Source organism: Procambarus clarkii, chromosome 3 (assembly GCF_040958095.1).
Source record: "Procambarus clarkii isolate CNS0578487 chromosome 3, FALCON_Pclarkii_2.0, whole genome shotgun sequence".
NCBI classification, from domain to species: Eukaryota; Metazoa; Arthropoda; class Malacostraca; order Decapoda; family Cambaridae; genus Procambarus; species Procambarus clarkii.
The window spans coordinates 4,986,836-5,058,924 of NC_091152.1; positions in this window are offsets into that span (position 1 = coordinate 4,986,836).

Genomic DNA, 72,089 nt, shown 5'->3' on the forward strand with positions numbered 1-72,089 from the left:
CAAATAGCTTCGACAATCATTTCCTTATGTCCGGTCGTGACGGTCAATCGGATTAAGGCGTCCTGTAGATACCAGTTGCGTTGCTCCTGGGAGTATGGGTTCGAGTCACTTCTGGGGTGTGAGTTTTCAGTCGTATATATAGTCCTGTGGACCATTCAGGCTTGTTCGCATTTGTGTTCCTCACGTGTGCCCCAAAGAATGAGGTGATTTGATAAAATGCTATGCTCAAGATTACCATCTGAGTGCCGGCGGGGAAGTGGTTCAAATAGCTTCGACTATCATTTCCTTATGTCCGGTCGTGATGGTCAAGCGGATTAAGGCGTCATGTAGATACCAGTTGCGTTGCTCCTGGGAGTATGGGTTCGAGTCACTTCTGAGGTGTGAGTTTTCAGTCATATATATATATATATATATATATATATATATATATATATATATATATATATATATATATATATATATATATATATATATATATATATATATATACATATATATATATATATATATATATATATATATATATATATATATATATATATATATATATATATATATATATATATATATATATATGTCGTACCTAGTAGCCAGAACGCACTTCTCAGCCTACTATGCAAGGCCCGATTTGCCTAATAAGCCAAGTTTTCATGAATTAATATATTTTCTCTAATTTTTTTCTTACGAAATGATAAAGCTACCCATTTCATTATGTATGAGGTCAATTTTTTTTATTGGAGTTAAAATTAACGTAGATATATGACCGAACCTAACCAACCCTACCTAACCTAACCTAACCTATCTTTATAGGTTAGGTTAGGTTAGGTAACCGAAAAAGTTAGGTTAGGTTAGGTTAGGTAGGTTAGGTAGTCGAAAAACAATTAATTCATGAAAACTTGGCTTATTAGGCAAATCGAGCCTTGCATAGTAGGCAGAGAAGTGCGTTCTGGCTACTAGGTACGACATATATATATATATATATATATATATATATATATATATATATATATATATATATATATATATATATATATATATATATATACACACACATATATATATATATATATATATATATATATATATGTATATATATATATATATATATATATATATATATATATATATATATATATATATATATATATATATATATATATATATATATATATATATACACACATATATATGCAGAATAACCACCTGTGAAAAATAGAAAATGCTTAACGCATTTTCGGCTAATTAATAAATAAATAAATAAATAAATAAATAAATGTTTATTTAGGTAAGGTACATACATAAAGAGATTTTACAAAGTTTGTTGGGTTAATAGATAGAGCTAGTACATACAATGCCTAAATCCACTATTACGCAAAGCGTTTCGGGCAGGAAAAACATTAATGACTAAAGCTTAAAACTAATGGGTAAAAAGAATAAAATGTGTTGAGAACAAATAAAAATAGAGGTAAAAGAGGGGGGAACATAGTTGAAAAAGCAGCACAAATACAATTACAAATTATTACAGAAAATTACATTCAAACAGCATTGTCTTGAAAAAAACAAAAAACATACATGGGTTGACAACAGAGGGGTAAGGTAGGTTACAGGGAATTTATTAGGTAGTGCTTCGTTTTTATCTTAAACTGGTTGAGAGAGGTACTGTCTTTAACATGGTTGGGAAGATCATTCCACATTCTGGGTCCCTTGATTTGAAGAGCATTTCTAGTATGATTAAGTCGTACTCTAGGTATATCAAAACTTTATTTATTTCTGGTGTGGTGCTCATGGGTTCTGTTACAACCTTCAATGAATCTTTTGAGGTCAGGATTGGCATTACAGTTTAGCGTTTTATATATGTATAATACACATGAGAGAATGTGCAATGACTTAATATCTAACATATTCAGAGATTTGAATAGGGGTACCGAGTGATGTCTGGGGCTAGAGTTGGATATTGTCCTAATAGCAGCTTTGTGTTGAGTAATTAGAGGACGTAAATGATTTTGGGTAGTAGAACCCCAAGCACAAATGCCATAGTTGAGATATGGATAGATGAGGGAGTAATAGAGTCACCAGGGCAGGGCGGGGTACATAATATCTGATCTTAGAAAGAATGCCAACAGTTTTTGAAACTTTTTTTGATATATTTAGAATGTGTCCCTGGAAATTCAGCTTGTGGTCGATGAGAACGCCAAGGAATTTGCCATCTAATTTGTTACAAATTTGGGTATTCTTTATTTTGAGATTTATATTATTAGAGGATTTATTGCCAAACAGAATATAAAACGTTTTGTCAATGTTAAGGGTGAGTTTGTTGGCAGTTAGCCAAAGATGGACTTTCTCTAGCTCAGTATTTACTGTGGCATTTAGAGCAAGGGGGTCAGGACTGGAGTAAATGAAGGTTGTGTCGTCAGCAAATAGAATAGGTTTGAGGTGTTGGGAGGCATTTGGAAGGTCATTAATGTAGATGAGAAAGAAGAGAAGGCCAAGTATGCTGCCCTGAGGAAAACCAATGTTGATGGGTTGGGTGGGAGAAATTGTATTATTCACAGAAACATACTGAAGCCTGTCAGTAAGATAAGATTTGAGGTATTGCAGGGAGTGTCCTCTGACTCTATAATGATGTAATTTGAGAAGAAGGTTCTGGTGGTTGACAGTGTCAAAAGCCTTACGCAGGTCCACAAATAACCCAACAGGGAACTCCTTTTTATCAAGAGCTGCGTGAATCAAGTTAATCATACTAATAAGTGCATCGTTAGTGCTTTTTTTGGGTCTGAAGCCATATTGACAAGAGCTAAGTATATTGTGTTTGGCTAGAAAAGAGTAAAGATGCTTGTAAATAAGTTTTTCGAATATTTTTGACAAGTTAGGCAGGATTAATATAGGTCTGTAGTTGTTAACATCTGTGTGATCACCACATTTGTGGACAGGGGTTACTCTTGCTTTTTTTAGAATATCTGGAAAGGTTTGGAGTTCAAGTGACTTGTTGAAGAGCAATGCAATAGCAGGGGCTAAAGATCTGGAGGCTTTTTTGTAAATTAAAGTTGGTATCTCCTCGAGGGCACTAGACTTGGTTTTAAGGGAAAGGATTATCTCATTGACATCAGTGGAATTAGTAGGCTTTAGGTACAGAGACTGTGGATAGTTACCTGTAAGATAGTCCTTAACATCAGTACTGGAAGATGGAATATCATTTGCAAGGGATGACCCAATGGAAGAGAAGAACCTATTGAACTCAATAGCAGAATCAGAGGCTGAAAGCTGACCAACGTTATTGGACAGGAGTGTTGGTTTGTTATTTAAAATCTTCTTTGATCCCAATATTTGTGAAATTGTGCTCCAAGTATTTTTAATGTTGCTCTTTATTTGGATAAATTTATCTTCATAGTATTTAGTTTTGGCTCGTCTAATTATTTTAGATAGCAATAACGAGTAATTCTTTGAGAATTCTTTGGAGACTGTTCCTAGCCTATACTTCTTCTCAAGGTCGTGTTTTTTGTTAATGGATTTAAGTATTCCCTTTGTAAGCCAAGGATTGTTAAGCCTTTTGTTTGTGACTTGTTTTGTAAGCATAGGACAGTGGGTGTTATATAGGTTAAGAATTGTTTGTAGAAAAGATTGCACTGCTAGGTTGATGTCCCCTATGTTACCTAACTCGGACTCCCAGTTGACATTATCAGCAGCAGTTATAAAATTGTTTAAAGCAGTTTCATTGTGCAGCCTAAAGCTTAACTCCCTTGACTCAAGAGGTGGTTTGATAATGTTTGTTAAGAGAAATGTGGGGTAATGATCTGTAGTGCTATCGGTGATTATACCTGAAGTAAGCGGAGAGGTTATGTTTGTCCAGATGTGATCTAGAGTCGCAGCAGTACTATCAGTGATTCTAGTTGGTCTAGTGATTAAGGGTATGAGGAAGCAGGAATTCATACAGTTGAGGAAGCTAACAGCAGTAGGGTGTTCAGGCTCGCAGAGGTCAATATTAAAGTCCCCTGCGATAATTAGATGGTTTTTGTTCAGTCTGTTATCTAGTATTAGATTTCTAAGGTTTGAATTGAATTCAGACACATCAGTGTTAGGAATTCTATAGACTGCACCCACAGACAGGACAGACTCGGCACCCTTGACTCTGAAACTGGCGAAGATATACTCCCCACAGCAGTCTCTAGTTCTAATTATTTTTAAGCATGTTAGTTCTTGGTGGTAGTAAAGAGCAGTACCACCACCTCTCTGCATTTGACGACAGTTGTGAATTGCCGAGTAGTTAGGCATGTTAAAGAGTTGAGTAGTATCCTCTTTCAACCACGTTTCAGTAAGTATAATAAAAGAGAATTTGTTGCCAATAGTTTCAATCAAGGCACTAACATCATCGAAGTGTTTATCTAGGGATCTAACGTTCAAGTTGATTACAGAGATATTGTGATTATCTGTTAATACATTGTTTACATCATGTGCTGTAAAATATCTGCAATTTTGATCATTGAAGTGATGATTGTCATAGATAGTAGATAAGAGGTTTAGTTCTGGGTCTATACTTGTCTACATAAAAAGGCTGAAGGAAAACAAGGCAAGAATGGCAAATTACAAAACAGAAAACAAAGAAAAAAGTAGAATAAAAATTCTAAAGTAATATAAACTTAATGGTAATTTTAAGTAAAAAGAAAAAACTTAATGGGAACTAGGAATGTAAAAAATTAACTAGAATAATTAATAACAATAGATGACCAAAAAAAGTAAAAAAGCAATTATGAAATCAATAAAATGAAAAGCTTGCTTACTATACTATTATAAGTACACTATAGTTGAATACTAAAGTTACACTAAAACAAACTGAGGTAGTTTAAATAGAGATACACTCAAGAACACTGGATAAAGAAGTTAATACTAGAGGACACAGGCAAAGCCAGTGTACTATGGAACATGGGAGTAAAAAGAAAAAAGACAATAATAAAGATGACTATTATTATTATTATATGACTATAATAATAATAGATGATTATTATTATTATTTTTAAATAAAGTTAAAACCTTTTGAAAGGAAAGGCAGAGCTAAAGTACACAAAGGTAGTTAAATGAGATTATAATTTGAATTCAGGCTATATAGCAGACATCCCACAGTCACTGAGGAAAGAATTAAGGTGAGCTTCAGTGGTTATTGAATAGCTATAATAGCTATAATTAGCTATATTAGCTATTACCTATTAGCTAATTAGCTATTAGCTATAATAGCTATAAAAGAATAGCCTCATAGCTATAATTTTACCATCTCGCACAAAACAGTGTTTAATTGTCAGGGAATTTTTGCAGAAGCCACACAGTTTAAAAAAGAGATTTTGCCTGAACCTGGTCAGACATTCATTCACATAAACAGTGGATTTACTAGCGACTGCAGATGAGATAAGATCAGACTTGCGGGAGCAGCTATCTAGTTTTAAACGAATTCTCCTGTTATTAGTACCAGATGATTTGGTACCCACTCTATAAGCTGCTTTGATGTCATTTTTTTGGATTGAATACCTTAACTTATCCTGCAATACTTTGATCACGATGGCAGCACAGTCTTCACCATCAGTTTCTAGGGGAAAATCACGTGAAGAGATAATTACAGACTCAAGTAGTTTATGTTGGTCTGTCTCGTCTTGGGTAACAGTGTGTTGTTGTTGTAGGTTGTTCAGATGGTTCTCAAACTGTTGCAATATTTCTTCCTGTTTTTTAGTGGTTTCATCTGGATTAAAGTTTGTAACTGTGTTCTTGAGAAGGTTTAATTCCTGTTCGAGGTTGACGACTTTGGTAGATAGATCTTGATTGTTCTTGAGTAAGTCACCAGCTTCATTCTGCAAAGATAATAATGAGCCTTGCAGGTTCATTATTAAGGCCGACTGCTCTTTGATTACTGTCATTTGATCTTCATGTACTTGAGTTAATAACTTGAGCCAAGGGTTATCAGCAAGGCGCTTGAAGTCAGAACAAGGGGCAGCAGCTCGTTTAAGTTTGTCCATATGGCTACCTAATAGTTGCATGGCCCGAGTCAGAGACTGCGCTGCGCCCAGCTGAGATTGTTTGTTATTGTTGACGGGGGGGGGGGAGTTGGTACCCCCCACGGCGGCCACCGAGGGGGAGATAGCTGAATTAATCATGTTGTTAGCCTGGCAAGTAGGGTTATTCTTGTTTGGTGTGCTTTCTTTCTTAAGGGTCTTACTGGTCTTACTTTGCATGGTAGCAGGAACAAATAGGGAAGACTCGTTGATAGGCAGCAGTGAACGTCGGGTACAGCTTCCTAGCTCCAGGAAGCAACACTAGTGAGGTCGAAATGAGAGAATTACGGGTTGGTCTTGTTGGTTTTTTCAATCACATTTGGGTCACTGTGTACTTAGCTGCCTTCGGGTGATGCTACATCATTTGTTGGTAGCCGAGAGCTCAAGGATCAGCTGATAAAAGAGGAGGGAGGGCAGGGCCGACAGGTGTTGTTGACGTTCGTCCGTTCGTCAATTCGCCTTCATCAGAACAAAGTAGAATGATTCTACTTTGATTCTACTTTGCTCTGATGAAGGCGAATTAGCCGAAAACGCGTTAAGCATTTTCTATTTTTCACATGTGGTTATTCTGCATACTTGGATCAGTGTTTTTGTGATCATTGTTGCATATATATATATATATATATATATATATATATATATATATATATATATATATATATATATATATATATATACATATGCATATATATAAATACATATATTAAAGAAACAAAGATTCATCCCTTAAAAAAATGGTTTTACATCCAGCGGAAAATTTACATTTTGAAGCCTTATCGAAAGGATTTAAATTCGAGTAAAAAATTTGTGTTAATAGTCCAGTGAGGTGTAACTAGGAGTGAACACTCGCGTCTGTTGGCTGGTCTAGTGTGGTGTAACTAGGAGTGAACACTAGCTCCTGTTGGCTGGTCTAGTGTGGTGTAACTAGGAGTGAACACTAGCGCCTGTTGGCTGGTCTAGTGTGGTGTAACTAGGAGTGAACACTAGCTCCTGTTGGCTGGTCTAGTGTGGTGTAACTAGGAGTGAACACTAGCTCCTGTTGGCTGGTCTAGTGTGGTGTAACTAGAAGTGAACACTAGCTCCTGTTGGCTGGTCTAGTGTGGTGTAACTAGGAGTGAACACTAGTGTCTGTTGGCTGGTCTAGCGAGGTGTAACTAGGAGTGAACACTAGCGCCTGTTGGCTGATCTAGTGTGGTGTAACTAGGAGGGGAACACTAGCGTCTGTTGGCTGGTCTAGTGTGGTGTAACTAGGAGTGAACACTAGCGTCTGTTGGCTGGTCTAGTGTGGTGTAACTAGGAGTGAACACTAGCGTCTGTTGGCTGGTCTAGTGTGGTGTAACTAGGAGGGGAACACTAGCGTCTGTTGGCTAGTCTAGTGTGGTGTAACTAGGAGTGAACACTAGTGTCTGTTGGCTAGTCTAGTGTGGTGTAACTAGAAGTGAACACTAGCACCTGTTGGCTAGTCTAGTGTGGTGTAACTAGGAGTGAACACTAGTGTCTGTTATACTCAATTTGTATGCCCATTGAGACATAACCAATCACAGGCGAGTAGGCCTCTGACGTCATGCCAGACAGAGGAGCATCAGCCATGCTTGGAGCAGGCTCAGTTATCCTCACAGACTCAGAGTAGGTGGACCTCGGCTGGCCAGATATATACCTTGTTGTCTCGGTCAATAAATATACAGAAGCGACTACTGTGTCTACATTCAACCCGAACAAGGCAAACGAATACTGGTAGCAGCAGTGGGACCAAGAATTGTTTTTCTGGAAACGAAAACTTCAAGTACCCAGCATCGCCTTGTGTTTCACAGTACAGCCGCCACCGCCATCAACCGCCTCCATAAGCCGCCATCCTGCCACCCACGCATCAAATATTGTGCCAGACCAGGGTCCTGCCATCAACCACTACTCCAGGCCAACGTCTCAGCAGTAAGGGTCAATAATTTTCTGTTTGAACGTTAATTCATCAGTGAGGAGGAAGGAAGCTTCCACGCCAGCCATTTTTGAATCTCGCGCCACCACGTGGGAACCTGCACCCACCACCACCACCGCCGCCCAAGCTGATAGTATCTAAGCTTTGTGAGTGTTCTAGCTACTGAAATCGTGGTCAGTCATCGTCGCAAGCATCACCTGATCATCGTATGTGCTGTATTGTTCTTTGAGAATATTTGGTGGACTGCAATTGTTTGACTAAGTGTCGCCACCATACACACACTTCGCCTCGTTGCCACATCGACGCCTCGCCACGTTGCCACATCGACACCTCGCCAACTCTCACCATCGCCACCAGCCCCTGCTACATCGTTTTGTGTGACCTTCTCCTAGCAAATTGTGTTCTCCACCGCCATCGTCGCGATATCGTCTCCGAATTTATCTTCGCACTACCAACATCAACAGAGTGTGGGGGCCCCCCGAGCTTCGCGCCACCGCCGCCAGGAGCGTTGCCATCGCACCAGTTTGTAAACAAGCCCTCACATGGGCCTCTTCACACGTCTCGTCACCGTTTTTCGTTTTGGCCACTGTTATATTGCAAATCCTGCAGCCCTGAGTTAAGTAATTATGAGCTAAGATATCGTGTGCTATGGTTTAATGAGGTTTAACGTAAATATATCCAAAATATCCTGTGAATTAACCATTCAGTGACTTGTTAAATATTGGAGCTGGTTCAGTACTCCATTTCCACAGTTTCTCTGAGTCATTTCAATATTTCCTGCATTGATTCCATTATTCATTAATTGTTACTAGTGCCATTAGTGAATTCAAAGGTGAGAGAAGTAAGAAATAATTGTTTCTAGGAGTTTATTTTGCATAATAGAAATTTGTTTTGAGATTTCCATAGACAATAGAACATAGAATTTTTTTTATATTTCTCCAGACCTAACTTTGAAATTTATCCTTTAAGCATTTTATTTTAAACTTTTACCATAGCAGTTATATACATTCCTGTGTCCAGTTTATGTGCTACATCCATATTTCTTGCATTGCCACTTGTTGTGTTGAATCTTTTTAATGAAATTTTAATCAAAAACAAAAAAACAAAAAAAAAATTTTGCAATTGCACTTTCCAGTTTTTATATTCTAAATTGCTGTGCTTAGACTGGGTTTAATTAATTTGCATGCTTCTAATCCCAGCCATATTCATACCAGATTGCTACTTAAATTCACAATTTTGCTAGTTCTTAATTATTTGTGCTAATTTAATTCACAATTTTGCCTGTTCTTAATTATTTGTTGCCTAGCCCAATTTAATAGTTTTATTTGTGCCATTTTTCTTACTTTAGCCAAATTGATATATTTTTTGTGTGTTTATTTTTGTGTATACTATTTCTGATGCCAGGTGCACTTAATTATAATCTGCGTTCAAATATTCCTTCCACGGCTGTGACAATGCCTACCACTGTTGAAACCCCTTCAGAATCAACGGGAACAGTTGCTCGTCTCAATGGCCAGAGATCAGCTCAGGAAATGGCTATTCCTCTTTTTGCTGGTGAATCCCGCTTATTAGAGTCATGGTTTAGTAAGGTTGAAGCGAAAACAGTTGCACGTTTTTCTAAGCCTACTGATGCCGAATACTTAGCAATTGCACGGTCAGCTGAGGACACAACCAAAGGTGATGCACGTTTTGTTGTTGATGAGAAAGCCATTGTTAGCCTCCAGCCTTGACCCGAATTTAAGGATTTCTTTCGCCGTCGCTTTGTTAACAAAGGAGACCTTGACCCGTATAGGTTAGTCAAGAAAATTGCCAATGCCACCATGCAGCCTGGTGAATCGTTTAATGCGTTTACTAGCTGTCTCGATCAGTATCTGTATGCCTTAGTTTCTGCTATGAATAATTCGACTTGGTTAGATAAAGACAATAATCTGTCCCCTGAGGCTATGGCCAAGATGATAGCATTTGGGACTTTAATGCATTTTGCCCCATAGCATACTAAACCAATCATTGAGCAACAAAATTTTGGTGTTAAACATGAAATTGGGGAAGTATTTGAGGCCATTAACAATGCCGCCGATAAACTAGCTCCCTGGAGTGCTCAACTGTTGCCACCCTCTGATACTGTAAATGTAGCATCAAGCTCTCAGCATCCTCCCACAAACTCTCAAAACTCTTGGTCGCAGAAGCGTACCCATGCTCGTAGCCCCCAGTCAAATTCGCCGCCTCATAAATTGCCGAAATGCCATAGTCCACTCCCTCATGTTGGCATTGTGGTAAGAGTAACCACCTCGCAGGGGACTGTTGGTCCGCCCCTAGATCATCACCTCCTAGACAATTCTCTCGGTCCCCTCGACAATCTAATCACTCTAGGCTCCCATATTACACGTACCATAAACAAGTTGGTCACCACACTGCGGATTGTAGAGCTAGGCAAAGGACCTCGTAACTCCCACGGTCAGTCTTGGCGAGGCGCACAGCGTGCAAGACATTATCAGAACTCTCGTAATTACAACTCCCAGCCCAGTTATAATGCAACTTCAAATTATAATACTCGGCCATAGAATGCTGGAGTTCAGAATGTTCACTCCATGTCGTTGGGAAACCCCCAAGGCCATCCGCTAACCAATTCAAGCTAGCCAATCCTAGTGCCCTCCCTGTGTATTCAGTAGCTACCCAAAATAGATTTGGACACTTGACAGAGGAGGACACTGACTCTAGACCAGTTGTAGATGTTGACGGATCCACAGTAAATTTGACCCAAACAAGATGCAGATATCCCAGACAACGTAAGTCAAAAGTAGTAACTTGTCCAGTCTCAAGTGATGGTCCCCTTGTCTCAGCCATTGTACATGGTAGAGTTTTAAAAGTTTTTCTTGACTCAGGTGCAAAAATTAATATTGTCAAGCCCTCAGCTCTTAGAGACATTGAAAGTAAGCACTCTACTACTTTCAAACAGTCACACATACCTTTTCTAAGTGGTATTTCAGGAAATAAAGTAAAAGTTCAGGGTGAAATTGACCTCCCACTCAAGTTCAATGATGTCACATTGTCTATAACATGTTTAGTTGTTGACGTTATTCATTTTCCTGGAGACATTCTCCTAGGTCTGTACAGCATGATTGATGAAAATATTGCATTGTTTCCCCATCGTTGGAACATAAGTATCAAAGACCACGTCATACCCTTGTGTAGCATGTATCGACAGGGCCATGAGTTCAACCTTCAATCAGATTACGTTAATTTTGTTGACACCCGCCTTGCTAGCGTAGGTCTGTCAGATCCTTGTCGTGGTAGCATACCCGAGAAAACAGGCACTCGATTGAAGCATAGTAGTTGTGCAGTTGTTAAGGAGAATGAGTATTGGGACTTTCTGGAAGGGGACGCCCTAACGGATTCTCGTTGTCTCGCTTGCCGAGTAGCTTCCATCTCTGAAGTCAGTAGTTCCACGGCTACTGACACTGTGCTACACCCTCATTCTCTCACCAGAATAAGAGTTAAGGTTCAGGGAGTGCCTGAGTTGTCGGATGTGGTTGCGAAAAGTGAAACATGCAAAGTGATTGGTACGTTTGTTGAACCCTCCTGGCACACAGTGCAGGATGGTACTGTTACATTATATATTGCAAACACTAGTAATGCCGACATCCATCTCCAGTCGGGTACCCATGTTGTAGATTTTGCCCATTACTCGTTACCGGTGCGAGTTGTGGATGATGTCTCTATGGATCATACTGTTTGTACACTCACACCAGGAGAACAGGGATCTCAGCCAGAGGTGCAAGTGCAACACCTCAGTCCTACTGATTTTCCTGACTCTGTGGCTCAGCTTTTGGAAATTTTGAACAGGAATAGAGCTGTTGTTGCTCTACCAGGAGAAATGTTAGATCTCACTCCTCTTATTACACATAAAATTCCTCTTGAACAAGGAACTACGCCTATTTATGTACCAGCTTACCATCTTCCCCATTCTTAGAGAGCAGAAGCCGATAGACTTGTAGAGGAAATGTTACAGAGTGATGTAATTGAATCGAGTAATTCGCCATGGAACGCCCCATTGATTCTTGTACCAAAGCGAGATGGGACTTGGAGACCTGTAATCGATTATCGCAAGCTTAACAGAGTAACAATACCTGATCGTTTCCCACTTCTAGTCCTAAATGATTTGTTGCAAAGTATTGGTAGAAACAAAGTATTCTCAACGTTAGATTTGTTGCAGGGATTCTGGCAAATCCCCCTTGATGAGGAAAGTAAACAATTGACAGCCTTTAGTACTCCCAACGGTCATTTTCATTTCAAAAGAATGCCATTTGGTTTGCGGAGTAGTCCAATAACCTTTTCACGGCTCATGACAAATCTATTTCATAGATTGATAGGAAGTACTCTTCTTGTTTACCTTGATGATCTCATAATCATGTCGCAAGATGTTCAGACTCATTTCCAGAACCTTGAGAAAGTACTTGCAAAGCTCGCTGAAGCTAATTTAAAAATAAAGCTTGCAAAATGTTCATTTTTAAAGCAGAAGATATTTCCTAGGTCATACAGTTACACCTTCAGGTATCACATTGAATGAATAAAAAATTATTGCTGCCCGTGATTTTCCAACACCTCGTACTGCAGAAGCCGTAAGACAGTTCACAGGTCTTGTAGGATTTTATCGTTCATTTATTGCTGGATTCTCTATTATAGCCGCTCCGCTTTACAAGTTGCAAAGAAAAGATGAACCCTTTGTTTGGGGAGAGGCCCAGGATCAGTCATTCAAAAAACTCAAAGCAGCCTTGATTTCGTCACCTGTCCTTAGGTACCCAGATTTTTCTAAACCTTTTACGTTGGTTACAGATGCTAGTGACATAGGTTTAGGTGCTGCATTACTTCAAACAGAAGGTCACAGAGATCACGCAATAGCTTATGCTAGCCGTACATTGTCTAAAGAAGAGAAAAATTATAGTGCAACAGAACGAGAAGCCTTGGCAGTTGTCTGGGCACTTAAACATTTCAGGGATACAATTTATAATTACCCAGTTCATGTTCTTACAGATCACCAACCATTAATTCCCTTGTTCAAAAATAAGAATCCAGTCGGAAAGTTTGCTAGATATTTGCTCACAATTCAAGAATTCAATCCCACATTTGGATATATTCCAGGGAAGCAAAATGTTGTAGCCGATGCGTTTTCTCGACACGTAGCTGCAATTCAGTTAAATTACCCAGCATTAGATGCTACAGTAGTAGAAATGGAACAGAGACACGACCCCATATGGGCACCCATCATTAAATTTTTGACTAAGCAAGACACTTGCCCGATTCATAAACCGCCAGTACCATTGAAAGAATTAGTTATGTTGGACAATTTACTGTGTAGAGTAGTAAAGCTAGGGACAGCCCCGAGGAAATGTTGTCAGTTAGTTGTTCCAGCTGTCTTGGTACCAACTGTGTTAAAAATTATCCATGATGCTCCTGCAAGTGCACATCCAGGAAAGGATCGTACACTCCAACAAGGTCGATTGAAGTATTTTTGGCCAAAAATGGCTAAGGAGATTGCTCATTATGTTGACAGATGTTTAACTTGCTTACAGCACAAGGAACATGTTTCAGGACCTAATCCAATTCAGGTGTACCCAGCAACTAAAGCTCCTTGGGAACGAATATCGATGGATTTATTGACAAATTTTGCGGAAACAGAGAAAGGGAACAAACATTTGCTTGTAATGGTCAATAATTTTTCACGGTTTTGCGAACTAGTTCCTATCCTGAACAAAACAGCAGAAACTATAGCCAGTGCATTCCATGACCAAATAATTTGTAGATATAGTATGCCTAAAGTAATCCTTTCAGATAATGGTCCAGAATTCAGTAATAGTATTTTAACTAGCTTGTGTGATTTATATAACATCAAGAAATGTAGCATCGTGCCTTATTATCCAGCAAGTAATGGACTAGCCGAACGTACTAACAGGAAAGTGTTAGATGCCTTGAGAGTCACGTTGAATTTTGATAACAACAATTGGGATGATTTTATACCCTTAATTCAGTGTGCTATAAATTCTTCAATTAATGTTTCTACAGGTGACACACCTCACGCTATTCTTTATGGTACAGATAAGATCCTCCCTAATGAATTGATTAATGTACCTCCTACTCCCTTATATAACGTAGATGATTTTGTTCAAGTGAAGCGTAGACAGATGCAATTAGTATTCAAGAAAATACGTGAACAACTGTCCAAAGCTACAGCCGAGTTCTCTCTAGCAAGGAATGCAAGAGCTAAACCCAGTAAAATAACTATTGGATCTGTAGTAATGATACTTAACCAACACAGGTCTGGTCCTATGTATAAGTTAACTAAGAAATTTTTGGGTCCATATAAGGTAACCGAGCTTATCAAAGGTAATAAGTACAGACTAAAGAACTTAGTAACAGGAGAGTATATAAATGAACATTTAGACCACATGAAGTTAGCTAAAATGACTGTTGACGAGACTGATGAGGAAGATGACAATGAACTTACCCAGACAGATACTCTTATTGGGACACCACCTTCTGTGGTTGACAGACCACTTGATATTCAGCAACCCCATACTAGCAACTATAATCTTAGATCTAGACCTCTCGTTTCAACCGTGCACTCACCACATGTCCATTGGCTAACGAGGATATCTCTCAAGATGATAGTTTGTCACATGAAGTTTCATCTGTTCCGGACCTTCAGTCAGAGCCAGCGTTGTATAGTGCTCTGGATGAGCTAGGTGTAGATATCTGCAGAATTTATAATTGAGTGCACTCTGCAGTTATTCTGTTTGTTTTGGAAAAAAAAAATAATTTGCAGTATTTCTACCACATGTGTCTTATTATTACCATTATATATAATGTATAGTTTTTCTCAACTTTATTTTGTTATAAATTAGATGCCATTGTTAAGTCTACTACCATTTGTATTTTTACATTGCTTGTCATAAGAGTTATTATTGTTCTAGCAACCACATTGTGGCCAGTGAATCCTGACTGCTATCACACAGATGTTAGTCTTCTTGATCCAGGTCTTGTATATAGCTTGTAAATATATTATACATTAAATATATTGTACATTGGTCTTGTAAATATATTGTATATTTCAGGGAAAAAGAAAACACAAATCATTATCTAATCTTAAAATTCATTTGTGGTTGTTAGGTCAGAACTTTGTTCCATTAATGTAATAATTATTTAATTTTGTCTGGTTTTCAAGCACATGCCATTAACACATGTTAATAATTTTGTTTAGGCAATACCTTGAGTTGTATTGTTCATATCTGATCAGTAGACATCCACATGTTCTTAATACTCTGGTTTAATCAAAGCATTGTTACCATGATTTTCACCTATTATGAGGAATTTTTTTTGGTGCATATGCCGAGTTGTTAGTATTACGCACACCTGATCTTCTTTCAATGTTTTATTATGCAAATTTCACATGTAAGCCATTATTGAATGCCACCGAGGTCCTTTCAGTATCATTGTAACTATATAGCTAGCCAGAGCTTGTCGACAAGGGACGTCGACTTGGTAGCGTGTCCGAGCGGTGTTATACTCAATTTGTATGTCCATTGAGACATAACCAATCACAGGCGAGTAGGCCTCTGACGTCATGCCAGACAGAGGAGCATCAACCATGCTTGGAGCAGGCTCAGTTATCCTCACAGACTCAGAGTAGGTGGATCTCGGCTGGCCAGATATATACCTTGTTGTCTCGGTCAATAAATATACAGAAGCGACTGCTGTGTCTACATTCAACCCGAACAAGGCAAACGATTACGTCTGTTGGCTGGTCTAGTGTGGTGTAACTAGGAGGGGAACACTAGCGTCTGTTGGCTGGTCTAGTGTGGTGTAACTAGGAGTGAACACTAGCGTCTGTTGGCTGGTCTAGTGTGGTGTAACTAGGAGTGAACACTCGCGTCTGTTGGCTGGTCTAGTGTGGTGTAACTAGGAGTGAACACTAGTGTCTGTTGGCTGGTCTAGTGTGGTGTAACTAGGAGTGAACACTAGCGTCTGTTGTCTGGTCTAGTGTGGTGTAACTAGGAGTGAACACTAGCGACTGTTTGCTGGTCTAGTGTGGTGTAACTAGGAGTGAACACTCGCGTCTGTTGGCTGGTCTAGTGTGGTGTAACTAGGAGTGAACACTAGCGTCTGTTGGCTAGTCTAGCGAGGTGTAACTAGGAGTGAACACTAGCGTCTGTTACCTTCACCGAAACTGGAACTTGTGACATGATAATTAACCTAAAGTTTTACTAATTTGTTGGTTAATTATATTTAACAATATACTTTATTGGATATCATTTTAAATGTTTTGTGTTGGACTTTAAGCCTATAAAGCCATGTCATTGAGTATATTTGCTGGCTGGTCAGAGAGGACTTGTGCTTGACGTAGAAAATCTCAATATTTTGTTTGGCCATAATACCAACACCAGGCAAAGGCTCTGGAGAGCTATTAATGCCACCACAATTGTTTAGTGATCAATCAGCATGTATACTTTAGGTAGTTTACTGATCAATCAGTAAGCATACTTTAGGTTGATAGGTATATATAAGATTGATAACCCAAATGAATTTTTCATGGATATGATACCAACATCAAATCATATATCTGACGTCACCCTATCCCCACTGGATTTTGAAGAAGCCATAAACAGTATGCCTATGCACTCTGCACCAGGCCCGGATTCTTGGAACTCCATATTCATAAAGAACTGTAAAAAACCACTATCGCAGGCCCTCCACACTCTGTGGAGACAAAGCCTAGATACTGGCGTTATTCCTGATATACTAAAAACAGCAGAGATAGCACCACTTCATAAAGGAGGAAATAAGGCAGAGGCAAAAAATTACAGACCGATAGCACTAACATCGCACATCATAACAATTTTTGAGAGAGTGCTAAGAAGTAAGATCACAAAATACATGGAATCACAGCATCTCCATAACCCCAGACAACATGGTTTCAGAACAGGGCGCTCTTGCCTGTCGCAGTTGCTGGACCACTATGATATGGCATTAGATGCTATGGAAGACAAACAAAACGCTGATGTAATTTACACAGATTTCGCAAAATCTTTTGATAAATGTGACCATGGTGTTATTGCACATAAAATGCGTTCAAAAGGAATTACCGGAAAAATAGGCAGATGGATCAACAATTTCCTGAGCAACAGAACCCAATGTGTAATAGTCAACAAAATAAAATCCAGCCCATCAACCGTGAAGAGCTCAGTCCCCCAGGGTACTGTGCTTGCTCCAGTACTTTTTCTCATCCTCATATCAGACATAGACAAGAACACAACCTATAGCACTGTATCATCCTTTGCAGATGACACTAGGATTTTCATGAGAGTAGGCAACATAGAGGACACGGCGAACCTCCAGTCAGATGTAGATCAGGTCTTTCTATGGGCTACAGAAAATAATATGGTGTTTAACGAAGACAAGTTCCAGCTCATGCGCTATGGAAAAAATGAAAATATAAAAACGGAAACCATGTACAAAACTCAGGAAAATCATAACATAGAACGAAAAGGCAATGTAAAGGATCTGGGTGTACTCATGTCGGAAGACCTTACCTTTAAAGAACACAATAAAGTAGCCGTCACAACTGCAAGAAAAATGACAGGTTGGATAACAAGAACTTTTCACACTAGAGATGCTATACGATGATGATACTTTTCAAAACGCTTGTGCTCTCTAGAGTGGAGTACTGCTGCACAATGACAGCACCTTTCAAAGCTGGAGAAATTGCAGACCTGGAGAGCGTGCAGAGATCCTTTACTGCTAGAATCCACTCAGTAAAACATCTAAACTATTGGGACCGACTAAAGAGCCTAAAACTGTACTCCCTTGAGCGCAGGCGGGAGAGGTACATAATAATTTACACGTGGAAAATATTAGAGGGGCTAGTCCCAAACCTGCACACAGAAATAACATCACATGAGACCAGAAGACATGGCAGGATATGCAGAATACCCCCGTTGAAAAACAGAGGTGCAACAGGTACTCTGAGAGAGAACTCTATCAACATCAGAGGCCCGAGACTGTTCAACACGCTTCCACTACACATAAGGGGCATAACTGGCCGACCCCTCACAGTGTTGAAGAGAGAACTGGATAAGCACCTCCAAAGGATACCTGATCAACCAGGCTGTGACTCATACATCAGGCTGCGAGCAGCCGCGTCCAACAGCCTGGTTGATCAGTGCAGCAACCAGGAGGCCTGGTCGACGACCGGGCCGCGGGGACGCTAAGCCCCGGAAGCACCTCAAGGTAACCTCAAGGTCAAGGTAGGTAGTGTACTGACCAATCAGCAGGTATACTTTAGGTAGTGTACTGATCAATCAGTAAGTATGATTTAGGTAGTGTACTGACCAATCAGCAAGTATACTTTAGGTAGTGTACTGACCAATCAACAAGTATACTTTATGTAGTGTACTGACCAATCAGCAAGTATACTTTATGTAGTGTACTGATCAATCAGTAAGTATGATTTAGGTAGTGTACTGATCAATCAGCAAGTATACTTTAGGTAGTGTACTGATCAATCAGCAAGTATACTTTAGGTTGTGTACTGATCAATCAGCAAATATACTTTAGGTAGTGTACTGATCAATCAGTATGATTTAGGTAGTGTACTGATCAATCAGCAAGTATACTTTAGGTAGTGTACTGATCAATCAGCAAATATACTTTAGGCTTGAACACAGTCCATCACTAAAGTGAACTCTCTTTGTGTGAAGGGGGGAGGGGGCTTTGACAAGCCGCCTGCTTCCTGTGATTGTCGAAGGTACTAGTGTTAGTGGCTCTCGGGTAAATTCAGGTAAATATTTCCTAGCCGAATTGTAAGGCTAGGAAGTGCGAGACTTTCCGCAGGAGATATCGTGAGAAAAAGAGTGAAGACTGGTTATTAGAGCCAACAGAACCACTCTTACACCTTCAACTTTCCAGTCAACTGTTTGAAGCAAAATCTCCTGTGCACAATAAACAGTTTGAGAAGTGTGTGTTTATACTTACGGATCTGTCGCCGAGGTTGGCCACCCGGCAGGGGAGGAAGGCGTGCGCGCCCTCGCTCACCGTCACGTTGGCGGGAGACTCCACGAAGACCGGACCCGCCACCCACGAGCACCAACCTGCGCCGGAAACCTCTATTACTGTGTGTCATGAGGCTATGGTCTTGTGCAGGCTAAGTCAGTCGCAATAACTGGATGTCAATAAGACACACATTTCCCTCTCTCTCGGTTATATTATAGACCATCCTCCCTTTTAGATAGTACTTATAGCTACGGTGTGCACCATCGTATTATTGACGTAATGGGCATTTGGAAAGTAGAACTTGGTAACACTGAATTTGGACAAACTGCAAAAGATTTCGTATATATTTTGCCAATAAAATCTAACTATCCTAGGCCTAATACATGCCATCTGAGGCCTAATATAGCACATATATGTACACATATATGTCTAGGCCTAGGAATACTTAAGTTTGTTTTTGCCCTTACTGTCTTCAGACTCTAATAGTACCAAATTCTACTATCTAATTGTCCATTACATCAATATATGTACGATGGTCCACATAGTATCACAAAGTACTATATAAACAGGAGGATGGTTTGTAATATTCGGTTGTACAAGCAAGATTATATTCACTTCTTCTCGACCTTTGAAAATGTTGACATGATCAACGAATCGCATCTCCTTCCGGCCATCATAAGACTGTAAAAATAACTTTTGTAAAGTTATATTTTCAACTTCATTCTCAAGTGAAACGCGTCATAATATCAATAATAAACATTAGACATTTCAGTATAAGAAGCAATAAAACCCAAACATAACAGGAAGAAGGTTACCTAATGAAGCCATTGATGTTCACACTTTCATTTCACTTTCAATTAAATAAAACACTTTTATTTTGGGATCAGTGAGAAAATGTTATGAGCTACAAGATGAGGCTGTTGACGCAGATATGAGGCTGTTGACGCAGATTTGAGGCTGTTGACGCAGATATGAGGCTGTTGATGCAGATATGAGGCTGTTGACGCAGATATGAGGTTGTTGACGCAGATATGAGGCTGTTGACGCAGATATGAGGCTGTTGATGCAAATATGAGGCTGCTGAAGCAAGCTTCATCCACAGTTTTATGATTGACGAAACTAGTGCTGATAGGGCCGCGAGGCTTTGCCATATAAAATCTTTATCAAAGCGCTGAAACTTACTTATACAAATTAAACAATGTGCAAACTAAACAAATGGGCGCTTCTGGATTGTACCTGGATGGGGTTCTGGGAGTTCTACTGCCCAACAGCCTTCTTTCTACCCATTGATTGATTGATTGATGAAGATTGAGCCACCCAAGTGGTGGCACAGGCATGAATAGCCCGTAATTCTACCCACTCACATCCTTACATCTTTATACTCCTGTTATTATATCCGTCTCACCTCTCCCTACCTCTATGTTTATCTTATAAACATCCTTAACCTCTTCTGGTAATCTTATGCCCCATTACAGCCCTTCTCTCCCTCCTAACATTATTATTTTGCCCTTTACTCACCCATTCTCTCCCTCTCAAAAAATCAACCATCCACCCAACACATCAAGTATCCCTACCTTCACTTTCTGTTCCTTCCTTCCTTCTCTCTCTCTCTCTCCCCTTCCATCTCACCTTTAACGCTGCTCTACTTCTCCCTCCAACCCTCCGTCACACCATCCCATCCTTCTCACATTTGAGTCCCACGAAGGGAAAGCCTCGCAGCTTTAACACCCCAGAGCCTTGGTCCGCGTTTCTCAGCTCACGCTTTCTTTTCCTCTCTCTCTCTCTCTCACCCCTCCTTCCTTTCTCTCTCCCCTCCCCTCACAACACATTCCTTAGCGAGCACTAACTTTCCCCTCACCTAGACAGTATTGCTCTCTCTCTCTCTCACCTATCTCAGAGTTAACTTTCCTCACAATATTCTGTTTTCCGACCAACAATGTTTTTTCATTCAATTCTATATTTATCCTCTGCCCTGACCCTCGTCCCCCCCCCTATCCCGGCCTCCCATCGCGACTGTTCTTATTTCATTTATTCCATCAACCTTTGCTTCTTATCTCCCTCCGTCCATTTCTCTAACTTCTCTAGCCACTAGCAGCCTCTCTAACCTCTAATTCACTAGCTAATCATCCTCATTTGTCCCACACCACACCTCTAATTTCAACAGTATTGACCATTCCCACCACTTCCACTCCATTACATCCTGAGCAGTCCTCAAGTGACAATTTCTTCTTGTCTCATTTTTAACATCACTGAATTGGGATTCAGTTGTTTCGTCCACACATATACAATGAACCGAAATAAACCATATGTTTAGAATGTAAATTTAGTATTTTGAATTTTTGTTAACAGCTATAGAGAAAATGTCTATAATAGAAAATGGAGAAAATAAAAGTTATCATCAAATATAATAAATCTTTGTGTCAATAATTAAAACATTATATATATATATATATATATATATATATATATATATATATATATATATATATATATATATATATATATATATATATATATATATATATATGCGAACAAGCCTGAATGGTCCCCAGGACAATATGCAACTGAAAACTCACACCCCAGAAGTGACTCGAACCCATACTCCCAGAAGCAACGCAACTGGTATGTACAAGACGCCTTAATCCACTTGACCATCACGACCGGACATAATGAGGTGATAGCCGAGGCTATTTAAACCACCCCACCGCCGGCACTCGGATAGTAATCTTGGGCATAGCATTTTACCAAATCACCTCATTCTTTGGGGCCAGAGTCACACCCCAGAGTCACTTCTGGGGTGTGAGTTTTCAGTTGCATATTGTCCTGGGGACCATTCAGGCTTGTTCGCATTTGTGTTCCTCACGTGTGCCCCAAAGAATGAGGTGATTTGGTAAAATGCTATGCCCAAGATTACTATCCGAGTGCCGGCGGTGGGGTGGTTCAAATAGCCTCGGCTATCACCTCATTATGTCCGGTCGTGATGGTCAAGTGGATTAAGGCGTCTTGTACATACCAGTTGCGTTGCTTCTGGGAGTATGGGTTCGAGTCACTTCTGGGGTGTGAGTTTTCAGTTGCATATTGTCCTGGGGACCATTCAGGCTTGTTCGCATTTGTGTTCCTCACGTGTGCCCCAAAGAATGAGGTGATTTGGTAAAATGCTATGCCCAAGATTACTATCCGAGTGCCGGCGGTGGGGTGGTTCAAATAGCCTCGGCTATCACCTCATTATGTCCGGTCGTGATGGTCAAGTGGATTAAGGCGTCTTGTACATACCAGTTGCGTTGCTTCTGGGAGTATGGGTTCGAGTCACTTCTGGGGTGTGAGTTTTCAGTTATATATATATATATATATATATATATATATATATATATATATATATATATATATATATATATATATATATATATATATATATATATATTTTATTAAATATGACCGAAAAAGTAAGATTAATAATTCTAACACGAATTTTCTCAATCTTTCGTACATTATGCTTCACTGTTGGAGGTAAATCAAAAATCACTTCTCCAAAATTCATTTTTATTTCTAGTCTGACGCGACACGGGCGCGTTTCGTAAAACTTATTACATTTTCAAAGACTTCACAAATACACAACTGATTAGAACTTGCGTTTCCCTGATTTTATATCTACATTTGAGTGAGGTGGGAAGGGTGATGTGGCATTACATTTGAGTGAGGTGGGAAGGATGATGTGGCATTAGAGAATATTAATAGGGTATTAAAAGTATCAACACAAGACAGAACACGAAACAATGGATATTGAATAGAAGTGTTTGTAGAAAGCCTATTGGTCCATATTTCTTGATGCTTCTATATTGGAGCGGAGTCTTGAGGTGGGTAGAATATAGTTGTGCAATAATTGGCTGTTGATTGCTGGTGTTGACTTCTTGATGTGTAGTGCCTCGCAAACGTCAAGCCGCCTGCTATCGCTGTATCTATCGATGATTTCTGTGTTGTTTACTAGGATTTCTCTGGCGATGGTTTGGTTATGGGAAGAGATTATATGTTCCTTAATGGAGCCCTGTTGTTTATGCATCGTTAAACGCCTAGAAAGAGATGTTGTTGTCTTGCCTATATACTGGGTTTTTTGGAGCTTACAGTCCCCAAGTGGGCATTTGAAGGCATAGACGACGTTAGTCTCTTTTAAAGCGTTCTGTTTCGTGTCTGGAGAGTTTCTCATGAGTAGGCTGGCCGTTTTTCTGGTTTTATAGTAAATCGTCAGTTGTATCCTCTGATTTTTGTCTGTAGGGATAACGTTTCTATTAACAATATCTTTCAGGACCCTTTCCTCTGTTTTATGAGCTGTGGAAAAGAAGTTCCTGTAAAATAGTCTAATAGGGGGTATAGGTGTTGTGTTAGTTGTCTCTTCGGAGGTTGCATGGCTTTTCACTTTCCTTCTTATGATGTCTTCGATGAAACCATTGGAGAAGCCGTTATTGACTAGAACCTGCCTTACCCTACAGAGTTCTTCGTCGACTTGCTTCCATTCTGAGCTGTGGCTGAGAGCACGGTCGACGTATGCGTTAACAACACTCCTCTTGTACCTGTCAGGGCAGTCGCTGTTGGCATTTAGGCACATTCCTATGTTTGTTTCCTTTGTGTAGACTGCAGTGTGGAAACCTCCGCCCTTTTCCATGACTGTTACATCTAGAAAAGGCAGCTTCCCATCCTTTTCCGTCTCGTAAGTGAAACGCAGCACGGAACTCTGCTCAAATGCCTCCTTCCGTGCTGCGTTTCACTTACGAGACGGAAAAGGATGGGAAGCTGCCTTTTCTAGGACATATCGATGCCAACACAGAAGACAATGTCCAACATAATAGGCCAATTACACTGGATTAATCTTTGTGTTTAGATAGGAGATAGGATAGTTTAGATTAAATATACAGTATTCATACTTTTGAAACATACTGTATTAATACTGTACAAACATAGAATAGAGTTTATATATTCAGTGTTCCGGAGGATACATTTAGAACGCATCACGATGTGTGACGTGACACATAAATGACAGGAAGGGTCGGAGACACATATAAACATCGCCCTCGTGTTGTAAAGTATTCAACGAACATGTAGTGAACATTATGTTACTATATTATAACTATAAACATATATGACAACCCAATGGACTAGTTAATTGGAGATAGAACTCCAATCCTATGGTTGCCTTTATTAATGCAACCATTCCCCACTCCACCGTCCCCTGGTCCTCCCCACTCCACCGTCCCCTGGTCCTCCCCACCATCCCCCACTCCACCGTCCCCTGGTCCTCCCCACCATTCCCCACTCCACCGTCCCCTGGTCCTCCCCACCATTCCCCACTCCACCGTCCCCTGGTCCTCCCCACCATTCCCCACTCCACCGTCCCCTGGTCCTCCCCACCATTCCCCACTCCACCGTCCCCTGGTCCTCCCCACCATTCCCCACTCCACCGTCCCCTGGTCCACCCCACCATTCCCCACTCCACCGTCCCCTGGTCCTCCCCACCATTCCCCACTCCACTGCCCCCTGGTCCTCCCCACCATTCCCCACTCCACCGTCCCCTGGTCCACCCCACCATTCCCCACTCCACCGTCCCCTGGTCCTCTCCACCATTCCCCACTCCACCGTCCCCTGGTCCTCCCCACCATTCCCCACTCCACCGTCCCCTGGTCCTCCCCACCATTCCCCACCCCACCGTCCCCTGGTCCTCCCCACCATTCCCCACCCCACCGTCCCCTGGTCCTCCCCACCATTCCCCACTCCACCGTCCCCTGGTCCTCCCCACCATTCCCCACTCCACCGTCCCCTCAGTTACTGGTGAGAAGCAGACAAAGGCATGACAACTGTAGAAGGAAGAGAGGACGGTGTGTTGGCGTCATGAAGGAATTGGTATATAGGTCTGAGCTGAGATTACGGTGACAAATACTGTGGTAGTGAAGCAGCCCGGTCTCCTAAGGTTCCCCAACGTTAAGAAAATGTCGTACTACAGTGTCCTAATCCGAATCTACAATGAGGACCCGAAACAGAAAACGGGACAGAATGTCTCTTTCACAAGCCACTTCCATTTTCTAGTACGACAATATTTGGCCTTAAGTATAGGATACGTCAAAATACGACGTATTTTGTTTTGTTGTAGATTGATTGATGATTGATAAAGATTTAAGCCACCTAAAAGGTGGCACGGGGATGAATAGCCCGTAAGTGGTGGCCCTTTTGAGCCATTACCAGTATCAGTAGATGATACTGGAGATCTGTGGAGGGTTTTGTGGCACTTAGTGCTCGCAGGATGTAATAGCAAAGAAAAAACTGATATATTTTTCTGGTGGAGATGTGGTATTTTTTTTTTTTTTTTACATCATGTTTTACAATCTGTTTTAATTATCAGATTGTCATTATTTTCTTCAATCTGCAAATTAATTAAGTTATCGATAAAATAAAGAGTAGATACTCCTCGCCGACGTGACTTTGTGATATTGTTCAGTTGAATGAATATTCTCCCCTGAGCGGAGAGAATATTTTCTGTAATTCTCTTTTTGGGAGTAACTATTAATTTTGTATTGTAAATGGTTATCAATAAAGTAGATTTATATTGAATAATTATCTGTGATCTCCATTATAGTGAAATAAAATAGTATTTTCTAGTTTAAAAGCCATTTCGTTATTTGGAAATAAGTTCCGAGTAAAAATGAGTGATATATTTGTATAAATTTTTAAAAAAATTAATCATTTTGAGGAATCAAATAAAACAAATTACAACCTTAAATAATTTTTAATTTTGCTTCTTATATATAATTACACCGAGCGTTAGCCGGCGTTATCTCTTTGTCTTCCATCTATCCATTCATCTATTTCTCCATCTATCTCTTAGTTTATCTATCTCTAAGTATCTATACATCTTTTTAACCATCTATCTATTCATCTACCCATATATCTAGCTATTCATATACCCATCTATATATGCATCTATCTATTCTTATCAACAGTCCCATTTATCTATCTGTCCAACCATCTATCCATCCAACAATCCATTCATCTATCAATCCATCCATCTATCCATTTTACATATCCATTTATCTTTCTATCCATCTATCTACTTATCTGTCTATATATTTATCTAACTTTCTATCGATCTAGCTTTATATCCATCTAGCTTTCTATACATCATCTACGAGGGGGGGGCCTCGTAGCCTGGTGGATAGCGCGCAGGACTCGTAATTCTGTGGCACGGGTTCGATTCCCGCACGAGGCAGAAACAAATGGGCAAAGTTTCTTTCACCCTGAATGCCTCTGTTACCTAGCAGTAAATAGGTACCTGGGAGTTAGTCAGCTGTCACGGGCTGCTTCCTGGGGGTGGAGGCTTGGTCGAGGACCGGGCCGCGGGGACACTAAAAAGCCCCAAAATCATCTCAAGATAACCTCAAGATAGATCTATCTATCCATGCATCTACTCATCGCTTTGTCTGTATATCTATCCATTTACCTATCTGTCTATCCCACGATCGGTCTATCCATCTATGTACTGTCTGTGTCTCTGCCTCTGTCTGTCTGCTCAGTCTTTGTCTGTCTCTCTTGTATATAAAAAAAATATAATTGTCTACTGTGTGGTGGTGGAGAGTAAGAGGAGCTCAGAGGTGTGAAATACTGAAAAAAAAAGAACAGTAACCCCTTACTCTGGTAGTGACCTTTTTTTAAGCGGTTGAAGAATCGTATGTTTTATGCTAGTACGGGCAAATTATTGACAACAGGAAGTTTTTCTTAATTTTTCCAAGATAAGTGAATAATGATGCATATTATCGAAAGGAAAATAATTCTTTGAAAAAGTTTGTTTTGAAAATATTTATATTTGAAGCTGGGGAGGGAGGTAGAATAAAAACTCGTCGTGGGGGTTTGAATGCTACCCCTGACACGCTGTTCTCTTTTGAATTATGGCGATGCTGGCCAGTCTATGTTCATCCCGTACCTCAGACCATTCCCTCTGCCAATTTGGGTGAGGCTGGCCCCAAGCGTCTGGCTGGTGTAGTGGGGGCTGGTGTAGTGGATGTATAACATAGATCTCTTCTTCTTTTTGTGTAAAATACAGTGTATAGTGATATAGTGATGCCTATTTATACACGAGTATACTATACATTCAGTGATATAGGTCAACAACATGAATGACGAAAGTCAAACATTTACTATATAATTTTTTTTGCTTATGAAACATGTTTGTCAAACATTAACAAATGAAACAGGAATGAATGTTAAACATTACAACTTGCATTGAACCAAAATAACAAAATCTCCATTGTAACGAGGAAGAGGAGTCAGTTTACAACTGATGTGACCATTATCTCTAATTCCCCGGGAAATAATATCAATCCTCTCATTGCAAGGAGAGTTGACTGCAAGCTTAGGAGCGTGTTGATTGTTGCATGGGTTAAATACCAGGACAATTATATGCCAGCAGGGTTCAATTAATTGTTTGTATTTGATGACTGATTGTATTTGATGTTTGCATTGATGACTGTATTTGGAAGACTGGCTGTGTTGCAGATGGTGATTATGTTGTTGAAGTCTCTCTCACTATACACCACCTTCACTATGCCACTCTCATTATCCAGTTTACATTGTATACAATATACTACCCCCCGTGGTGTTGAGTATTGCTCACTTTGTGCTGAATATTACTCGCTTTGTGTTGAATATTGCTCGCTTTGTGTTGAATATTACTCGCTTTGTGTTGAATATTACTAGCTTTGTGTTGAATATTACTCACTTTGTGATGAATATTACTCGCTTTGTGTTGAATATTGCTCGCTTTGTGTTGAATATTACTCGCTTTGTGTTGAATATTGCTCGCTTTGTGTTGAATATTACTCGCTTTGTGTTGAATATTACTAGCTTTGTGTTGAATATTACTCGCTCTGTGTTGAATATTACTCACTTTGTGTTGTCCTTTGTCCCCCTATGGTCACTATTGTTAGTCCTTTGAGCTCTCAGTTCCCCTCACTGCTCTCCTCCCTCACCTCTCACTGCTCTCTTGTACGTACATTTATGAATTTATATATATATATATATATATATATATATATATATATATATATATATATATATATATATATATATATATATATATATATATAGAGAGAGAGAGAGAGAGAGAGAGAGAGAGAGAGAGAGAGAGAGAGAGAGAGAGAGAGAGAGAGAGAGAGAGACTGAGACTGGTAGTGAAGGTGTTCACTAATAACCTCACCCAAACACCTCACTGGTAGGCCCAACTAGAGCACAGATCTGTACTCTTACTGTTAAGTTTACCCCGTCAACACGTGCCATCTAGAGTGTTCAAATGGTCAATAACTGAAGGATACCGTCCCGGGTGGAGTGTTGACTTTGTTCTTGTTATTTGTGGAAATATCTACCGAACAGAATGAGGCAGCTAAAGTCTTCAGCTCTAGTCCGTGGCTCTATTAGCACTCTATTACATGTACAGGGCGCTGGGTAAGGCGATCAGAAGGCGGAGATCACAGTCTGATCGGCACGAGACTGTCTAATTTACGTAGCTCCATATTCTGCTCTTTAATTATGTTTTCCCTATATATATATATATATATATATATATATATATATATATATATATATATATATATATATATATATATATATATATATATATATATAACAATATATATATATATATATATAACAATATATATATAAGTTCCAAAGGGTAACGAAGGACACTACAGCCGAATTAAAAGCAAAGGTCAACAAACTGATCGAAACTGTGAACGCCAAGAAATCCGGACTCCACCTGCCAAAGATCATTGGGGAATATAAACCTGGATATGCATATGGAAATGTCAAGACACACAAGCCTGGAAACCCACTTCGGCCAATCATTAGCCAGATACCCACACCCACGTACAGACTGGCAAAGCGACTCAACGGCCTGCTGACTCCTTATGTTCCTTGCGCCTTCAGCCTGAAGTCTCCAAAGGAATTTGTTGACTTACTGCGGGGCACACGGGCCACAGGGATAAGAGCCTCGTTGGACGTAGAATCGCTGTTTACCAACGTACCTGTGGACGAGACAATCGGGATGATAGCCGACAGAGTGTATCGTGATCCAGCCTGTACTCCTCTTGACATACCAGAAAATATTCTGAGGAAACTACTCCAAGCTTGTACTAAAGAGGCACCCTTCTCTAGCCCGGATGGGCACATGTATAAGCAAGTAGATGGGGTCGCCATGGGTTCTCCCCTAGGTGTCCTGTTTGCAAACTTCTACATGGGTACAATCGAGCAAAAAGTCTTAGTCGACATGAACTTGAAACCGGCCATATACTGCAGGTATGTTGACGACATTTTTACACAGGTACCTGATGTCAGACATCTGCAGGAGCTGAAGGAGGCGTTTGAGCAGAGTTCCGTGCTGCGTTTCACTTACGAGATGGAAAAGGATGGGAAGCTGCCCTTTCTAGATGTAACAGTCCTGGAAAAGAGCGGAGGTTTCCACACTGCAGTCTACACTAAGGAAACGAACATAGGAATGTGCCTAAATGCCAACAGCGACTGCCCAGACAGGTACAAGAGGAGTCTTGTTAACGCATATGTCGACCGTGCTCTCAGCCACAGCTCAGAATGGAAGCAAGTCGACGAAGAACTCTGTAGGGTAAGGCAGGTCCTAGTCAACAACGGCTTCTCCAATGGTTTCGTCGAAGACATCATAAGAAGGAAAGTAAAACGCCATGCAACCTCTGAAGAGACAACTAACACAACACCTATACCCCCTATTAGACTATTTTACAGGAACTTCTTTTCCACAGCTCATAAAACGGAGGAAAGGGTCCTGAAAGATATTGTTAATAGAAACGTTATCCCTACAGACAAAAATCAGAGGATACAACTGACGATTTACTATAAAACCAGAAAAACGGCCAGCCTACTCATGAGAAACTCTCCAGACACAAAACAGAACGCTTTAAAAGAGACTAACGTCGTCTATGCCTTCAAATGCCCTCTTGGGGACTGTAAGCTCCAAAAAACCCAGTATATAGGCAAGACAACAACATCTCTTTCTAGGCGTTTAACGATGCATAAGCAACAGGGCTCCATTAAGGAACATATAATCTCTTCCCACAACCAAACCATTGCCAGAGAAATCCTAGTAAACAACACAGAAATCATCGATAGATACAGCGATAGCAGGCGGCTTGACGTTTGCGAGGCACTACACATCAAGAAGTCAACACCAGCAATCAACAGCCAATTAATGCACAACTATATTCTACCCACCTCAAGACTCCGCTCCAATATAGAAGCATCAAGAAATATGGACCAATAGGCTTTCTACAAACACTTCTATTCAATACCCATTGTTTCGTGTTCTGTCTTGTGTTGATGAAATTAATACCCTATTAATACCACCTCTTGTTCTGTCTTGTGTTGATGAAATTAATACCCTATTAATGCCACCTCACCCCATCCACCTCACTCAAATGTAGATATAAAATCGGAGATGCGTAAGTTCTATTCAGTTGTGTATTTGTAAATTAAAGTCTTTGAAAATGTAATAAGTTTTACGAAACGCGCTCGTGTCGCGTCAGACTACAAATAAAAATGAATTTTGGAGAATTGATTTTTGATTTACCTCCAACAGTGAAAAGAAATGTACGAAAGATTGAGAGAATTCGTGTTAGAATTATTAATCTTACTTTTTCGGTCATATTTAATAATATATGTCTACAGGAAAGACTGCTACCAAAAGCAGGCGATGAGTCACAATAACGTGGCTGAAGTATGTTGACCAGACCACACACTAGAAATTGAAGGGACGACAACGTTTCGGTCCGTCCTGGACCATTCTCAATTCGACTTGAGAATGGTCCAGGACGGAGCGAAACGTCGTCGTCCCTTCAATTTCTAGTGTGTGGTCTGGTCAACTGCTACCAAAATATACTAATATATATATATATATATATATATATATATATATATATATATATATATATGTCGTACCTAATAGCCAGAACGCACTTCTCAGCCTACTATGCAAGGCCCGATTTGCCTAATAAGCCAAGTTTTCATGAATTAATTGTTTTTCGACTACCTAACCTAACCTAACTTTTTCGGCTACCTAACCAAACCTAACCTATAAAGATAGGTTAGGTAGGGTTGGTTAGTTTCGGTCATATATCTACGTTAATTTTAACTCCAATAAAAAAAAATGACCTCATACATAATGAAATGGGTAGCTTTATCATTTCATAAGAAAAAAATTAGAAAAAATATATTAATTCAGGAAAACTTGGCTTATTAGGCAAATCGGGCCTTGAATAGTAGGCCAAAAAGTGAGTTCTGGCTACTAGGTACGACATATATATATATATATATATATATATATATATATATATATACATATATATATATATATATATATATATATATATATATATATATATATATATATATATATATATATATATATATATGGTGGTTACCACCATTGTATAAATATATGGCCATGTCTGTGTTAACATAAAATCAAATACCTTAAACATTCTTCATCTCTCTCCTCACTACACCGCCTCCACCCCTCCCTCACCTCCATCTCGCCTCTCTTTCCTCGGTACCTCACTCACCGTGAAGTGTGCAGAACAATTATCTATATGTTTGAGGTACATTTGTCTCACAGCAATTATCTACGGGCTCACCATAGCTCGTGTTACTTGGAACTTTTTGTCCAGGTAACGAATCTTTAACAACAACAACAACATTGTCTCACGGGAGTATACACACACCGAGTGTGTAAATATACACACCCCAGGTCTCGGAGTATACTCTTAAGGTCTACTTACTTTACTTAGTGAGTACACAAACTACTGTGGTTGCCTTAAAAATCTTCACAGGTTGATAGGCCTTCATTAAGCGAACACCAAACCCCCCCAAATTTCACCACATAAGAGATTCGAGATTGGCTTAAGTGGTCATTAAGGTATGATAACTACAGCTGTAACTCAAGTGGCTGTATTCACCAAGTTTTCCGTGAGAATGAAAGATGTTTGTACTCGGGATGGGGGTACCTTACTTTACCTGGGTCTGTTCGCTTCCAATCTATCCATTCATATACACATATATCTATCCTTCTATATCTACCTATCAGACAATTTAAATATCCATTTGTCTATCAATTTATCTATCCATATATACATCCGTCTATCCATTCAATTATTTGTCCATCCATATACCTATCCATCCATCTATCTATCCATCAGGCTATCCATCTACTCATACGTCTATCTATCAATATATCCATCAATTTATTTATCTATCCATCCACCTTCTCATCTTTCTATCCATCAATCCATCCAGCTATCTATCAATCTATCTATCCATATGCTCATCCATCTATGCCACTATCTATCCATCTTTCCATTTATTTATCCATCAATCTATATTATCTATCTCTCAATCTATCCATCCATCTATCTATTATGTCTCTGTCTCTTTATCTCCATGTCTATAAAGAATACATAACGGAGATAATCTTTATCTCCGCTTATAAAGAATACAGTTATCTATTGTGTAGTGGTGGATGGTGGGAGGAACTCAGTGGTGTGATACAAAGAAAAAATAGTTACCCCTTACTTTTGTAAACACTTAGCTTGAGAAACATTTGACGGTGTGGAAGAATCGATTATTTTATGCTAATACGGGCAAATAATTAACAGCAGTAAATTTATGTAAATTTTCCCAACATCAGTGAATAATGATGCATATTGCTATAGGAACAAATTTTTTGGGGCAAAGTTTGTTTTGAAAAAAATAGTTGTGAAGGAGTTCGGCAGTGCCGAAAATCGTTGTGGGGATCAGAATATGACCTCTGATACGCTGTTCCCTTTAGAATTGTGGCGACGCTAACCAGCCTATTTTTATCCCATACCGCAGACCATCCCCTCTGCCAATTTGGGCGAGGCTGGTCCCAAGCGTGTGCAACTTTAATCAGACATTTTTTCTCAGAGTATAGATTAGTTTTGTGAAGCGCAGTGACTTATGCATTCAGCTACATGATATATAAATTGGTATTTGAATGAAAAAGTTAATAGTTAGAGGAATTCAGTGAGTATCGTGATGAATCAGAAATCGGCGACAGCCTGAATACAAAATTCATTCGTCTGAATCATAGTAATTGACGAGGACTGCAGCGAAGTTGTTCGGCGGGTAGTTTGGCCATTATGGATTCGTGAGTTATTGATTAAATTAGGAATGAGTGTCAGGAAGAAGATTATCGCGGGACTAAAGATTTAATCCCTTGTACTAACAAAAAGAGGATTAATCTAATTTCATGTATTATTAATGTAATTTAATCAACGTTATATTTAGTTGTGATACATGAAACATCGTGTTCATATTGTCATTGTCAGTAAGATCTTTACATATATATGGATAGAGTTCTATTTATTTCCATTTATATATTCATTATTCATGGTCCTCTGTTCCCTTTCTCTCAGCCTCACATCATTCTATGTTCTCGCTCTCAGAAAATTTACAGAAAACGCTTCCCTGATTAGAGACAGTGTGAAAATCGCAAGTGGGGCCTTGCGATTATAGGGGGGCCGCTATAGATGCCGATATTTCTAAAAGGGTGGTACAAGGGCCGATCCTAACCACTCTTTGACAGTCACATACCCCTCATGTGTCATCTGGGAAAGTTGAGTGAGGCTAACCCAAAGCGTCTGGCCTCGTATTTCGGATAGACAGACATTCTACTTTACATATACGGTATTTTACCCCACTGCTCTATATGACGCTGCTTTATATAATGCTGCTCTATATAATTTTGCTTTACACAACGGCGGAAACATTATGTGTCATAAAGACTTATAATGTTTCTGCCACTACCCACGGTCTACTCTCACTACCCACGGTCTACCCTCACTACCCATGGTCTACCTACACTACCCACGGTCTACCTACACTACCCACGGTCTACCCTCACTACCCACGGTCTACCCTCACTACCCATGGTCTACCTACACTACCCACGGTCTACCTACACTACCCACGGTCTAAATACACTACCCACGGTCTACCCTCACTACCCATGGTCTACCTACACTACCCACGGTCTACCTACACTACCCACGGTCTACCTACACTACCCACGGTCTACCCTCACTACCCATGGTCTACCTACACTACCCACGGTCTACCTACACTACCCACGGTCTACCTACACTACCCACGGTCTACCCTCACTACCCACGGTCTACCCTCACTACCCATGGTCTACCTACACTACCCACGGTCTACCTACACTACCCACGGTCTACCTACACTACCCACGGTCTACCCTCACTACCCACGGTCTACCTACACTACCCACGGTCTACCTACACTACCCACGGTCTACCTACACTACCCACGGTCTACCCTCACTACCCATGGTCTACCTACACTACCCATGGTCTACCCTCACTACCCATGGTCTACCTACACTACCCACGGTCTACCCTCACTACCCATGTTCTACCTACACTACCCACGGTCTACCTACACTACCCACAGTCTACCCTCACTACCCATGGTCTACCTACACTACCCATGGTCTACCCTCACTACCCATGGTCTACTTACACTACCCACGGTCTACCCTCACTACCCATGGTCTACCTACACTACCCATGGTCTACCCTCACTACCCATGGTCTACCTACACTACCCACGGTCTACCCTCACTACCCATGGTCTACCCTCATTACCCATGGTCTACCCTCACTACCCATGGTCTACCTACACTACCCACGGTCTACCTACACTACCCACGGTCTACCCTCACAACCCATGGTCTACCTACACTACCCACGGTCTACCTACACTACCCACGGTCTACCTACACTACCCACGGTCTACCCTCACTACCCATGGTCTACCCTCACTACCCATGGTCTACCTACACTACCCACGGTCTACCTACACTACCAACGGTCTACCTACACTACCCACGGTCTACCCTCACTACCCATGGTCTACCTACACTACCCATGGTCTACCTACACTACCCACGGTCTACCCTCACTACCCATGGTCTACCTACACTACCCACGGTCTACCTACACTACCCACGGTCTACCTACACTACCCACGGTCTACCTACACTACCCACGGTCTACCTACACTACCCATGGTCTACCTACACTACCCACGGTCTACCTACACTACCCACGGTCTACCTACACTACCCACGGTCTACCTACACTACCCACGGTCTACCTACACTACCCACGGCCTACCTACACTATCCACGGTCTACCTACACTACCCACGGTCTACCTACACTACCCATGGTCTACCTACACTACCCACGGTCTACCTACACTTCCCACGGTCTACCTACACTACCCACGGCCTACCTACACTACCCACGGTCTACCCTCACTACCCACGGTCTACCTACACTACCCACGGTCTACCCTCACTACCCACGGTCTACCTACACTACCCACGGTCTACCCTCACTACCCATGGTCTACCTACACTACCCATGGTCTACCCTCACTACCCACGGTCTACCTACACTACCCACGGTCTACCTACACTACCCACGGTCTACCTACACTACCCACGGTCTACCCTCACTACCCATGGTCTACCTACACTACCCATGGTCTACCCTCACTACCCATGGTCTACCTACACTACCCACGGTCTACCCTCACTACCCATGTTCTACCTACACTACCCACGGTCTACCTACACTACCCACAGTCTACCCTCACTACCCATGGTCTACCTACACTACCCATGGTCTACCCTCACTACCCATGGTCTACTTACACTACCCACGGTCTACCCTCACTACCCATGGTCTACCTACACTACCCATGGTCTACCCTCACTACCCATGGTCTACCTACACTACCCACGGTCTACCCTCACTACCCATGGTCTACCCTCATTACCCATGGTCTACCCTCACTACCCACGGTCTACCTACACTACCCATGGTCTACCCTCACTACCCATGGTCTACCCTCACTACCCATGGTCTACCTACACTACCCACGGTCTACCCTCACTACCCATGGTCTACCCTCACTACCCATGGTCTACCTACACTACCCACGGTCTACCCTCACTACCCATGGTCTACCCTCACTACCCATGGTCTACCCTCACTACCCACGGTCTACCCTCACTACCCACGGTCTACCCTCACTACCCATGGTCTACCTACACTACCCACGGTCTACCCTCACTACCCATGGTCTACCCTCACTACCCACTGTCTACCCTCACTACCCACGGTCTACCCTCACTACCCATGGTCTACCCTCACTACCCACGGTCTACCCTCACTACCCATGGTCTACCTACACTACCCACGGTCTACCCTCACTACCCATGGTCTACCCTCACTACCCACGGTCTACCCTCACTACCCATGGTCTACCCTCACTACCCATGGTCTACCCTCACTACCCACGGTCTACCCTCACTTCCCACGGTCTACCCTCACTACCCATGGTCTACCCTCACTACCCACGGTCTACCCTCACTACCCACGGTCTACCCTCACTACCTATGGTCTACCTACACTACCCACGGTCTACCCTCACTACCCATGGTCTACCCTCACTACCCACGGTCTACCCTCACTACCCACGGTCTACCTACACTACCCACGGTCTACCCTCACTACCCATGGTCTACCTACACTACCCACGGTCTACCCTCACTACCCATGGTCTACCTACACTACCCACGGTCTACCCTCACTACCCATGGTCTACCTACACTACCCACGGTCTACCCTCACTACCCATGGTCTACCCTCACTACCCATGGTCTACCCTCACTACCCATGGTCTACCTACACTACCCACGGTCTACCCTCACTACCCATGGTCTACCCTCACTACCCATGGTCTACCTACACTACCCACGGTCTACCCTCACTACCCATGGTCTACCCTCACTACCCATGGTCTACCCTCACTACCCACGGTCTACCCTCACTACCCACGGTCTACCCTCACTACCCATGGTCTACCTACACTACCCACGGTCTACCCTCACTACCCATGGTCTACCCTCACTACCCACGGTCTACCCTCACTACCCACGGTCTACCCTCACTACCCATGGTCTACCCTCACTACCCACGGTCTACCCTCACTACCCACGGTCTACCCTCACTACCCACGGTCTACCCTCACTACCCATGGTCTACCTACACTACCCACGGTCTACCCTCACTACCCATGGTCTACCCTCACTACCCACGGTCCACCCTCACTACCCATGGTCTACCCTCACTACCCATGGTCTACCCTCACTACCCACGGTCTACCCTCACTACCCACGGTCTACCCTCACTACCCACGGTCTACCCTCACTACCCATGGTCTACCCTCACTACCCACGGTCTACCCTCACTACCCACGGTCTACCCTCACTACCCATGGTCTACCTACACTACCCACGGTCTACCCTCACTACCCATGGTCTACCCTCACTACCCACGGTCTACCCTCACTACCCACGGTCTACCTACTCTACCCACGGTCTACCCTCACTACCCATGGTCTACCTACACTACCCACGGTCTACCCTCACTACCCATGGCCTACCTACACTACCCACGGTCTACCCTCACTACCCATGGTCTACCCTCACTACCCACGGTCTACCCTCACTACCCACGGTCTACCTACACTACCCACGGTCTACCCTCACTACCCATGGTCTACCTACACTACCCACGGTCTACCCTCACTACCCATGGTCTACCTACACTACCCACGGTCTACCCTCACTACCCATGGTCTACCCTCACTACCCACGGTCTACCCTCACTACCCACGGTCTACCCTCACTACCCATGGTCTACCTACACTACCCACGGTCTACCCTCACTACCCATGGTCTACCCTCACTACCCACGGTCTACCCTCACTACCCACGGTCTACCTACACTACCCACGGTCTACCTACACTACCCACGGTCTACCCTCACTACCCATGGTCTACCTACACTACCCACGGTCTACCCTCACTACCCACGGTCTACCCTCACTACCCACGGTCTACCTACACTACCCACGGTCTACCCTCACAACCCATGGTCTACCTACACTACCCACGGTCTACCCTCACTACCCATGGTCTACCTACACTACCCACGGTCTACCCTCACTACCCATGGTCTACCCTCACTACCCATGGTCTACCTACACTACCCACGGTCTACCTACACTGCCCATGGTCTACCTACACTACCCACGGTCTACCTACACTACCCACGGTCTACCTACACTACCAACGGTCTACCAACACTACCCACGGTCTACCCTCACTACCCACGGTCTATCCTCACTACCCACGGTCTACCTACACTACCCACGGTCTACCTACACTACCCACGGTCTACCAACACTACCCACGGTCTACCCTCACTACCCACGGTCTACCTACACTACCCACGGTCTACCAACACTACCCACGGTCTACCCTCACTACCCACGGTCTACCCTCACTACCCACGGTCTACCCTCACTACCCACGGTCTACCTACACTACCCACGGTCTACCTACACTACCCACGGTCTACCCTCACTACCCATGGTCTACCCTCACTACCCATGGTCTACCTACACTACCCACGGTCTACCCTCACTACCCATGGTCTACCCTCACTACCCATGGTCTACCCTCACTACCCACGGTCTACCCTCACTACCCACGGTCTACCCTCACTACCCATGGTCTACCTACACTACCCACGGTCTACCCTCACTACCCATGGTCTACCCTCACTACCCACGGTCTACCCTCACTACCCACGGTCTACCCTCACTACCCATGGTCTACCCTCACTACCCACGGTCTACCCTCACTACCCACGGTCTACCCTCACTACCCACGGTCTACCCTCACTACCCATGGTCTACCTACACTACCCACGGTCTACCCTCACTACCCATGGTCTACCCTCACTACCCACGGTCTACCCTCACTACCCATGGTCTACCCTCACTACCCATGGTCTACCCTCACTACCCACGGTCTACCCTCACTACCCACGGTCTACCCTCACTACCCACGGTCTACCCTCACTACCCACGGTCTACCCTCACTACCCACGGTCTACCCTCACTACCCACGGTCTACCCTCACTACCCATGGTCTACCCTCACTACCCACGGTCTACCCTCACTACCCACGGTCTACCCTCACTACCCATGGTCTACCTACACTACCCACGGTCTACCCTCACTACCCATGGTCTACCCTCACTACCCACGGTCTACCCTCACTACCCACGGTCTACCTACTCTACCCACGGTCTACCCTCACTACCCATGGTCTACCTACACTACCCACGGTCTACCCTCACTACCCATGGCCTACCTACACTACCCACGGTCTACCCTCACTACCCATGGTCTACCCTCACTACCCACGGTCTACCCTCACTACCCACGGTCTACCTACACTACCCACGGTCTACCCTCACTACCCATGGTCTACCTACACTACCCACGGTCTACCCTCACTACCCATGGTCTACCTACACTACCCACGGTCTACCCTCACTACCCATGGTCTACCCTCACTACCCACGGTCTACCCTCACTACCCACGGTCTACCCTCACTACCCATGGTCTACCTACACTACCCTCGGTCTACCCTCACTACCCATGGTCTACCCTCACTACCCACGGTCTACCCTCACTACCCACGGTCTACCTACACTACCCACGGTCTACCCTCACTACCCATGGTCTACCTACACTACCCACGGTCTACCCTCACTACCCACGGTCTACCCTCACTACCCACGGTCTACCTACACTACCCACGGTCTACCCTCACTACCCATGGTCTACCTACACTACCCACGGTCTACCCTCACTACCCATGGTCTACCTACACTACCCACGGTCTACCCTCACTACCCATGGTCTACCCTCACTACCCATGGTCTACCTACACTACCCACGGTCTACCTACACTACCCATGGTCTACCTACACTACCCACGGTTTACCTACACTATCCACGGTCTACCTACACTACCCACGGTCTACCAACACTACCCACGGTCTACCCTCACTACCCACGGTCTACCCTCACTACCCACGGTCTACCTACACTACCCACGGTCTACCTACACTACCCACGGTCTACCAACACTACCCACGGTCTACCCTCACTACCCACGGTCTACCCTCACTACCCACGGTCTACCTACACTACCCACGGTCTACCAACACTACCTACGGTCTACCCTCACTACCCACGGTCTACCCTCACTACCCACGGTCTACCCTCACTACCCACGGTCTACCTACACTACCCACGGTCTACCTACACTACCCACGGTCTACCTACACTACCCACGGTCTACCTACACTACCCACGGTCTACCTACACTACCCACGGTCTACCCTCACTACCCACGGTCTACCCTCACTACCCATGGTCTACCTACACTACCAACGGTCTACCTACACTACCCACGGTCTACCCTCACTACCCACGGTCTACCTACACTACCCACGGTCTACCTACACTACCCACGGTCTACCTACACTACCCACGGTCTACCTACACTACCCACGGTCTACCTACACTACCCACGGTCTACCTACACTACCCACGGTCTACCTACACTACCCATGGTCTACCTACACTACCCATGGTCTACCTACACTACCCACGGTCTACCTACACTACCCACGGTCTACCTACACTACCCATGGTCTACCTACACTACCCACGGTCTACCTACACTACCCATGGTCTACCTACACTACCCATGGTCTACCTACACTACCCATGGTCTACCTACACTACCCACGGTCTACCTACACTACCCACGGTCTACCTACACTACCCATGGTCTACCTACACTACCCACGGTCTACCTACACTACCCACGGTCTACCTACACTACCCATGGTCTACCTACACTACCCATGGTCTACCTACACTACCCACGGTCTACCTACACTACCCACGGTCTACCTACACTACCCACGGCCTACCTACACTACCCACGGTCTACCTACACTACCCACGGCCTACCTACACTACCCACGGCCTACCTACACTACCCACGGTCTACCTACACTACCCACGGTCTACCTACACTACCCACGGTCTACCTACACTACCCACGGTCTACCTACACTACCCACGGTCTACCAACACTACCCACGGTCTACCTACACTACCCACGGTCTACCTACACTACCCACGGTCTACCTACACTAACCACGGTCTACCAACACTACCCACGGTCTACCTACACTACCCACGGTCTACCTACACTACCCACGGTCTACCTACACTACCCACGGTCTACCAACACTATCCACGGTCTACCTACACTACCCACGGTCTACCTACACTACCCATGGTCTACCTACACTACCCACGGTCTACCTACACTACCCACGGTCTACCTACACTACCCATGGTCTACCTACACTACCCACGGTCTACCTACACTACCCAGAGTCTACCTACACTACCCACGGTCTACCTACACTACCCACGGTCTACCTACACTACCCAGAGTCTACCTACACTACCCACGGTCTACCTACACTGCCCACGGTCTACCTACACTACCCACGGTCTACCTACACTACCCACGGTCTACCAACACTACCCACGGTCTACCTACACTATCCATGGTCTACCTACACTACCCAGAGTCTACCTACACTACCCACGGTCTACCAACACACAGCACCTTTGGTTAATTTACCTAAAGTCTACTCCACATACTCGATAATGTTAGATTAAAGATGAGATTCCTGCTGAAAACCTGACACTCTGCCTCTCTTACTCCGTAGAGAGAGAGAGAGAGAGAGAGAGAGAGAGAGAGAGAGAGAGAGAGAGAGAGAGAGAGAGAGAGAGAGAGAGAGAGAGAGAGAGAGAGAGAGATAGAGAGAGAGAGAGAGACAGAGAGAGAGACAGAGAGAGAGAGAGAGAGAGAGAGAGAGAGAGAGAGAGAGAGAGAGAGAGAGAGAGGAAGAGAGAGAGAGAGAGAGAGAGAGAGAGAGAGAGAGAGAGAGAGAGAGAGAGAGAGAGAGAGAGAGAGAGAGAGAGAGAGAGAGAGAGAGAGAGAGAGAGAGAGAGAGAGAGACTGATAGACATACACAGACAAACAGAGGTAGACAAACAGACAGACACAGGCATAAAACTAACAAAAAGGCTGGCCTGAAACATGGAGAGGAACTGTGAGAACTGGACGTCAGGAGACAAGGTACAGGTGGCACCAGAGGGCGTGGGGGGAGAGGCTCGTGGCTCACGTGATTATTGAAGCCCGAAACCTAGAGGAGAGCCCGAGGCTTGTCAAGGCAGCCCTCCCGGGCTGTAATATACGCCAGCGCCAGACTCTCTCATTATGTTCCCTGTTTATTTCTGGCCCGTCCTCGTCCTCTACACCCCTACTGGTGGGGAGGGTGCTGGTTGGGACATCCTTATTTTTGTCTCTTGTCTGGATTATGTCCTATCAATATATATATATAAGAACATCAGAACAAATGTAACTGCAGAAGGCCTATTGGCCCATACGAGGCAGCTCCTATTCTATAACCACCCAATCCCACTCATATACTTGTCCAACCCGCGCTTGAAACAATCGAGGGACACCACCTCCACCACGTTACATAAGAACATAAGAACATAAGAACAAAGGTAACTGCAGAAGGCCTATTGGCCCATACGAGGCAGCTCCTATTCTATAACCACCCAATCCCACTCATATACTTGTCCAACCCGTGCTTGAAACAATCGAGGGACCCCACCTCCACAATGTTACGCGGCAATTGGTTCCACAAATCAACAACCCTGTTACTGAACCAGTATTTACCCAAGTCTTTCCTAAATCTAAACTTATCCAATTTATACCCATTGTTTCGTGTTCTGTCCTGTGTTGATACTTTTAATACCCTATTAATATCCCCCCGGTTATGTCCATTCATCCACTTGTAAACCTCTATCATGTCACCCCTAACTCTTCGCCTTTCCAGTGAATGCAACTTAAGCTTTGTTAATCTTTCTTCATATGAAAGATTTCTAATTTGGGGAATTAACTTAGTCATCCTACGCTGGACACGTTCAAGTGAATTTATATCCATTCTATAATATGGCGACCAAAACTGAACTGCATAATCTAAATGGGGCCTAACTAGAGCAAGATATAGCTTGAGAACCACACCAGGTGTCTTGTTACTAACGCTGCGATTAATAAATCCAAGTGTCCGATTTGCCTTATTACGAACATTTATGCATTGATCCTTTTGTTTTAAATTCTTACTAATCATAACTCCCAGATCCCTTTCGCAATCCGACTTCGCAATCACAACACCATCTAGCTCGTATCTTGTAACTCTATCATCATTACCTAACCTCAGAACTTTACATTTATCAGCATTAAACTGCATCTGCCAATCCTTTGACCATTTCAAAACCCTATCTAGATCAACTTGAAGTGATAGTGAGTCCTCCTCCGAATTAATTTCCCTACCGATTTTCGTATCATCGGCAAATTTGCAAATGTTGCTACTCAAACCTGAATCTAAATCATTTATATATATTATAAACAACAGAGGTCCCAGGACAGAGCCTTGAGGCACTCCACTTACAACATTTTCCCACTCTGACTTGATTCCATTTATACTAACTCTCTGTTTCCTTTGGTATAGCCATGCCCTAATCCAGCTTAATATAGCACCCCCAATACCATGAGACTCTATCTTTTTAATCAGTCTTTCATGTGGCACTGTATCAAAAGCTTTGCTAAAGTCAAGGTATACAACATCGCAATCCTTACCACTATCAACTGCCTCAACAATGCTAGAATAAAAAGATAACAAATTTGTTAAACATGAACGGCCATTTATAAAACCATGTTGCGACTCAATTATTAATTTATGTTTTTCAAGATGAAGACGAATTTTATTTGCTATTATAGATTCGAGTAACTTTCCCACAATAGACGTTAGGCTAATTGGTCGATAGTTAGACGCAAGTGATCTATCTCCTTTCTTAAAAACTGGTATCACATTAGCAACTTTCCAAAACTCTGGCACTCTGCCTGACTCTATTGATTTATTAAATATGGTTGACAGTGGGTCACAAAGCTCCTCTTTGCATTCTTTAAGCACCCTGGCAAACACTTCATCCGGCAATTGAAGTTACTTCATCCGTTACGCGGCAATTGGTTCCACAAATCAACAACCCTGTTACTGAACCAGTATTTACCCAAGTCTTTCCTAAATCTAAACTTATCCAATTTATACCCATTGTTTCGTGTTCTGTCTTGTGTTGATATTTTTAATACCCTATTAATATCCCCCCTGTTATGTCCATTCATCCACTTGTAAACCTCTATCATGTCACCCCTAACTCTTCACCTTTCCAGTGAATGCAACTTAAGCTTTGTTAATCTTTCTTCATATGAAAGATTTCTAATTTGGGGAATTAACTTAGTCATCCTACGTTGGACACGTTCAGGTGAATTTATATCCATTCTATAATACGGCGACCAAAACTGAACTGCATAATCTAAATAGGGCCTAACCAGAGCAAGATATAGCTTAAGAACCACACCAGGCGTCTTGTTACTAACGCTTCGATTAATAAATCCCAGTGTCCTATTCGCCTTATTACGAACATTCATGTATTGATCCTTTTGTTTTAAATTTTTACTAATCATAACTCTCAGATCCCTTTCGCAATCTCAACACCATCTAGCTCGTATCTTGTAACTCTATCATCATTACCTAGCCTCAGAACTTTACATTTATCAGCATTAAACTGCATTTGCCAATCCTTTGACCATTTCAAAACCCTATCTAGATCAACTTGAAGTGATAGTGAGTCCTCCTCCGAATTAATTTCCCTACCGATTTTCGTATCATCGGCAAATTTGCAAATGTTGCTACTCAAACCTGAATCTAAATCATTTATATATATTATAAACAACAGAGGTCCCAGGACAGAGCCCTGAGGCACCCCACTTACAACATTTTCCCACTCTGACTTGACTCCATTTATACTAACTCTCTGTTTCCTTTGGTATAGCCATGCCCTAATCCAGCTTAATATAGCACCCCCAATACCATGAGACTCTAACTTTTTAATCAGTCTTTCATGTGGCACTGTATCAAAAGCTTTGCTAAAGTCAAGGTACACAACATAAACTGGAATGTAAATACAATGCACTGGATTGCTGGGCTGTACGAATAGCATATGAATGCTGTTTTAAACGCGAGGAAAGAGATTTACCTGTCTGGCCGATGTAAACACATGCACACTCATTATAAGGGATGGAGTACACACAACCTGCTACAGACGAGGGCGAGTTCTTAATTAACATGGACTTAACTGTATTATCATTTTTGAACACTAGATTAATATTAAGGTTCTTCAGGGCTGGGGCAAGATTTACTAGACCCTCAGAATATGGTAATACCAACGATTTTTTCAGTTCTGGTTTAGACTTAGTAGTCTGTTTGTAGAAAGTCCTTTTTGCTTGACCAAACGCAAGATCCAAGATCGATTTTGGGTATTTTAACTTCTTCCCAATTTCAAATATATTTGCTATTTCTTCATCGAAAAATTCCGGACTGCTAACTCTCAGTGCTCTGAGAAACATACCAGAAAAAACTGCCGCTTGACCTGAACATGATGATTTGAATAGAAATGTACATACGAGCAATGTTTGAGGGCACTTGGTGTCAATTGCCGGCTAGAAAAATATTGCAAATCAAATGCAATATCTTTCATAGACAACTGGGAACACTTCTATGGAAGAAATGAAATGTATGCTCGTGATGGGGGTGCATCTATCGAGGGCTGGGGTTGTTGCTGTTGCGAACTCGTTGGAACCAGTGGTTAGAGGTGTTTGTTTGGGTTTAAACTGTTAGTAGATAGTGGTATGGGAACTGATTTGGAGGAAGAAGGTAATAAAAGTATATGTTCGTGGGAGAACATCTATGATTGTAGTGAAGGACCTGGTGACTTGTAGTGAAGGACCTGGTGACTTTGTAGTGAAGGACCTGGTGACTTTGTAGTGAAGGACCTGGTGACTCTAGTGGGAGCCCTGAGGACAGAGTTGGACTCTCTGCGGGAGGAGGTGCGTCAGCTGAAAGAACAACGTGAAGTAATGAAGGAGGAGTCCAGTAGTAAAGGGACCTCGTCTTGGAGAGTTGTGAAAGACAGGGGCCTTAAGAAGACTTTGATAAAGCCGCCTTCAAACGCCATAGCAACTTCTAATTCATTTGACGTTTTGGAGGACGAGTGCTGTGGTGAGACTGTGGATCGCGCAAAAGGGAAAGCAACGAAGAGCAAGGAAGCGCAGGCCCCTCAGAGAGTTAAGGAAGTACCTAAGCAAACCTTAGTTGTGGGAGATTCCCAGATAAGGTATTTGGATAGAACGTTTTGTGCTAGAGATAGGGGGAACAGGTTAAGGGTTTGCTATCCCGGAGCTGGCATTGGTGATATTATAAACAACATGAATGATATTATGGCTGGAAATGGGAACAATCCCATTATTTGCATTAGCGTGGGAGGAAATGATGTTGGTCGAGTTAGGAGTGAGGAACTGATTCAGAGGTATAAAACAGGCATAGAATTAGTTAGGAGCAAGGGAGGAATCCCGATCATATGTGGCATTCTTCCAAGAAAGGGAGTGGGTAATGAATGGATATCGAGGGCAATTGGTGTCAATTGCCGGCTGGAAAGATATTGCAAATCAAATGCAATATCTTTCATAGACAACTGGGAACACTTCTATGGAAGAAATGAAATGTATGCTCGTGATGGGGTGCATCTATCGAGAGCTGGGGTTGTTGCTGTTGCGAACTCATTGGAAGAAGTGGTTAGAGGTGTTTGTTTGGGTTTAAACTGTTAGTAGAGAGAGGTATTGGAATTGATTTGGAGGAAGGAGGTAATAAAAGTATGTGTTTGTGGGAGAAAGGAATTGGCAAAATGATCAGGGAAAGAGAAGGGCCTCAAAATAACAATTCACTTAGGGTATATTACACTAACAGTAGAAGTCTAAGAAATAAAATTAACGAATTAAATGCTCTTGTCTGCACAGAAAAAATAGATATTATTGCACTTACCGAAACGTGGATGAATGTAGGAAATAGAGAACTATTAGCTGAATATCAAATAAATGGATTTAAACTATTTCACACAGATAGATATATTAGACGAGGAGGTGGAGTAGACATATATGTTAGGGACAATTTGAAATGTAGTCTCAAAGAGGGAATCAAAACTGAGCCACACACAGAAACTATTTGGATAGAATTACACGAAAAAGCTAATAATATTATAATAGGAGTTATATATAGGCCACCAAATTTAGACAGAATGGAAGCAAAGCACCTATGGGATGAAATATCTAGAGCATCTAGATTTAACAGTATTTATATCATGGGTGACTTTAATTTTAGCGGAATAAACTGGTTGAACAAAACAGGGAATAGTGAAGCAGAAGATTTTCTAGAATTAATTGACGATTGCTTTCTTACGCAACACATTAAGGAACCAACACGGGAAAATAATATTTTAGATTTAGTGTTAACTAACAGGGAAATACAAATTAATGACATCGAAATAGGGAGTGAGCTAGGGAACAGTGATCGCAAAGAAATCAGATTTAGCATAGAATGGAATAGACCAGTACGAGAAAATTCTGTTAAAGTGCCAGATTTTCGAAAAGCTGATTTTAATAGCCTAAGAATATTTTTTGGGTCAAATTGATTGGAAAGTCTTGGGTATGGGGTGTGGGCCGGTCTAGGAGCGAGACATGAACCCAGCGATAGGTGACTTAAATGGGGATTTCGATGTGGATTCAATATATAACTTATTTAAGAATATTCTAAACAAAGCAGAGGAACGTAGTATACCATACATATTGAATAGATCGAATACTAATGACCCAAAGTGGATAACAAAGAATTTGAAGAACCTTATAGGTAAAAAGAGAGCTTGGTACAAAAGGATTAAAAATGGGGAGGTCACTTTAGAACAGGAATTCGTACAACTGGTTAGAAATGTTAAAAAAGAGATAAGGAAAGCAAAAAGAAACTATGAAGTTCGCATAGCAGGGCAAGCAAAGACAAATCCTAAAGGTTTTTTTCAGTTATATCGTACTAAGACTAGGGAAAGGATAGGTCCATTAAAAACTGAGACAGGTCAAATAACAGATAGTGATGAAGAGATGAGTAGTATTTTTAATAAATATTTGTATCTGTATTTACTAAAGAGGAACTTAACAATATGCCTTCAGCCGAACAAGTCTATGTGGGTGGGGACGAGGACAGGTTGACGAGTTTAGCAGTTACCAGGGAGGATGTTCTTAAACAAATAGTAAAACTCAAACCAAACAAATCTCCAGGGCCGGATGAAGTGTTTGCCAGGGTGCTTAAAGAATGCAAAGAGGAGCTTTGTGACCCACTGTCAACCATATTTAATAAATCAATAGAGTCAGGCAGAGTGCCAGAGTTTTGGAAAGTTGCTAATGTGATACCAGTTTTTAAGAAAGGAGATAGATCACTTGCGTCTAACTATCGACCAATTAGCCTAACGTCTATTGTGGGAAAGTTACGCGAATCTATAATAGCAAATAAAATTCGTCTTCATCCTGAAAAACATAAATTAATAATTGAGTCACAACATGGTTTTATAAATGGCCGTTCATGTTTAACAAATTTGTTATCTTTTTATTCTGGCATAGTTGAGGCAGTTGATAGTGGTAAGGATTGTGATGTTGTGTACCTTGACTTTATCAAAGCTTTTGATACATTGCCACATGAAAGACTGATTAAAAAGATAGAGTCTCATGGTATTGGGGGTGCTATATTAAGCTGGATTAGGGCATGGCTATACCAAAGGAAACAAAGAGTTAGTATAAATGGAATCAAGTCAGAGTGGGAAAATGTTGTAAGTGGAGTGCCTCAAGGCTCTGTCCTGGGACCTTTGTTGTATATAATATATATAAATGATTTAGATTCAGGTTTGAGTAGCAACATTTGCAAATTTGCCGATGATACGAAAATCGGTAGGGAAATTAATTCGGAGGAGGATTCACTATCACTTCAAGTTGATCTAGATAGGCTTTTGAAATGGTCAAATGATTGGCAGATGCAGTTTAATGCTGATAAATGTAAAGTTCTGAGGTTAAGTAAAGATGATAGAGTTACAAGATACGAGCTAGATGGTGTTGAGATTGCGAAGTCGGATTGCGAAAGGGATCTGGGAGTTATGAGTAGTAAGAATTTAAAACAAAAGGATCAATGCATAAATGTTTCGTAATAAGGGAAATCGGACACTTGGATATATTAATAGCAGCGTTAGTAACAAGATACCTGGTGTGGTTCTCAAGCTATATCTTGCTCTAGTTAGGCCCCATTTAGATTATGCAGTTCAGTTTTGGTTGCCATATTATAGAATGGATATAAATTCACTTGAACGTGTCCAGCGTAGGATGACTACGTTAATTCCCCAAATCAGAAATCTTTCATATGAAGAAAGATTAACAAAGCTTAAGTTGCATTCACTGCAAAGGCGAAGAGTTATGGGTGACATGATAGAGGTTTACAAGTGGGTGAATGGACATAACAAAGGGGATATTAATAGGGTATTAAAAGTATCAATACAAGACAGAACACGAAACAATGGAAATGAATTGGATAAGTTTAGATTTAGGAAAGACTTGGGTAAATACTGGTTCAGTAATAGGGTTGTTGATTTGTGGAACCAATTACCGCGTAACGTGCTGGAGGTGGGGTCCCTAGATTGTTTCAAGCGCTGGTTGGACAAGTATATGAGTGGGATTGGGTGGTTATAAATAGGAGCTGCCTCGTATGGGCCAATAGGCCTTCTGCAGATGCCTTTGTTCTTATGTTCTTATGAGAAAGGAATTGGCAAAATGATCAGGGAAATTGAAGGGCCTCAAAATAATAATTCACTGAGGGTATATTACACTAACAGTAGAAGTCTAAGAAATAAAATTAACGAATTAAATGCTCTTATCAGCACAGAAAAAATAGATATTATTGCACTTACCGAAACGTGGATGAATGTAGGAAATAGAGAACTATTAGCTGAATATCAAATAAATGGATTTAAACTATTTCACACAGATCGATATATTAGACGAGGAGGGGGAGTAGCCATATATGTTAGCGACAGTTTGAAATGTAGTCCCAAAGAGGGAATCAAAACTGAGCCACACAGAGAAACTATTTGGATAGAATTAAACGAAAAAGCAAATAATATTATAATAGGAGTTATGTATAGGCCACCAAATTTAGACAGAATGGAAGCAAAGCATCTATGGGATGAAATATCTAGAGCATCTAGATCTAACAGTATTTATGTCATGGGTGACTTTAATTGTAGTGGAATAAACTGGTTGAACAAAACAGGGAATAGTGAAGCAGAAGATTTTCTAGAATTAATTGACGATTGCTTTCTTACGCAACACATTAAGGAACCAACGGGGGAAAATAATATTTTAGATTTAGTGTTAACTAACAGGGAAACACAAATTAATGACATCGAAATAGGGAGTGAGCTAGGGAACAGTGATCACAAAGAAATCAGGTTTAGCAAAGAATGGAATAGACCTGTAGTAGAAAATTCTGTTAAAGTGCCAGATTTTCGAAAAGCTGATTTTAATAGCCTAAGAAATTTTTTGGGTCAAATAGATTGGAAAGTCTTGGGTATTGGGTGTGGGACGGTTTTGGAGCGAGACCTGAACCCAGCGATAAGTGACTTAAATGGGATTTCGATGTGGATTTAATATATAACTTATTTAAGAATATTCTAAACAAAGCACAGGAACGTAGTATACCATACAAATTGAAAAGATCGAATACTAATGACCCAAAGTGGATAACAAAGAATTTGAAGAACCTTATAGGTAAAAAGAGAGCTTGGTACAAAAGGATTAAGAATGGGGAAGTCAGTTTAGAACAGGAATTCATACAACTGGTTAGAAATGTTAAAAAAGAGATTAGGAAAGCAAAAAGAAACTATGAAGTTCACATAGCAGAGCAAGCAAAGTCAAATCCTAAAGGGTTTTTCAGTTATATCGAACTAAGACTAGGGAAAGGATAGGTCCATTAAAAACTGAGACAGGTCAAATAACGGATTATGACAAGGAGATGAGTAGTATTTTTAACAAATATTTTATATCTGTATTTACTAAAGAGGAACTTAACAATATACCTTCAGCCGAACAAGTCTATGTGGGTGGGGATGAGGACAGGTTGACTAGTTTAGCAGTTACCTGGGAGGATGTAATTAAATAATTAGAAAAACTAAAACCAAACAAATCCCCAGGGCCGGATGAAGTGTTTGCCAGGGTGCTTAAAGAATGCAAAGAGGAGCTTTCCGAGCCACTGTCTACCATATTTAATAAATCAATAGAGTCAGGCAGAGTGCCAGAGTCATGGAAGGTAGCTAATGTGGTACCAATTTTTAAGAAAGGAGATAGATCACTTGCGTCAAACTATCGGCCAATTAGCCTAACGTCTATTGTGGGAAAGTTACTTGAATCAATAATTGCAAATACAATTCGTCTTCATCTTGAAAAACATAAATTAATAAATGAGTCGCAACATGGTTTTACAAATGGCCATTCATGTTTAACAAATTTGCTAACTTTTTATTCCAGCATAGTTGAGGCAGTTGATAGTGGTAAGGATTGTGATGTTGTGTACCTTGACTTTAGCAAAGCTTTTGATACAGTGCCACATGAAAGACTAATTAAAAAAATAGAGTCTCATGGTATTGGGGATGTTATATTAAGTTGGATTAGGGCATGGCTATTCCAAAGGAAACAGAGTTAGTATAAATGGGGTTAAGTCAGAGTGGGATAATGTTGTTTGTGGAGTACCTCAGGGCTCTGTCCTGGGACCTCTGTTGTTTATAATATATATAAATGATTTAGATTCAGGTTTGAGTAGCAAAATCTGCAAATTTGCAGATGATACAAAAATCGGTAGGAAAATTAACATGAAAGAAGACTCGCTATCACTTCAAGTTGATCTAAATAGGGTTTTAAAATGGTCAAAAGACTGGCAGATGCAGTTTAATGCTAATAAATGTAAAGTTTTGAGGCTAGGTAATGATGATAGAGTTACAAGATACGAGCTAGATGGTGTTGAGATTGCGAAAGGGATCTGGCAGTTATGATTAGTAAGAATTTAAAACAAAAGGATCAATGCATGAATGTTCGTAATAAGGCGAATAGGACACTGGGATTTATGAATCGAAGCGTTAGTAACAAGACTCCTGGTGTGGTTCTTCAGCTATATCTTGCTCTGGTTAGGCCCCATTTAGATTATGCAGTCCAGTTTTGGTCGCCGTACTATAGAATGGATATAAATTCATATGAACGTGTCCAGCGTAGGATGACTAAGTTAATTTCCCAAATTAGAAATCTTTCATATGAAGAAAGATTAACAAAGCTTAAGTTGCATTCACTGGAAAGTGACCATCAGTGTGGTCCACCACAGGGACCAACAGTGTGGTCCACCACAGGGACCAACAGTGTGGTCCACCACAGGAACCAACAGTGTGGTCCACCACAGGGACCAACAGTGTGGTCCACCACAGAGACCAACAGTGTGGTCCACTACAGGGACCAACAGGGTGGTCCACCACAGGGACCATCAGTGTGGGCCACCACAGGGACCAACAGTGTGGTCCACCACAGTGACCAACAGTGTGGTCCACCACAGGGACCAACAGTGTGGTCCACCACAGGGACCAACAGTGTGGTCCACCACAGGGACCAACAGTGTGGTCCACCACAGGGACCAACAGTGTGGTCCACCACAGGGACCAACAGTGTGGTCCACCACAGTGTGGTCCACCACAGGGACCAACAGTGTGGTCCACCACAGGGACCAACAGTGTGGTCCACCACAGGGACCAACAGTGTGGTCCACCACAGGGACCAACAGTGTGGTCCACCACAGGGACCAACAGTGTGGTCCACCACAGGGACCAACAGTGTGGTCCACCACAGTGTGGTCCACCACAGGGACCAACAGTGTGGTCCACCACAGTGTGGTCCACCACAGGGACCAACAGTGTGGTCCACCACAGGGACCAACAGTGTGGTCCACCACAGGGACCAACAGTGTGGTCCACCACAGGGACCAACAGTGTGGTCCACCACAGGGACCAACAGTGTGGTCCACCACAGGGACCAACAGTGTGGTCCACAACAGGGACCACCAGTGAGGTCCACCACAGGGACCAACAGTGTGGTCCACCACAGGGACCAACAGTGTGGTCCACCACAGGGACCAACAGTGTGGTCCACCACAGGGACCAACAGTGTGGTCCACCACAGGGACCAACAGTGTGGTCCACCACAGGGACCAACAGTGTGGTCCACCACAGGGACCAACAGTGTGGTCCACCACAGGGACCAACAGTGTGGTCCACCACAGGGACCAACAGTGTGGTCCACCACAGGGACCAACACTGTGGTCCACCACAGGGACCAACAGTGTGGTCCACCACAGGGACCAACAGTGTGGTCCACCACAGGGACCAACAGTGTGGTCCACCACAGGGACCACAGTGTGGTCCACCACAGGGACCAACAGTGTGGTCCACCACAGGGACCAACAGTGTGGTCCCACCACAGGGACCAACAGTGTGGTCACCACAGGGACCAACAGTGTGGTCCACCACAGGGACCAACAGTGTGGTCCACCACAGGGACCAACAGTGTGGTCCACCACAGGGACCAACAGTGTGGTCCACCACAGTGTGGTCCACCACAGGGACCAACAGTGTGGTCCACCACAGGGACCAACAGTGTGGTCCACCACAGTGTGGTCCACCACAGGGACCAACAGTGTGGTCCACCACAGGGACCAACAGTGTGGTCCACCACAGGGACCAACAGTGTGGTCCACCACAGGGACCAACAGTGTGGTCCACCACAGTGACCAACAGTGTGGTCCACCACAGGGACCAACAGTGTGGTCCACCACAGTGACCAACAGTGTGGTCCACCACAGGGACCAACAGTGTGGTCCACCACAGGGACCAACAGTGTGGTCCACCACAGGGACCAACAGTGTGGTCCACCACAGGGACCAACAGTGTGGTCCACCACAGTGTGGTCCACAACAGGGACCAACAGTGTGGTCCACCACAGGGACCAACAGTGTGGTCCACCACAGGGACCAACAGTGTGGTCCACCACAGGGACCAACAGTGTGGTCCACCACAGGGACCAACAGTGTGGTCCACCACAGGGACCAACAGTGTGGTCCACCACAGGGACCAACAGTGTGGTCCACCACAGTGACCAACAGTGTGGTCCACCACAGTGACCAACAGTGTGGTCCACCACAGGGACCAACAGTGTGGTCCACCACAGGGACCAACAGTGTGGTCCCAGGACCAACAGGGTCACACAGGGTCCAACAGTGTGGTCTATCACAGGGACCAACAGTGTGGTCCACCACAGGGACCAACAGTGTGGTCCACCACAGGGACCAACAGTGTGGTCCACCACAGGGACCACACAGTGTGGTCCACCACAGGGACCATCAGTGTGGTCCACCACAGGGCACCAACAGTGTGGTCCACCACAGGGACCAACAGTGTGGTCCACCACAGGGACCTAACAGTGTGGTCCACCACAGGGACCAAACAGTGTGGTCCACCACAGGGACCAACAGTGTGGTCCACCACAGGGACCAACAGTGTGTTCCACCACAGGGACCAACAGTGTGGTCCACCACAGGGACCAACAGTGTGGTCCACCACAGGGACCAACAGTTGTGGTCCACCACAGGGACCAACAGTGTGGTCCACCACAGGGACCAACAGTGTGGTCCACCACAGGGACCAACAGTGTGGTCCACCACAGGGACCAACAGTGTGGTCCACCACAGGACCAACAGTGTGGTCCACCACAGGGACCAACAGTGTGGTCCACCACAGGGACCAACAGTGTGGTCCACCACAGGGACCAACAGTGTGGTCCACCACAGGACCAACAGTGTGGTCCACCACAGGGACCAACAGTGTGGTCCACCACAGGGACCAACAGTGTGGTCCACCACAGGGACCAACAGTGTGGTCCACCACAGGGACCAACAGTGTGGTCCACCACAGGGACCAACAGTGTGGTCCACCACAGGGACCAACAGTGTGGTCCACCACAGGGACCAACAGTGTGGTCCACCACAGTGTGGTCCACACAGGGACCAACAGTGTGGTCCACCACAGGGACCAACAGTGTGGTCCACCACAGGGACCAACAGTGTGGTCCACCACAGGGACCAACAGTGTGGTCCACCACAGGGACCAACAGTGTGGTCCACCACAGGGACCAACAGTGTGGTCCACCACAGGGAACCAACAGTGTGGTCCACCACAGGGACCAACAGTGTGGTCCACCACAGGGACCAACAGTGTGTGTCCACCACAGGGACCAACAGTGTGGTCCACCACAGGGACCAACAGTTGTGTGGTCCCACCACAGGGACCAACAGTGTGGTCCACCACAGGTGGTCCACCACAGGGACCAACAGATTGGTCCACCACAGGGACCAACAGTGTGGTCCACCACAGGGACCAACAGTGTGGTCCACCACAGGGACCAACAGTGTGGTCCCACCACAGGGACCAACAGTGTGGTCCACCACAGGGACCAACAGTGTGGTCACCACAGGGACCAACAGTGTGGTCCACCACAGGGACCAACAGTGTGGTCCACCACAGGGACCAACAGTGTGGTCCACCACAGGGACAACAGTGTGGTCCACCACAGGGACCAACAGTGTGGTCCACAACAGGGGACCAACAGTGTGGTCCACCACAGGGACCAACAGTGTGGTCCCCATCAGGGACCAACAGTGTGGTCCACCACAGGGACCAACAGTGTGGTCCACCACAGGGACCAACAGTGTGGTCCACCACAGGGACCAACAGTGTGGTCCACCACAGGGACCAACAGTGTGGTCCACCACAGGGACCAACAGTGTGGTCCACCACAGGGACCAACAGTGTGGTCCACCACAGGGACCAACAGTGTGGTCCACCACAGGGACCAACAGTGTGGTCCACCACAGGGACCAACAGTGTGGTCCACCACAGGGACCAACAGTGTGGTCCACCACAGGGACCAACAGTGTGGTCCACCACAGGGACCAACAGTGTGGTCCACCACAGGGACCAACAGTGTGGTCCACCACAGGGACCAACAGTGTGGTCCACCACAGGGACCAACAGTGTGGTCCACCACAGGGACCAACAGTGTGGTCCACCACAGGGACCAACAGTGTGGTCCACCACAGGGACCAACAGTGTGGTCCACCACAGGGACCAACAGTGTGGTCCACCACAGGGACCAACAGTGTGGTCCACCACAGGGACCAACAGTGTGGTCCACCACAGGACCAACAGTGTGGTCCACCACAGGGACCAACAGTGTGGTCCACCACAGGGACCAACAGTGTGGTCCACCACAGGGACCAACAGTGTGGTCCACCACAGGGACCAACAGTGTGGTCCACCACAGGGACCAACAGTGTGGTCCACCACAGGGACCAACAGTGTGGTCCACCACAGTGGTCCACACAGGGACCAACAGTGTGGTCCACCACAGGGACCAACAGTGTGGTCCACCACAGGGACCAACAGTGTGGTCCACCACAGGGACCAACAGTGTGGTCCACCACAGGGACCAACAGTGTGGTCCACCACAGGGACCAACAGTGTGGTCCACCACAGGAGTGTGGTCCACCACAGGGACCAACAGTGTGGTCCACCACAGGGACCAACAGTGTGGTCCACCACAGGGACCAACAGTGTGGTCCACCACAGGGACCAACAGTGTGGTCCACCACAGGGACCAACAGTGTGGTCCACCACAGGGACCAACAGTGTGGTCCACCACAGGGACCACAGTGTGGTCCACCACAGGGACCAACAGTGTGGTCCACCACAGGGACCAACAGTGTGGTCCACCACAGGGACCAACAGTGTGGTCCACCACAGGTACCAACAGTGTGGTCCACCACAGGGACCAACAGTGTGGTCCACCACAGGGACCTAACAGTGTGGTCCACCACAGGGACCAACAGTGTGGTCCCTCCACAGGGACCAACAGTGTGGTCCACCACAGGACCAACAGTGTGGTCCACCACAGGGACCAACAGTGTGGTCCCACCACAGTGTGAGGTCCACCCACAGGGACGCAACAGTGGGGTCCACCACAGGGACCAACAGTGTGGTCCTCACCACAGGGACCAACAGTGTGGGTCCACCACAGGGACCCAACAGTGTGTCCACCACAGGGACCAACAGTGTGGTCCACAGCACAGTGTGGTCCACACACAGTGTGGTCCACCACAGGGACCAACAGTGTGGTCCACCACAGGGACCAACAGTGTGGTCCACCACAGGGACCAACAGTGTGGTCCACCACAGGGACCAACAGTGTGGTCCACCACAGGGACCAACAGTGTGGTCCACCACAGGGACCAACAGTGTGGTCCACCACAGGGACCAACAGTGTGGTCCACCACAGGGACCAACAGTGTGGTCCACCACAGGGACCAACAGTGTGGTCCACCACAGTGTGGTCCACCACAGGGACCAACAGTGTGGTCCACCACAGGGACCAACAGTGTGGTCCACCACAGGGACCAACAGTGTGGTCCACCACAGGGACCAACAGTGTGGTCCACCACAGGGACCAACAGTGTGGTCCACCACAGGGACCAACAGTGTGGTCCACCACAGGGACCAACAGTGTGGTCCACCACAGGGACCAACAGTGTGGTCCACCACAGGGACCAACAGTGTGGTCCACCACAGGGACCAACAGTGTGGTCCACCACAGGGACCAACAGTGTGGTCCACCACAGGGACCAACAGTGTGGTCCACCACAGGGACCAACAGTGTGGTCCACCACAGGGACCAACAGTGTGGTCCACCACAGGGACCAACAGTGTGGTCCACCACAGTGTGGTCCACCACAGGGACCAACAGTGTGGTCCACCACAGGGACCAACAGTGTGGTCCACCACAGGGACCAACAGTGTGGTCCACCACAGGGACCAACAGTGTGGTCCACCACAGGGACCAACAGTGTGGTCCACCACAGGGACCAACAGTGTGGTCCACCACAGGGACCAACAGTGTGGTCCACCACAGGGACCAACAGTGTGGTCCACCACAGGGACCAACAGTGTGGTCCACCACAGGGACCAACAGTGTGGTCCACCACAGGGACCAACAGTGTGGTCCACCACAGGGACCAACAGTGTGGTCCACCACAGGGACCAACAGTGTGGTCCACCACAGGGACCAACAGTGTGGTCCACCACAGTGTGGTCCACCACAGGGACCAACAGTGTGGTCCACCACAGGGACCAACAGTGTGGTCCACCACAGGGACCAACAGTGTGGTCCACCACAGGGACCAACAGTGTGGTCCACCACAGGGACCAACAGTGTGGTCCCCACAGGGACCAACAGTGTGGTCCACCACAGGGACCAACAGTGTGGTCCACCACAGGGACCAACAGTGTGGTCCACCACAGGGACCAACAGTGTGGTCCACCACAGGGACCAACAGTGTGGTCCACCACAGGGACCAACAGTGTGGTCCACCACAGGGACCAACAGTGTGGTCCACCACAGGGACCAACAGTGTGGTCCACCACAGGGACCAACAGTGTGGTCCACCACAGGGACCAACAGTGTGGTCCACCACAGGGACCAACAGTGTGGTCCACCACAGGGACCAACAGTGTGGTCCACCACAGGGACCAACAGTGTGGTCCACCACAGGGACCAACAGTGTGGTCCACCACAGGGACCAACAGTGTGGTCCACCACAGGGACCAACAGTGTGGTCCACCACAGGGACCAACAGTGTGGTCCACCACAGGGACCAACAGTGTGGTCCACCACAGGGACCAACAGTGTGGTCCACCACAGTGTGGTACCACAGGGACCAACAGTGTGGTCCACCACAGGGACCAACAGTGTGGTCCACCACAGGGACCACAGTGTGGTCCACCACAGGGACCAACAGTGTGGTCCACCACAGGGACCAACAGTGTGGTCCACCACAGGGACCAACAGTGTGGTCCACCACAGGGACCAACAGTGTGGTAACCAAGTGTGGTCCACCACAGGGACCAACAGTGTGGTCCACCACAGGGACCAACAGTGTGGTCCACCACAGGGACCAACAGTGTGGTCCACCACAGGGACCAACAGTGTGGTCCACCACAGGGACCAACAGTGTGGTCCACCACAGGGACCAACAGTGTGGTCCACCACAGGGACCAACAGTGTGGTCCACCACAGGGACCAACAGTGTGGTCCACCACAGGGACCAACAGTGTGGTCCACCACAGGGACCAACAGTGTGGTCCACCACAGGGACCAACAGTGTGGTCAACCACAGGGACCAACAGTGTGGTCCACCACAGGGACCAACAGTGTGGTCCACCACAGGGACCAACAGTGTGGTCCACCACAGGGACCAACAGTGTGGTCCACCACAGGGACCAACAGTGTGGTCCACCACAGGGACCAACAGTGTGGTCCACCACAGGGACCAACAGTGTGGTCCACCACAGGGACCAACAGTGTGGTCCACCACAGGGACCAACAGTGTGGTCCACCACAGGGACCAACAGTGTGGTCCACCACAGGGACCAAGAGTGTGGTCCACCACAGGGACCAACAGTGTGGTCCACCACAGGGACCAACAGTGTGGTCCACCACAGGGACCAACAGTGTGGTCCACCACAGGGACCAACAGTGTGGTCCACCACAGGGACCAACAGTGTGGTCCACCACAGGGACCAACAGTGTGGTCCACCACAGGGACCAACAGTGTGGTCCACCACAGGGAGCAACAGTGTGGTCCTCCACAGGGACCAACAGTGTGGTCCACCACAAGGACCAACAGTGTGGTCCACCACAGGGACCGACAGTGTGGTCCACCACAGGGACCAACAGTGTGGTCCTCCACAGGGACCAACAGTGTGGTCCACCACAAGGACCAACAGTGTGGTCCACCACAGGGACCGACAGTGTGGTCCATCACAGGGACCAACAGTGTGGTCCACCACAGGGACCAACAGTGTGGTCCACCACAGGGACCAACAGTGTGGTCCTCCACAGGGACCAACAGTGTGGTCCACTACAGGGACCAACAGTGTGGTCCACCACAGGGACCAACAGTGTGGTCCACCACAGTGTGGTCCACCACAGTGTGGTCCACCACAGTGTGGTCCACCACAGTGTGGTCCACCACAGTGTGGTCCACCACAGTGTGGTCCACCACAGGGACCAACAGTGTGGTCCACCACAGGGACCAACAGTGTTGTTCACCACAGGGACCTACAGTGTGGTCCACCACAGGGACCAACAGTGTGGTCCACCACAGTGTGGTCCACCACAGGGACCAACAGTGTGGTCCACCACAGGGACCAACAGTGTGGTCCACCACAGGGACCAACAGTGTGGTCCACCACAGGGGACCAACAGTGTGGTCCACACAGGGACGCAAGCAGTGTGGTCCACCACAGGGACCAACAGTGTGGTCACCACAGGGACCAACAGTGTGGTCCACCACAGGGACCAACAGTGGGGTCCACCACAGGGACCAACAGTGTGGTCCCCCACAGGGACCAAACAGTGTGGGTCCACTACAGGGCCAACAGTGTGGTCCACCACAGTGACCAACAGTGTGGTCCACTACAGGGACCAACAGTGTGGTTCACCACAGGGACCTACAGTGTGGTCCACCACAGGGACCAGAACAGTGTGGGTCCACCACAGTGTGGTCCACCACAGGGACCAACAGTGTGGTCCACCACAGGGACCAACAGTGTGGTCCACCACAGGGACCAACAGTGTGGGTCCACCACAGGGACCAACAGTGTGGTCCACCACAGGGACCAACAGTGTGGTCCACCACAGGGACCAACAGTGTGGTCCACCACAGGGACCAAGTGTGGTCCACCACAGGGACCACAGTGTGGTCCACCACAAGGGACCAACAGTGTGGTCCACCACAGGGACCAACAGTGTGGTCCACCACAGGACCAACAGTGTGGTCCACCACAGGGACCAACAGTGTGGTCCACCACAGGGAACAAGAGTGTGGTCCACCACAGGGACCAACAGTGTGGTCCACCACAGGGGACCAAGAGTGTGGTCCACCACAGGGACCAACGAGTGTGGTCCACCACAGGGACCAAGAGTGTGGTCCAGCACAGGGACCAACAGTGTGGTCCACCACAGGGACCAACAGGTGTGGTCCACACGGGACCAACAGTGTGGTCCACCACAGGGACCAACAGTGTGGTCCACCACAGGGACCAACAGTGTGGTCCACCACAGGGACCAACAGTGTGGTACACCACAGGGAACCAACATGTGGGGTCCACACAAAGGACCAACAGTGTTGGGTCGCCACCACAGTGACCAAACAGTGTGGTCCACCACAGGGACCGAACAGTGGTTGGTCCACCACAGGGACCAACAGTGTGGTCCCACCACAGGGACCTAACTAGTGTGGTCCCCACAGGGACCAACAGTGGTGGTCAATTCCTGACAGGGACCAACAGTGGTGGTTCCACCACAGGGACCCAAGAAGTGTGGGTCCACCACAGGGACCAACAGTGTGGTCCACCACAGGGAACCTAACAGTGTGGTCCACCACAGGGACAAACAGTGTGGTCAACCACAGGGACCAACAGTGTGGTACACCACAGGGTACCAACAGTGGTGGTCCAAACCACAGGGACCAACAGTGTGGTCCACCACAGGGACCAACAGTGTGGTCCACGACAGGAACCAACAGTGTGGTCCACCACAGGGACCAACGGTGAGTGTGGTCCACCACGGGACCAACAGTGTGGTCCACCACAGGACCAAGCAGTGTGTCCACCACAGGGACCAAGAGTGTGGTCCACCACAGGGACCAACAGTGTGGTCCTCCACAGGGACCAACAGTGTGGTCCACCAAAGGGACCAACAGTGTGGTCCACCACAGTGTTGTCCACCACAGTGTGGTCCACCACAGTGTGGTCCACCACAGTGTGGTCCACCACAGTGTGGTCCACCACAGTGTGGTCCACCACAGTGTGGTCCACCACAGTGTGGTCCACCACAGGGACCAACAGTGTGGTCCACCACAGGGACCAACAGTGTGGTCCACCACAGGGACCAACAGTGTGGTTCACCACAGGGACCTACAGTGTGGTCCACCACAGGGACCAACAGTGTGGTCCACCACAGTGTGGTCCACCACAGGGACCAACAGTGTGGTCCACCACAGGGACCAACAGTGTGGTCCACCACAGGGACCAACAGTGTTGTTCACCACAGTGTGGTCCACCACAGGGACCAACAGTGTGGTCCACCACAGTGTGGTCCATTACAGGGACCAACAGTGTGGTCCACCACAGGGACCAACAGTGTGGTCCACCACAGTGTGGTCCACCACAGGGACCAACAGTGTGGTCAACCACAGAGACCAACAGTGTGGTCCACCACAGGGACCAACAGTGTGGTCCACCACAGGGACCAACAGTGTGGTCCACCACAGGGACCAACAGTGTGGTCCACTACAGGGACCAACAATGTGGTCCACCACAGGGACCAACAGTGTGGTCCACCACAGGGACCAACAGTGTGGTCCACCACAGGGACCAGCAGTGTGGTCCACCACAGGGACCAACAGTGTGGTCCACCACAGGGACCAACAGTGTGGTCCACCACAGGGACCAACAGTGTGGTCCACCACAGGGACCAACAGTGTGGTCCACCACAGGGACCAACAGTGTGGTCCACTACAGGGACCAACAGTGTGGTCCACCACAGTGACCAACAGTGTGGTCCACTACAGGGACCAACAGTGTGGTTCACCACAGGGACCTACAGTGTGGTCCACCACAGGGACCAACAGTGTGGTCCACCACAGTGTGGTCCACCACAGGGACCAACAGTGTGGTCCACCACAGGGACCAACAGTGTGGTCCACCACAGGGACCAACAGTGTGGTCCACCACAGGGACCAAACAGTGTGGTCCACCACAGGGACCAACAGTGTGGTCCACCACAGGGACCAACAGTGTGGTCCACCACAGGGAGCAACAATGTGGTCCTCCACAGGGACCAACAGTGTGGTCCACCACAAGGACCAAGTGTGGTCCACCACAGGGACCGACAGTGTGGTCCACCACAGGGACCAACAGTGTGGTCCACCACAGGGACCAACAGTGTGGTCCACCACAGGGACCAAGAGTGTGGTCCACCACAGGGACCAACAGTGTGGTCCACCACAGGGACCAAGAGTGTGGTCCACCACAGGGACCAAAAGTGTGGTCCACCACAGGGACCAAGAGTGTGGTCCACCACAGGGACCAAACAGTGTGGTCCACCACAGGGACCACGAGTGTGGTCCATCACAGGGACCAACAGTGTGGTCCACCACAGGGACCAACAGTGTGGTCCACCACAGGGGACCAACAGTGTGGTCCACCACAGGGACCAACAGTGTGGTCCACCACAGGGACCAACAGTGTGGTCCACCACAGGGACCAACAGTGTGGTCCACCACAGGGACCAACAGTGTGGTCCACCACAGGGGACCAAACAGTGTGGTCCACCACAGGGACCTACAGTGTGGTCCACAGGGACCAACAGTGTGGTCCACCACAGGGACCAAGAGTGTGGTCCACCACAGGGACCAAGAGTGTTGGTCCACCACAGGGACCAACAGTGTGGTCCACCACAAGGGACCTACAGTGTGGTCCACCACAGGGACCAACAGTGTGGTCAACCACAGGGACCAACAGTGTGGTCCACCACAGGGACAACAGTGTGGTCCACCACAGGGACCAAACAGTGTGGTCCACCACAGGGACCAACAGTGTGGTCCACGACAGGAACCAACAGTGTGGTCCACCACAGGGACCAACAGTGTGGTCCACCACGGGGACCAACAGTGTGGTCCACCACAGGGACCAAGAGTGTGGTCCACCACAGGGACCAAGAGTGTGGTCCACCACAGGGACCAACAGTGTGGTCCTCCACAGGGACCAACAGTGTGGTCCACCAAAGGGACCAACAGTGCGGTCCACCACAGTGTGATCCACCACAGTGTGGTCCACCACAGTGTGGTCCACCACAGTGTGGTCCACCACAGTGTGGTCCACCACAGTGTGGTCCACCACAGTGTGGTCCACCACAGTGTGGTCCACCACAGTGTGGTCCACCACAGTGTGGTCCACCACAGGGACCAACAGTGTGGTCCACCACAGGGACCAACAGTGTGGTCCACCACAGGGACCAACAGTGTGGTTCACCACAGGTACCTACAGTGTGGTCCACCACAGGGACCAACAGTGTGGTCCACCACAGTGTGGTCCACCACAGGGACCAACAGTGTGGTCCACCACAGGGACCAACAGTGTGGTCCACCACAGGGACCAACAGTGTGGTTCACCACAGTGTGGTCCACCACAGGGACCAACAGTGTGGTCCACCACAGTGTGGTCCATTACAGGGACCAACAGTGTGGTCCACCACAGGGACCAACAGTGTGGTCCACTACAGTGTGGTCCACCACAGGGACCAACAGTGTGGTCAACCACAGGGACCAACAGTGTGGTCCACCACAGGGACCAACAGTGTGGTCCACCACAGGGACCAACAGTGTGGTCCACCACAGGGACCAACAGTGTGGTCCACTACAGGGACCAACAGTGTGGTCCACCACAGGGACCAACAGTGTGGTCCACTACAGGGATCAACAGTGTGGTCCACCACAGGGACCAACAGTGTGGTCCACCACAGGGACCAACAGTGTGGTCCACCACAGGGACCAACAGTGTGGTCCACCACAGGGACCAACAGTGTGGTCCACCACAGGGAGCAACAGTGTGGTCCACCAAAGGGACCAACAGTGTGGTCCACCACAGGGAGCAACAGTGTGGTCCACCACAGGGAGCAACAGTGTGGTCCTCCACAGGGACCAACAGTGTGGTCCACCACAAGGGACCAAGTGTGGTCCACCACAGGGACCGACAGTGTGGTCCACCACAGGGACCAACAGTGTGGTCCACCACAGGGACCAACAGTGTGGTCCACCACAGGGACCAAGAGTGTGGTCCACCACAGGGACCAACAGTGTGGTCCACCACAGGGACCAAGAGTGTGGTCCACCACAGGGACCAAGAGTGTGGTCCACCACAGGGACCAACAGTGTGGTCCACCACAGGGACCAAGAGTGTGGCCACCACAGGGACCAAGAGTGTGGTCCACCATAGGGACCAAGAGTGTGGTCCACCACAGGGACCAAGAGTGTGGTCCACTACAGGGACCAACAGTGTGGTCCACCACAGGGACCAAGAGTGTGGTCCACCACAGGGACCAACAGTGTGGTCCACCACAGGGACCAAGAGTGTGGTCCACCACAGGGACCAACAGTGTGGTCCACCACAGGGACCAACACTGTGGTCCACCACAGGGACCATCAGTGTGGTCCACCACAGGGACCAACAGTGTGGTCCACCACAGGGACCAACAGTGTGGTCCACCACAGGGACCTACAGTGTGGTCCACCACAGGGACCAACAGTGTGGTCCACCACAGGGACCAACAGTGTGGTCCACCACAGGGACCAAGAGTGTGGTCCACCACAAGGACCAACAGTGTGGTCCACCACAGGGACCTACAGTGTGGTCCACCACAGGGACCAACAGTGTGGTCCACCACAGGGACCAACAGTGTGGTCCACCACAGGGACCAACAGTGTGGTCCACACAGGGACCAACAGTGTGGTCCACCACAGGGACCAACAGTGTGGTCCACGACAGGAACCAACAGTGTGGTCCACCACAGGGACCAACAGTGTGGTCCACCACAGGGATCAACAGTGTGGTCCACCACAGTGACCAACAGTGTGGTCCACCACAGTGACCAAATGTGTGGTCCACCAAAGTGACCAACAGTGTGGTCCACCACAGGGACCAACAGTGTGGTCCACCACAGGGACCAACAGTGTGGTCCACCACAGGGACCAACAGTGTGGTTCACCACAGGGACCTACAGTGTGGTCCACCACAGGGACCAACAATGTGGTCCACCACAGGGACCAACAGTGTGGTCCACCACAGGGACCAACAGTGTGGTCCACCACAGGGACCAACAGTGTGGTCCACCACAGGGAGCAACAGTTTGGTCCACCACAGGGAGCAACAGTGTGGTCCTCCACAGGGACCAACAGTGTGGTCCACCACAAGGACCAACAGTGTGGTCCACCACAGGGACCGACAGTGTGGTCCACCACAGGGACCGACAGTGTGGTCCACCACAGGGACCAACAGTGTGGTCCACCACAGGGACCAACAGTGTGGTCCACCACAGGGACCAAGAGTGTGGTCCACCACAGGGACCAACAGTGTGGTCTACCACAGGGACCAACAGTGTGGTCCACCACAGGGACCAAGAGTGTGGTCCACCACAGGGACCAACAGTGTGGTCCACCACAGGGACCAACAGTGTGGTCCACCACAGGGACCAAGAGTGTGGTCCACCACAGGGACCAAGAGTGTGGTCCACCACAGGGACCAACAGTGTGGTCCACCACAGGGACCAACAGTGTGGTCCACCACAGGGACCAACAGTGTGGTCTACCACAGGGACCAACAGTGTGGTCCACCACAGGGACCAACAGTGTGGTCCTCCACAGGGACCAATAGTGTGGTCCACCACAAGGACCAACAGTGTGGTCCACCACAGGGACCGACAGTGTGGTCCACCACAGGGACCAACAGTGTGGTCCACCTCAGGGACCAACAGCGCGGTAAACCACAGGGACCAAGAGTGTGGTCCACCACAGGGACCAACACTGTGGTCCACCACAGGGACCAACAGTGTGGTCCACCACAGGGACCAACAGTGTGGTCCACCACAGGGACCAACAGTGTGGTCCACCACAGGGACCAACAGTGTGGTCCACCACAGTGTGGTCCACCACAGGGACCAACAGTGTGGTCCACCACAGGGACTAACAGTGTGGTCCACCACAGGGACCAACAGTGTGGTTCACCACAGGGACCTACAGTGTGGTCCACCACAGGGACCAACAGTGTGGTCCACCACAGTGTGGTCCACCACAGTGTGGTTCACCACAGTGTGGTCCACCACAGTGTGGTCCACCACAGTGTGGTTCACCACAGTGTGGTCCACCACAGGGACCAACAGTGTGGTCCACCACAGGGACCAACAGTGTGGTCCACCACAGGGACCAAAAGTGTGGTCCACCACAGGGACCAACAGTGTTGTCCACCACAGTGTGGTCCACCACAGGGACCAACAGTGTGGTCCACCACAGGGACCAACAGTGTGGTCCACCACAGGGACCAACAGTGTGGTCCACCACAGGGACCAACAGTGTGGTCCACCACAGGGACCAACAGTGTGGTCCACTACAGGGACCAACAGGGTGGTCCACCACAGTGACCAACAGTGTGGTCCACCACAGGGACCAACAGTGTGGTTCACCACAGGGACCTACAGTGTGGTCCACCACAGGGACCAACAGTGTGGTCCACCAGAGTGTGGTCCACCACAGGGACCAACAGTGTGGTCCACCACAGGGACCAACAGTGTGGTCCACCACAGGGACCAACAGTGTGGTCCACCACAGGGACCAACAGTGTGGTCCACCACAGGGACCAACAGTGTGGTCCTCCACAGGGACCAACAGTGTGGTCCACCACAGGGACCAACAGTGTGGTCCACCACAGGGAGCAACAGTGTGGTCCTCCACAGGGACCAACAGTGTGGTCCACCACAAGGACCAAGTGTGGTCCACCACAGGGACCGACAGTGTGGTCCACCACAGGGACCAACAGTGTGGTCCACCACAGGGACCAACAGTGTGGTCCACCACAGGGACCAAGAGTGTGGTCCACCACAGGGACCAACAGTGTGGTCCACCACAGGGACCAACAGTGTGGTCCACCACAGGGACCATTAGTGTGGTCCACCACAGGGACCAACAGTGTGGTCCACAACAGGGACCAACAGTGTGGTCCATCACAGGGACCAAGAGTGTGGTCCACCACAGGGACCAACAGTGTGGTCCACCACAGGGACCAACAGTGTGGTCCACCACAGGGACCAAGAGTGTGATCCACCACAGGGACCAAGAGTGTGGTCCACCACAGGGGCCAACAGTGTGGTCCACCACAGGGACCAACAGTGTGGTCCACAACAGGGACCAACAGTGTGGTTCACCACAGGGACCAACAGTGTCGTCCATAACAGGGACCAACAGTGTGGTCCTCCACAGGGACCAACAGTGTGGTCCACCACAAGGACCAACAGTGTGGTCCACCACAGGGACCAATAGTGTGGTCCACCACAGGGACCAACAGTGTGGTTCACCACAGGGACCTACAGTGTGGTCCACCACAGGGACCAACAGTGTGGTCCACCACAGTGTGGTCCACCACAGTGTGGTCCACCACAGTGTGGTTCACCACAGGGACCAACAGTGTGGTCCACCACAGGGACCAACAGTGTGGTCCACCACAGGGACCAAAAGTGTGGTCCACCACAGGGACCAACAGTGTGGTCAACCACAGTGTGGTCCACCACAGTGACCAACAGTGTGGTCCACCACAGGGACCAACAGTGTGGTTCACCACAGGGACCTACAGTGTGGTCCACCACAGGGACCAACAGTGTGGTCCACCACAGTGTGGTCCACCACAGTGTGGTCCACCACAGGGACCAACAGTGTGGTCCACCACAGGGACCAACAGTGTGGTCCACCACAGGGACCAACAGTGTGGTCCACCACAGGGACCAACAGTGTGGTCCTCACAGGGACCAACAATGTGGTCCACCACAGGGACCAACAGTGTGGTCCACCACAGGGAGCAACAGTGTGGTCCTCCACAGGGACCAACAGTGTGGTCCACCACAAGGACCAAGTGTGGTCCACCACAGGGACCGACAGTGTGGTCCACCACAGGGACCAACAGTGTGGTCCACCACAGGGACCAACAGTGTGGTCCACCACAGGGACCAAGAGTGTGGTCCACCACAGGGACCAACAGTGTGGTCCACCACAGGGACCAACAGTGTGGTCCACCACAGGGACCAACAGTGTGGTCCACCACAGGGACCAACAGTGTGGTCCACCACAGGGACCAACAGTGTCGTCCATCACAGGGACCAAGAGTGTGGTCCACCACAGGGACCAACAGTGTGGTCCACCACAGGGACCAACAGTGTGGTCCACCACAGGGACCAAGAGTGTGATCCACCACAGGGACCAAGAGTTTGGTCCACCACAGGGGCCAACAGTGTGGTCCACCACAGGGACCAACAGTGTGGTCCACCACAGGGACCAACAGTGTGGTTCACCACAGGGACCAACAGTGTCGTCCATAACAGGGACCAACTGTGTGGTCCTCCACAGGGACCAACAGTGTGGTCCACCACAAGGACCAACAGTGTGGTCCACCACAGGGACCGACAGTGTGGTCCACCACAGGGACCAACAGTGTGGTCCACCACAGGGACCGACAGTGTGGTCCACCACAGGGACCAAGAGTGTGGTCCACCACAGGGACCAACAGTGTGGTCCACCACAGGGACCAAAAGTGTGGTCCACCACAGGGACCAACAGTGTGGTCCACCACAGGGACCAACAGTGTGGTCCACCACAGGGACCAACAGTGTGGTCCACCACAGGGACCAACAGTGTGGTCCACCACAGGGACCAACAGTGTGGTCCACCACAGGGACCAACAGTGTGGTCCTCCACAGGGACCGACAGTGTGGTCCACCACAGGGACCAACAGTGTGGTCCTCCACAGGGACCGACAGTGTGGTCCACCACAAGGACCAACAGTGTGGTCCACCACAGGGACCGACAGTGTGGTCCACCACAGGGACCAACAGTGTGGTCCACCACAGGGACCAACAGTGTGGTTCACCACAGGGACCTACAGTGTGGTCCACCACAGGGACCAACAGTGTGGTCCACCACAGTGTGGTCCACCACAGTGTGGTCCACCACAGTGTGGTCCACCACAGGGACCAACAGTGTGGTCCACCACAGGGACCAACAGTGTGGTCCACCACAGGGACCAAAAGTGTGGTCCACCACAGGGACCAACAGTGTGGTCCACCACAGTGTGGTCCACCACAGGGACCAACAGTGTGGTCCACCACAGTGTGGTCCACCACAGGGACCAACAGTGTGGTCCACCACAGGGACCAACAGTGTGGTCCACCACAGTGTGGTCCACCACAGGGACCAACAGTGTGGTCCACCACAGGGACCAACAGTGTGGTCCACTACAGGGACCAACAGGGTGGTCCACCACAGTGACCAACAGTGTGGTCCACCACAGGGACCAACAGTGTGGTTCACCACAGGGACCGACAGTGTGGTCCACCACAGGGACCAACAGTGTGGTCCACCACAGGGACCGACAGTGTGGTCCACCACAGGGACCAAGAGTGTGGTCCACCACAGGGACCAACAGTGTGGTCCACCACAGGGACCAAAAGTGTGGTCCACCACAGGGACCAACAGTGTGGTCCACCACAGGGACCAACAGTGTGGTCCACCACAGGGACCAACAGTGTGGTCCACCACAGGGACCAACAGTGTGGTCCACCACAGGGACCAACAGTGTGGTCCACCACAGGGACCAACAGTGTGGTCCTCCACAGGGACCGACAGTGTGGTCCACCACAGGGACCAACAGTGTGGTCCTCCACAGGGACCGACAGTGTGGTCCACCACAAGGACCAACAGTGTGGTCCACCACAGGGACCGACAGTGTGGTCCACCACAGGGACCAACAGTGTGGTCCACCACAGGGACCAACAGTGTGGTTCACCACAGGGACCTACAGTGTGGTCCACCACAGGGACCAACAGTGTGGTCCACCACAGTGTGGTCCACCACAGTGTGGTCCACCACAGTGTGGTCCACCACAGGGACCAACAGTGTGGTCCACCACAGAGACCAACAGTGTGGTCCACCACAGGGACCAAAAGTGTGGTCCACCACAGGGACCAACAGTGTGGTCCACCACAGTGTGGTCCACCACAGGGACCAACAGTGTGGTCCACCACAGTGTGGTCCACCACAGGGACCAACAGTGTGGTCCACCACAGGGACCAACAGTGTGGTCCACCACAGTGTGGTCCACCACAGGGACCAACAGTGTGGTCCACCACAGGGACCAACAGTGTGGTCCACTACAGGGACCAACAGGGTGGTCCACCACAGTGACCAACAGTGTGGTCCACCACAGGGACCAACAGTGTGGTTCACCACAGGGACCTACAGTGTGGTCCACCACAGGGACCAACAGTGTGGTCCACTACAGTGTGTTCCACCACAGGGACCAACAGTGTGGTCCACCACAGGGACCAACAGTGTGGTCCACCACAGGGACCAACAGTGTGGTCCACCACAGGGACCAACAGTGTGGTCCTCCACAGGGACCAACAGTGTGGTCCTCCACAGGGACCAAGAGTGTGGTCCACCACAGGGACCAACAGTGTGGTCCACCACAGGGACCAACAGTGTGGTCCACCACAGGGACCATTAGTGTGGTCCACCACAGGGACCAACAGTGTGGTCCACAACAGGGACCAACAGTGTGGTCCATCACAGGGACCAAGAGTGTGGTCCACCACAGGGACCAACAGTGTGGTCCACCACAGGGACCAACAGTGTGGTCCACCACAGGGACCAAGAGTGTGATCCACCACAGGGACCAAGAGTGTGGTCCACCACAGGGGCCAACAGTGTGGTCCACCACAGGGACCAACAGTGTGGTCCACCACAGGGACCAACAGTGTGGTTCACCACAGGGACCAACAGTGTCGTCCATAACAGGGACCAACAGTGTGGTCCTCCAAAGGGACCAACAGTGTGGTCCACCACAAGGACCAACAGTGTGGTCCACCACAGGGACCAACAGTGTGGTCCACC